This window comes from Mobula birostris, chromosome 6, assembly GCF_030028105.1.
Source record: "Mobula birostris isolate sMobBir1 chromosome 6, sMobBir1.hap1, whole genome shotgun sequence".
Classification (NCBI taxonomy): domain Eukaryota; kingdom Metazoa; phylum Chordata; class Chondrichthyes; order Myliobatiformes; family Myliobatidae; genus Mobula; species Mobula birostris.
The window spans coordinates 76,180,213-76,252,301 of NC_092375.1; the positions used below are offsets into that span (position 1 = coordinate 76,180,213).

At 42.0% G+C, this 72,089-nt stretch overlaps 1 pseudogene; it reads right to left on the reverse strand.

Annotated features, from left to right (window-relative positions):
* Positions 1 to 43,428: 43,428 nt before the first annotated feature.
* On the reverse strand, positions 43,429 to 59,597 carry LOC140198695 (uncharacterized; annotated as a pseudogene).
* Positions 59,598 to 72,089: the final 12,492 nt, after the last annotated feature.

The following is a 72,089-nucleotide window of genomic DNA, read 5'->3' on the forward strand; positions in this document are numbered from 1 at the left end:
TAATTTTAATGAACAGGAAATTGACATATTGCTGACACAAGTCTTGACTATTGAATGATACTATTTTTCTGAATACATCCCTTAATCCCATTTTTCTAATTATCTCGATCCTTTCTCTCTGTAAATACATGTAGGTGGATTGAATAATTGGTTTGCAGATGACGTGATAATTGGCAGAATTGTGGATAATGAATAAGGTAGGTTGTCAGCAGATTGTCAACCTGTTGGAAATGTCGGCATAGAAATGGAAGATGGAGCTTACTCAGGACAAGTGGGAGGTGAAATTTAAGAGGAAATGACCTTCAGGAATATTCATGTACGGAGGAACCTTGTGTTGTAAGTCCACAGACCCCTTGAATGACAACACAAGTAGACAGGGCGGTAAAGAAGGTGTGTAAGCATACTTGCATTATTTTGTCAGGGTGTTGAGTATAAAGGTCAGAAAGTTGTGTTGCAGCTGTTTAAAGTTTGGTTGTGGTGATTTTTTCTGAACACTACAATATAGGAAGGATATGAAGGCTTTGAAGGAATGGGTGCAGAAGTGGTTCACCGGATAGTGCCCGGAATATTAGATATAAGGAGGGGTTGGGTACACCTGGATTGTTTTCTCTGGAGCATAGGAGGATGAGGGGAAACCTGTTCTATTGAGATCAGACTCATCCCAATTCTCAGTCCTTGCTCCATTCTCATGTATGTTATGGGATATCAAATGACTATCTCAATATTTTTGAAATGCAGTGAAGGTAGCCACCTAACTTATCTTCATGTGGTGAGTTCTAGATTCATACCACACTCACAGAGAGAATGACAAACTTCTCCAGTTCCCTTCCAACCCTACCAATCACCTTAAATCCATGCTCCATTGTTATTGACCTCTCTGTTGTTCTTGTCCCCTAATTTGCTAGCGGTCAGGTGACATTGTCAGGAAAAAAAAATGAAATTGAGACGATAATGAGAAACTATCTTGGCCCAGAAAATCAAAAAATAGAATCAGCTTGGTGGAGCTAATAAGCATCAAGGGACAGAAACTGAGGGTGGATTGTGCCCATAGGCCTCCAAATAGTACATTTATTACTATCAAAGTATTTATGCCGTTTACAACCTGGAGATTTGTCTTCTCCACAGACAACCATGAAACAAAGAAAACCATGGAACCCATTCAAAGAAAAACATCACCCCCCCATGCACAAAAAAAAACAAATTGCACAAATGGCAACAAAAACAATCAAGCAAAAAAAAACACAGAATATAAAACACAAAATAGAAAGAGTTATGAACATTCAGTTCAGCTCTGTGTTCATTATCTGCAGATCGCCCAATTCGAATGCAGTGGTAATGTAGGTGAAAAAAGTCAAAGAGTAAATTAGTGATGCATATGAAAAGGTTATTACATTAATCTATGTATCAATTAGTCAAACAAAATTAGCATCAGTGCTGTGGAGGATGAACTCTTAGAGTATGTACAAGGTTGTTTAGACCAATACATCAAGAAGAAATGTTATTCAGCTGAAGTTTTAGTTATATTTCAAATTGATTGATTGCATGGTGTTCAAAGGTTTCTAAGGTACAATTTAATGCCAGAGAAATGTATACAATGTACTTCCTGAAATGCTTTTTCTTCACAACCATCCATGAAAACAGAGGAGTGCCCCAAAGAATGAACGGCAGTTAAATGTTAGAAACCCAAAGTCCCCCCGCCAGCTCCCTTCCCTTCCACGTGTAAGTGGCAGCAAGCAACAACCTCCCTCCCCCACTGGCAAAACAAAGGATTGGCACCCACCATCGAGCACTCAAGTGTGAGCAAAGCAACAGCAAAAGCACAGATTTGCAGTATCCCAAAGACTACATTGTTCACCCGGTGTTCGACATACCACAGGTTCTCTCTCTTCCTAAAAAGGGAGAAAGAGGTGTCTCCATTTTCACAGTGTGCAGGGATACGTAGCAAACAACTCGCTGGTTTATGATGTTAAAAGTCCATCATGTCGGTTTTTTTTGAGCTCTGTGCCCAAAGACCTGGGCACACAGCCAAAGATATTCCAACTCTCCCAACGACACACAGGTCTCCTGCCGTGACAACAACCCTCGATCCACTCGCCTCCAGAGCCCTGAGATCCTAGGCTTCCAAATCTCAGCCGGACTCTTAGGCCGAGCCCTTAGGCGAACAACAAAGGCCAGTTATGAAAGCTCAAAAGTGGGTCCCATTCCCGCAAAGACCATAGTCAGTCTGTAACTCCAAGTCAGGGTCTTCAAAAGAACCCTGAAAGGGAAAAATAAAGATATTAAAGATGGAAATAGAGCTGTTTCCAAAGATGTAAGCAAAGGAGTCATTGTTTAATGGCATCATCTCTCTGCTCCACCTCCCTTGATGCATATACAGGGGGATCTATTTTATGATCCCTTCAGTGTACTTGTGCCTAATATATTTCTGAGCTCAAACAAAATTCCATCTGTGTATGACCCTTATCAGTTGTGCTCATGACCATTGCCCTGATTACCTTGGCTTTACCGTTGAAGAACCCATGGAATGTCTCTATTCTCTAGGAACTTTCATGAAACTCCCCCTGTTATCTCCATGTATGTTGATGCAGATGTTGTTTAGTCTAATTTTTGCTCATGTAGTGGTGAGAATAGTTTCAATCTGGACAGGACAAATGAGTTGTTTTATCTAATTATTCCTTTCCCCATGTTATTGTAATGCCCTGGTTCACATCTTTGCTGTAGGTATTTCATTTAGCTGCTCTGTAAGAGCAGCCTGTTCTGTTTTCAGCCTGTTTGGGTTATTGTTGAAGATAAGGGATAATGTGGAATGTATGCCATCCAATTAGCGGGAGGTTTTCTTGGTGAGGGACAATAAGGTTGGTCTTGGGCTTTTCTTTGGATGGTGGGGGGAATGAAGAGAGAGAACTGGTCATAGCATACGATCCAGTAGAAGAACCATTTTTTTCAAGATGGATTGCGAGTGACATTTGGAAGGTGGTGTGGGTGTTCATGTTGACCGAGGGCCCAGTGTGTGAGTGACAGAGAAGTTCAAGATGAGCTCCAACTTGTGCATATTTGACTGTTTAATTAGAATGGGCCCTTTTCTTTCTGTTATTCTTTACTAACCCTTTATTTAAGATTCATAAATATAATTCCTTTAATCATATGCTATGTACTGTCTGTTATTTTGTAGCACTAATTTGTAACAGGGTAGTGAATTACACAGCATCCACACAAACTGAGGCTCGGGGTGGGATGAGCCATCTCAATCTCGCGAGCTTGGCGGGACTTGAGAGTGTCTTCCCTAGACTTATGCAGCCAAGGAAACCAGGGCGTTTCACTACTGTAGCTGAACTTGTGTGTGAGTTTTATAATACTCCCCTCAAGGGTCACTATACCACCCTTCCAGTTAGACAGTTGGGGCTCTTACAACTTAGGCGTCCCTTTGCTGCAGCTGAGGCACCCCAGGGAGCCACATGCGTAGCCAACTACAGCACATTCCTGCAGAGCAGATGCAATTTACCAAGTGCAGTGCTCCTTATACCTATGAGTCTTGTCACCTTAAATCTAGTAGAGTTACTATCACAGCAAGCCAATTTAAAAATATAAAGCCAATCATTCCTAACTAGCTAGACATGATGGATATATGATTCTGCTATGTCTTTTGTAATTTGGGCTATCTATTGTACTAGGGAATTTAACCATAAGCTTCTAAGGAAGATAAAAAAGGAAAATAATCTCTAGATTAGAAATTGTATTAATGTTGTCCAGCAGGTTTCACTAATAAGGGCAATGGAATACAGACTGCAAGGAATCAACACGTGGTTCCCTCCCACCTTCCCAGAAGCCATTAGGAATGGGCAATAACTGCTGGCTTTGCAAACATCTCCACAATCCAAAAAAAATATTAAATTTGTATTTAGAAGCTGACATAAAATACGTCAAAAACATTTATTCCTGTGTCCATTATTTACTGGAAATACAATTGAAGAAATCATGCAACTGCTTGCCGAGTACTTAATTAATATACTTAAGTGATCGATGGTAATGGACCTGCAGAGGCCGCTCTAACTACTGCCTCTCGGTAAGTACAGGCTCAGTTGTTCTTCAGAAGCACAGAGCTAATATATGTTATTTTGTTTCTTTCAGTATCTAGCGCAGGTCCTTGAACAAGGCATGAAATCAGGTAGAAATATGTGAATTTCATTGAATGGCAATGGTGCAGTATTCTGTTAACCCACCCACCTACCATAGCCCCTCTCCTGGTTTCACCTATCACCTGCTGGCTTGTACTCCTACTCCAACCCCCCACCCCCAACCCCCCCCCCGTATTTTTTTCTGGCTTCTTTCTCCCTTCCTTTCCAGCCCTGATGAAGGGTCTCAGTCCATGCCATCAATGCTTCATTTCTCTCTATAGATGTTCCCTGACCTGCTGAGTCCCTCCAGCAACTCGTGTGTGTTTCTCAAGATTTCCAGCATCTCTTGTGTTTATAAAATGCCTTAGGATTCTCCTTGCTCCTGCAATTTAAGAACATGGCTTGGCCCCTTTAGGCTTTCCTAATCGACTGCTTGAGCACTTTTGTGCTGTCTTTATATTCCACAAGGGTCTAGTCTGATTTTAGCTTCCTAATCCTTACAGATATTTCTTTTATTTTCCTTACTAAATTTAAAATCTTTTGGTCATTTATGGTTCCCTTACCTTACTAGCCTTAATGCTACTCCTTACCTAACCATGTTGGTCCTGAGCTCAGATGAACTAGTCTTTAAAACAACTGCCACATGTCAGACGTGGACTTGTCCAACAACAACTACATCTAATCAACATCCTTTAGGTCCTACCTTATCCTGTCATAATTTACCCTCCCCCAATTTAGTAACTTTCCACAAGGTCCAATTCTATCCTTACTCATAAGTACCTTAAAACATAATGAGTTGTCATTATTATTCAAAGTCAAGGCTGAATACCCTGAGATAGCCACGAAAGCACTGAAAACGTTGCTTCCATTTCCAACATATCTCTGCAAAGCGGAGTTTTCTGCAATGAATGCAACAAAAACTGAATTGTGGAATAGACTGCACATAAGGAATCTCCTTCGAGCATCGCTGTCTCCCATAACCACACGATGGCACCGTGTTGTTGCAGGGAAACAAGCCCGGGGCTCCCACTGATTCAGCGATATTGGTGTGTTGCAATGATTTTATATGTTGATACGGGGAAAATATGCACTGTGTGTTTAATATACAAACGTTACTTAAAATGTTATGATGCTATTGACTTATAAGTGACTTATACAGTCATTGACATCACTATATTCATGCGAGGAAAATATGCGCTGTGTGTTTAATATTAAATTTGTTAGATAAACCCTTTTAGAAACGAAATTGAGTGTATTAGCCACTGAAAAGTGACTTATAGTTGACTGATCTTCTATACACCCCCCCGAACAGAATCGCCAAAAATGATTTGTAGAAAAAAAATCAACGCGTACACGCATGCGCACACAGGTGCCCGCGCAAAGCTTCATGGTAATTGTAGTCTTCTCGGGGTAAACACAACGTATTTGACTGCTAATCTTGTCCATTGGCAACCCTACCCGCCCCCCCCGCCCCCTCCCCCCCCCCCCCCCCCGGGTCGGCTGGTCCACAAGAATATTGTCGATAATAAACCGGTCTGCAGTGCAAAAAAATGGTTGGGGACCCCTGCTCCAGTTTAAACCCTCATGAGTAGTATTAGCAAATCTTTCAGCAAGGATATTGGTTCCCTTCCCGTTCAGTTGCAAACCATTGTGTTTGTAGAGGTCCCACCTGCCCTGGAAGAGAGCCCAATGATTTATAAATCTGAAGAGCTCCTTCCTGCATCAGCTTCTGAGCTATGTGTTGAACATTAAAGAAATAGTGGTCATGGTATAATGAGGTTTTGATTAGCTGTAGGAAAAGCCAAGAGCAACCTAAAATTTAAAAAAGTAATTGGAAAGAAATGGCTTTAGTCTAGAACACTCAGTACGCCAGGGAACCCTTGTGGAAACAGCCAATGTTTTAGGTTATAAGCTGAAGCTGGACATGAATAAAGTGGACAGCCTTTAAAGCTTGCTCCTGCCCCACCGAACTTATTTCTGCATACCTCGACACTGTTTTATCCCCCCTTGTTCAATCCCTTCCCACCTATGTTCGTGACACTTCTTATGCTCTTAAACTTTTCAATGATTTTAAGTTCCCTGGCCCCCACTGCATAATTTTCACCATGGATGTCCAGTCCTTATATACTTCCATCCCCCATCAGGAAGGTCTCAAAGCTCTACGCTTCCTTTTGGATTCCAGACCTAATCAGTTGCCCTCTACCACCACTCTGCTCCGTCTAGCGGAATTAGTCCTTACTCTTAATAATTTCTCCTTTGGCTCCTCCCACTTCCTCCAAACTAAAGGTGTAGCTATGGGCACCCGTATGGGTCCTAGCTATGCCTGCCTTTTTGTTGGGTTTGTGGAACAATCTATGTTCCTTGCCTATTCTGAAATCTGTCCCCCACTTTTCCTTCGCTACATCGATGACTGCATTGGCGCTGCTTCCTGCACGCATGCAGAACTCGTTGACTTTATTAACCTTGCCTCCAACTTTCACCCTGCCCTCAAGTTTACCTGGTCCATTTCCGACACCTCCCTCCCCTTTCTAGATCTTTCTGTCTCTGTCTCTGGAGACAGCTTATCCACTGATGTCTACTATAAGCCTACTGACTCTCACAGCTATCTGGACTATTCCTCTTCTCACCCTGTCTCTTGCAAAAACGCCATCCCCTTCTCGCAATTCCTCCGTCTCTGCCGCATCTGCTCTCAGGATGAGGCTTTTCATTCTAGGACGAGGGAGATGTCTTCATTTTTTAAAGAAAGGGGCTTCCCTTCCTCCACTATCAACTCTGCTCTTAAACGCATCTCCCCCATTTCACGTACATCTGCTCTCACTCCATCCTCTCGCCACCCCACTAGGAATAGGGTTCCCCTGGTCCTCACCTACCACCCCACCAGCCTCCGGGTCCAACATATTATTCTCCGTAACTTCCGTCACCTCCAACGGGATCCCACCACTAAGCACATCTTTCCCTCCCCCACTCTCTCTGCATTCCGCAGGGATCGCTCCCTACACAACTCCCTTGTCCACTCGTCCCCCCCATCCCTCCCCACTGATCTCCCTCCTGGCACTTATCCTTGTAAGCGGAACAAGTGCTACACATGCCCTTACACTTCCTCCCTTACCACCATTCAGGGCCCCAAACAGTCCTTCCAGGTGAGGCAACACTTTACCTGTGAGTCGACTGGGGTGATATACTGCGTCCGGTGCTCCCGATGTGGCCTTTTATATATTGGCGAGACCCGACGCAGACTGGGAGACCGCTTTGCTGAACATCTACGCTCTGTCTGCCAGAGAAAGCAGGATCTCCCAGTGGCCACACATTTTAATTCCACATCCCATTCCCATTCTGACATGTCTATCCACGGCCTCCCCTACTGTAAAGATGAAGCCACACTCAGGTTGGAGGAACAACACCTTATATTCCGTCTGGGTAGCCTCCAACCTGATGGCATGAACATCGACTTCTCTAACTTCCGCTAAGGCCCCACCTCCCCCTCGTACCCCATCTGTTACTCATTTTTATGCACACATTCTTTCTCTCACTCTCCTTTTTCTACCTCTGTCCCTCTGAATATACCTCTTGCCCATCCTCTGGGTCCCCCCCACCCCCCCCGTCTTTCTTCCCGGACCTCCTGTCCCATGATCCTCTCGTATCCCCTTTTGCCAATCACCTGTCCAGCTCTTGGCTCCATCCCTCCCCCTCCTGTCTTCTCCTATCATTTTGGATCTCCCCCTCCCCCTCCAACTTTCAAATCCCTTACTCACTCTTCCTTCAGTTAGTCCTGACGAAGGGTGTCGGCCTGAAACGTCGACTGCACCTCTTCCTACAGATGCTGCTTGGCCTGCTGCGTTCACCAGCAACTTTGATGTGTGTAGCCTTTAAAGCAAGATGGTTCAGATACAGTCAACCAATGACACTTATACCATTTAACCAATCTTGTTCCCCACAATTAAGTGAGGCAATACCTCTTTCTTCATGGGAACAAAGGCATAATAATCAATAAAATTCTCCACACACTTTAGAAATTATTTTCCTTCTGTCCCTTTACACCATTATTATCTCAGACAGTATTGAGCCCTTCTCTTTGCAGAACATTATGTGCTTACAACAACCTGTAAATTCCCTGCAAATATGCTCTTCGATATCTTCCTGCTTACTGCTGGTCTTCAGTAAAATGACACTTGTTCGGGTGTATTATGGAGTTATGGCTAATAGAAAATACTAATTTCAACAGTAGTCAGTCTTCAGACCTGAATGTGGGTTGTAGATTGAATTTAAAATGCAGCTCTGAACAATGATCTTCCTGGGGCTGCATTTTGGGGGTTGATTGCAAACAAAGAAGCACTTCATTTGACCGCAGATGCCTGCATATGCGTGAATGTGGCCCGGAGTAAGTGGGAATTAACATTAATTTTGGAGTTCAGGTGCATGTGTATTTGAAAACTATGCGTAATTTGAAGGAAGCTTTGTAGATACACAGGGTCAGAGGTGTCATAGGGTCAGAGAATGTTGAATCTTTGTGGGTGGAGTTAAGAAATTGCAAGGGTAAATAAAAACATTATGGGAATCATATATAGGCATCTAAATAGGAGCCAAGATGTGGGGTTAAGATTGCAAAGGAAGCAGGAAAAGGAATGTCATAAGCATAATGACACAATTGTAATGGGGGACTTCAATATGCAAGGGATTGGGAAAATCAGGTTCATTTTGGATCGCAAGAGAGCGAGTTGGTTGAATGCCTACAAGATGGCTTTTTAGAGTAGCTTGTGCTTGAGCCTACTTGGGGAAAGGCTATCTTAGACTGAGTGTTGTGTAGTAACCCAAACTTCATTAGGGAGTTTAACGTAAAGGAACCCTTAGGAGGCAGTGATCATAATATGATTGAATCCATTCTGCATTTTGAGAAGGAGAAGCTTAACTCATATGTATCAGTATCACAATGGAATAAAGGGAATTACAGAGACATTAGAGAGGAGCTTGCCCAGGTGGATTGAAGGACGATACTGATGGGGATGATGGCAGAGCAGAGGTGGCTGAAGTTTCAGTGAATAGTTCACAAGGCACAACATAGGTATGTCCCAGAGGAAGAAGTTCTCAAATGACAGGGGTAGGCAACCGTGGCTGACAAAGGAAGTTAAGGACTGCATAAAAGCCAATGAAAGAGCATATAAGGTAGCAAAAGTGAGTGGGAAGTTGGATAATTGGGAAGCTTTTAAAATCCAACAAAAGGCAACGAAAGAAGCTATAGGAATGGAAAAAATGAAATATGAGGGCAAACTAGCCAATAATATAAAGCAGGAGACCAGAGTTTTTTTCCAGTTATATAAAGAGTAAAAGGGAGGCAAGAGTTGATATTGGACCACTGGAAAATAATGCTGGTGAGGTAATAATGGGGGATAAAGAAAAGTCAGATGAACTTAATAGGTACTTTGCATCAGTCTTCTCTGTGGAAGACACTACTAGTGTGCCAGAGGTCTGTGAATGTCAGGGAGCAAGAGTGAGTATCATTGCTATTACAAAGGAAAAAGTGTTAGGCAAACTGAAGATCCTTCAGATGCATAAGTCACCTGGGCCAGATGGACTACATCCCCAGACTCCTGAGAGAGGTTGCTGAAGAGATAACAGATGCATTGGGCATAATCTTTCAAGAATCCCTTGATTCTGACACGGTCCCAGAGGACTGGAAGATTGCAAATGTCACTCCACTCTTTAAGAAAGGAGGAAGGCAAAAGAAAGAAAACTTTTGGCCAGTTAGTCCAAGCTCAGTGGTTGGGAAAGTGTTGGAGTCCACTATTAAGGATGAGGTTTCGGGGTACTTCGAGACTAATGATAAAATAAGTTAAAGTCAGCATGGTTTCTGTCAAGGGAAATCTTGCCTGACAAATCTGTTAGAGTTCTTCGATGAAGTAACAAGCAGGGTGGACAAAGGAGAGGCAGTGGATTTCATTTACTTGGATTTTCAGAAGGTGTTTGATAAGATGCCACACATGAGGCTGCTTAACAAGATAAAATCCTATGATGTTACCGGAAAGACACAGGCATGGATAGCAGAATGGATAACAGGCAGGAGGCAGTAAGTAGAAATAAAAGGGGCCTTTTTTGGTTGGCTGCCGGTGACTACTGGAGTTCCTCAGGGGACTGCTGCTTTTTGCATTGTTTGGCAATGGTTTAGATAATGGAATGGAATTGCAGCAAAGTTTGCAGATTATACAAAGATAGGTGGTGTGGTAGATAGTGCTGAGGAAGCAATGCAATTGCAGCAGGACTTAGACAAATGGAAGATAGGCAAAAAAGTGGTAGATGGAATACAGTGTTGAGAAATGTATGATAATGTATTTCGGTAAAAGGAACATTAATGTGGACTATTATCTAAATGGAGAGAAAGTTCAAACTTCAGAGGTGCAGAGGTACTTATGAGTCCTCGTGCAAGATTCCCAGAAGGTTAATTTACAGGTTGAGTCTGGTAAAGAAGGCAAACGCAATGTTGTCATTTATTTTGAGGGGAATAGAATACAAAAGCAAGAAGATAATATTGAGCTTTACAAGACACTAGTCAGGCCACAGCTGGAATATTGTCAACAGTTTTGGGCCCCCATATCTCAGAAAGAATGTGTTGTCATTGGAGAGAGTCCAGAGGAGATTTACGAGGATGATTCCAAGGATGAAGCTTTTAACATATGAGGATCGTTTGGCAGCTTTGGGGCTGAGAACACCGGAAATTAGAAGAATGTGGGGGGATCTCATTGTAACTAACCAAATGTTGAAAGGATTAGATACGGTGAATGAGGAGAGGATGTCTCTTATGATGGGAGTATCCAGAGCTAGAGGGCACAGCCTCAAACTTGAGGGGTGACACTGTAGAAGAGAGGTAAGGAGGATTTTTTTTTTCATCAGAGAGTAGTAAATCTGTGGAGTGCTGTGCCACAGACAGCGGTGGAGGCCAAGTCCATTGGTATATTAAAGGTGGAAGTTGATAGTTTCTTGATCAGTCAGAACATCAAAGGATATGGCGAGAAGGTAGGTGTATGGGATTGAGTGGGTTCCAGGATCAGCCATGATGGAATGGCAGAGCAGACTCGAAGGGCTGAATGGTCTAATTCTGCTCCTAAGCCTTTTGGTTGTATGGTCTTATGATACATTGTAACTATAGAATTATCCTGCTATTACCTTTGATCTTTAGCATATAAAAATGTCATCTAATGTTGGATAAGGTGGGCCTCTTCTTCCAAGAGTATCTCATATATGATGCCTACTGCTCATTTTCCTGAATAAAGGTTTATATTTCCAAGAGCTTCAGTGTCTCTCCAATGAAGTTGTTCACAGTCACAACAGCATCTATGATTTTTCTTAACTGTAATAAAGAGGATTTGGTTTTTGATGTCACCTAAATGAGAATATTGCCATAAAATGTGGAATTATAGTTGAGGAGATGGTCTGCATGGTCTAGGATGGTTTTCTTTGGAAAATGAAGGAATATTTAATTGGGGTATATGAAATAATGAAATGATTAGCTACCATATGATGAATGGGAAGTATCTATTTTCCTTAGCAGAGAGATTCGTAACTTGAGGGTATACATCCAAATTAGTTGGAGAAGACTTAGAGGGGATTTGAGAGAAAAATAATCACTTAACATGTGGTGGAGGTCTGGAAATCTCTGCCTAGAAGGGGAGTGGATATGTAAATCATCACCTTAGAAAAAAGTTGGGAAACGTATCAACCCAAAGTCTATTTTTGTCAGCAAGTGAACTCCTACTGCACCATAAACTTATTTGGTTCAGTTACATATTCTGTACAAGGCATTCTATAATACATACATCAAGAGCAAAAGGATAACTAAGGGGAGGGTGGGACCATTCAAGGATAAAGAGGGGAACATTTGCCTGGATGCAGAGAATGTAAGTGAGATGCTTGATGAGTTCTTCAGTAATTACCATGGAAAGGATATGGAGGACCAGGAGGTCAGTGCTGAGAGTATACATATGTTAGGGAATCTAGAAGTCAAGGAGGAGGAAATGTTGGGCCTCCTAATGAGTAGGAAGGTGGATATGTCCCCAGAGCCTGATGGGATTTACCCTGGGTTAATGAGGGAGGCAAGAGACGAGATTGCTGGGGCCTTAGCTAGTATCTTTGTGTCCTCACTAGGCACAGGCAAGGTCCCAGAGGACTGGCAAATGGCTAATGTTGTACCTCTATTTAAGAAAGGAACAAGGGAAAATCCTGGAAAATGTGGACCTGGGAGCCTCAAGTCAGTTGTAGGGTAATTGCTGGAGAAAATTCTTAGGGATAGGATATACCACCCGCTATTTAAAAAGGGTGGGAGGCAGCAGAAAGGAAACTATAGACCTGTTACCTTGACATCAGTGGTTGGAAAGTTGTTGGAATTGATTGTTAGCGATGGGTTTACGGAATACTTAGAGGAACATGACAAGATAGGCCAAAGCCAGCATGATTTCCTGAAAGGAAAATCCTGCCTGACTAACCTACTGCAATTTTTCTGAGGAAATTCAAGCAGGGTAGACAAAGGAGATGCAGTAGATGTGGTGTACTTGGATTTTCAGAAGGTTTTGACAAGGTGCCGCACATGATGCTGCTTAGTAAGATAAGAGCCCATGGAATTACAGGGGAGTTACTAGCATGGGTAAAGCATTGGCTGATCGACAGAAAACAGAGAGTGGAAAATAAGGGATCCTACTCTGGCTGGCTGCCAGTTACCAATGGAGTTCCACAGGGGTCGGTGTTGGGACTGCTGCTTTTTACAATGTATGTCAATGATTTGGACCATGGGATTAATGGATTTGTGGCTAAATTTTCTGATGATACAAAGATAGGTGGAGGAGCAGGTAGTGTTGAGGAAACAGAGAGCCTGCAGAGAGACTTAGATAGTTTAGGGGAATGGGGAAAGAATTGGCAAATAAAATATAATGTTGGAAAGTGTACAGTCATGCACTTTGGTGGAAGAAATAAATGGGTAGATTATTATTTAGATGGGGAGAAAATTCAAGATGCCAAGGAACTTGGGAGACCTTGTGCATGATACCTTAAAGGTTAACCTCCAGGTTGAGTTGGCAGTGAAGAAGGCGAATGCAGTGTTGGCATTAACTTCTAGAGGTATAGAATATAAGAGCACAGATGTGATGTTGAGGCTCTATAAGACACTTGTGTGACCACACTTGGAGTGTTATGTGCAGTTTTGGGCTCCTTATTTTAGAAAGGATATAAGGATGTTGGAGAGCATTCAGAGAAGATTCACGAGAATGATTCCAGGAATGAAAGGGTTACTGTATGAGGAACGTCTGACAGCTTTTGGGCAGTATTCCCTGGAGTTCAGGAGAATGAGGAGGGATCTCATAGAAACATTCTGAATGTGAAAATGACTGAACAGATTAGATATGGCAAAGTTATTTCCCTTGATAGGGGAGTCTAGGACACGAGAGCACGACTTCAGGATTGAAGGGCGTCCATTTAGAACAGAGGTGCTGAGAAATTACTTTAGTCAGAGGGTGGTAAGTCTGTGGAATTTGTTGCCATGAGTGGCTGTGGATGTCGAGTCATGGGGGCATTTAAGGCAGAGATAGATAGGTTCTTGATTAGCCAGGGCATCAAAGGGTATGGGGAGAAGGCAGGGAGTGGGGATGACTGGAAGAATTGGATCAGCCCATGATTGAATGGCAGAGCAGACCTGATGAGCCGAGTGGCCTACTTCTGCTCTTATCTTATGGTCTTATGTTTCAACTGAAAGTGTCATCATATGATGCCTGCTGCATCTTATTTTGTCAAATGGCCTACTTCTGTTCTTATATCGTATGGTCTTGTGGTCTTATATGAGCATTTAAGTCAAGGCCTAATTAGGGAGAGCCAGTATGGCTTTGTGTAGGGTAGGTCATGCCTTACCAACTTGATTGAGTTTTTTGACAAGGTGGTGAGAGAGATTGATGAAGGTAGAGCAGTGGATGTTGTTTACATGGATTTTAGTGTTTGACAAAGTCACTCATGGGAGGTTAATCCCAAAGATTAAGACGCATGGGGTTTGTGGCAAATTGGCTGTTTGGATTCAGAACTGGCTCATGTATAAAAGACAGAGGGTAGTGGTTGAAAGGATTTATTCAAACTTGAGTCTGTAATTAGTGAAGTTCTGCAGGGATCTGTGCCGGAACCTCTGTTGTTTGTAATGTATATAAATGACCTGGATGAAAATGCAGATGGGTGGGTTAGTAAATTTGCAGATGATACCAAGATTGGTGGAGTTTTGGATAGTGGGAAAGACTGGCAAAGAATACAGCACAATATAGTTATGGGCCAAGAAATGGCAGATGGAACTTAACACAGATAAACGTGAGGTGTTGCACCCCGGCAGGGAAACTGCAAGGAGACGGTACATTGTTAAGGGCAAGATCCTTAAGTGTTGCTGAGCAGAGAGATCTTGGGATCCAGGTTCATAGCTCCATGAAAGTGGCTACACAGGTCCATAAGGTGGTTAAGAAGGTTTATGGAATGCTTGCTTTTATAGGTGGAGGCATGGAGTTCAAAAGTCAAGAGGTTATGTTGCAACTTTATAAAACTCTGGTTAGGTCACATCTGGAGTATTGCATGTAGTTTGGGTTGCCCCACTATAGGAAGGATATTGAGGCTTTGGAGAGAGTGCAGAAGAGGTTTACCAGAATGCTGCCTGGTTAGAGGGCAAGTGCTGTCATGAGAGACTGCATGAATCTGGGTTGTTTTCTCTGGAGCAGTGAAGGCTGAGAGGAAATCTGAAAGACGTTTATAATATTATGAGAGGCATAGATAGAGTAGATGGGGAATATCTGTTTCCCAGGGTTGAAATTTCTAATGCCAGAGGGCATAAATTGAAGGTGGGATGGGGTAAGTTCAAGGGGGATGTGAGGGTAAGTTTTTTGCTCAGAGTGGTGGATACCTGGAATATGCTGTCTGGTATGTCTGGTACATTAGAGGATTTAAAAAATGTATGGATAGGCACATGGATGTAAGTAAGATGGAGGGGTATGGACTTTGTATAGGTAGGAGAGATTAGTGTTTGGGTGTATTTGATTTGCTTTTTAGCTGATTCAGCACAACATTGTGGGCCGAATGGCCTGTTCCTGTGCTCTACTGTTCTACATTCTGTGTTCTTATTTATCTGACTGCAAAGTTCTCCTTAATTAATATTGTTAAGGGCGGGAGGAGAAGATGGCAGCGTGACACAGTACGTGCAGCTCTCCGGTGAAATGATATCATATCTGTTAAATAGGGGCCGTGGACAATTCTGATTTGGTGAAGACAGACGTGAGAAGCAGAGGAACATCTGGAGAAATTTCTGGAATGCCTAATTCGCTGCTGTTGTTACTGTGCAATCGAGAATCTCCGGAGGGTAGGCCCCAAGATCCCTAGCTTTGCCTGCTGCCGGCGACCGAGGCTGAGGTCGAAACATTCAGATAGAGATAGTGCTCGGTACTCGATGTCGGAGGGCTGATCAGAGCTCGAAGTTTTCGGACGACTTAGAGTCGGACTGTGGTCGGGCATGGCAGGGAGAGTTTTCTTCCTTCTCCTGTCTGCGAGAGATCTGGGACTTTCGAGAAACTTTGAACTTTTTTACTGTGCCATGGACTGTTCCTCATCAAGTTCTGGTATTGTTGCACTGTTGTAACTATATGTTATAATTATGTGGTTTTGTTAGTTTTTCAGTCATGGTCTGTCCTGTGTTTCTGTGATATCACACCGGAGGAATATAGTATCATTTCTTAATGCATGCATTACTAAATGATAATAAAAGAAGACTGTGCGTCCTCATAATCTAATCTACTCCTTTCATTCTTTAATTTCAGAATCATATTTAATTTGTATAAAAGTGATACCCAGAAAAAGCTGAATGGATTGAAGCTGCATAATGGAGATAGTGGACTTTGCTGTGCTAATGCCTCTTATCAATGAAATCTGCAGCTCAGTGTTCCCTGTGAGATGTTGTAAGCATATCGATGCTGAGCCGAAGCACAGGTGTTTGGCCTTTGCACTGTGATGGCCAATCTGCATGTAAGTGACCTGAGTTTGGGCTGACAGCATGGACAGAAACTCATGTTTCATCTTGTCAAAACCAGAAGCTGAGCTCAAATGGATGTTTATGGTTTGTGGGGTCACTCATACTTCAGAATTCTGTTGGTGCTTTTCTTTAGAAAGCATTCATGATTTAAATGTAATTAATACAAGATACACACAGGTTTACAGTCTGATGTTGAAGCCACTAGCCCTATGGTATTTTAAAATGTGAACCTAGCCAGAATGAGGTCCAGCATGGGGGACCAGCCTCCTCAGTTTGAATAGTTTCAGAGGCATATAAGGCAAGGGTGGCCAACCTTTTATATTCCATGCGTCAATTTTTTCACGCACGAGTTCCGATGTGATTTTTTCACACACAAGTTCTATATTAACATATTTTTACAAGAATTGAATGGGGGTACAAGAGTTGTATGGCACATCTGAACTCGTGAGTGAAAAACGACGCATGGAATGTAAAAGGTTGGCCACTCCTGATATAAGGCATAACATTTGTTTAGGGAAACACACACGAAATGCTGGAGGAACTCAACAAGTCAGGAAGCATCTGTGGAAAAGAATAAACAAGTCAATGTTTCAGGCCGAGACATTTCTTCAGGACTGAAAAGGAAGGAGGAAGAAGCCAGAAGGGAATGAGCGGAAGGAGGATAGTGAGAAGATGATAGATGAAGACAGGTGGGTGGGAAAGGTCAAGGGCTGGAGAGGAAGGAATCTGATAGGAGAGGAGAGTGGACCATAGGAGCAAAGGAAGGAGAGGAGGACTCAGGGGGAGGTGATAGACAGGTGAGATGAGGCCAGAGAGGGGAATAGAAGGTGGTGGGGAGGGGGGAGTAATCCTTTTTACTGGAAGGAAAAGTCAATAATTGTTGCTTGATGTTACTTGAATAAGGGGCCATACAATTTAGGATGAAAATTGGGATGTGTTAAACATGGCAAAGATTAGATCTGGTACATTGAATTGAGGATTGCCTTGTCTACATTCTTTCTGTCTTTAGCATCTCTTCTTTACCATTAATGGATTTTAACAATTAATTGAGTTATTACAAAGTGAAATGATAAAAATAAGGACTGAGGTGAGACAGAGGAATGAAGAATGGTCAAGTTAATGGTATTAAATGATTTACCAATTTTTATTTAAATCAAAATCAGATTTGTATGTTTGTGTTCGTCATTTCAGAATACCATGACAGTATTAAGGTTCCTTTTCACATGGGAAGCATTTCACTTCTAAAATACAGTTTATTTCAACATCAATAAGAGACTGAGTCAAATAATGAATAAAATCAGTCAGCTGAGACTGACACCAACAGATGCTCTTACATTATGTGAGGGCAGCATTTTGCACACATACAGAAACAAACCATGAAACATGCAGACTTAAAGCTGAAGTACACTTTAGCAAAGTTATTGTATGAAAATATCAAAGAAGAAAGATCAAAGGTGGTAAATCTTAATGAAACCAAATGCAGAATATTTGATAAATTCATAGAATTGTGAGCTGTTGAAACTTTCTATTAAAAGTTGCATAAATAAAATATTTATTCCAATGATAGTTACTTTGAGGAGTGCAAAGTTATGTTGATCTACTACAGTGCTAATTGCAGAGAAACTATTGTAATACACGAATCAACAAGAAAATAAAAATCCTAATTAACAATCAGAAACAAAGAAAATTTCAATGCTGAACTATACCACCGGCTTCTAGGTATAAACTTTGACTGCACCTCTGCAGCAAGTGCTGAGCTTTTGCCAACTGTTCGTGCTCCTTGATATTTCATCCTCTGGAAGCAGCTAAGCAGTTGGGTTGCACTTAATCCACTGGAACTTACCTATATATTGTGATTGGTGACGTAAACTCAAGGACAATGCATTCTTTCTTTCCTCATCACACAACATTTCTCATTGCTCTGTTTGCTCCAGGCTCCATGTCTGCAGGCTCCGCGACTTCTACTCTGCTATGTGCTGAACTAAGGCTGAGGCTATGGGCCTTCTCTGGCTGCTCAGGGCTTTGTGTCCGAGGACTCACTTTCTTTCTAAATGCTATTTGCTTACTTTTATTGCTTGTGCAATGCTTCTCTTTCTCTCTGCACATTGGATGTTTTTGTCTTCTTTTTTAATATGGGTTCTTTGTTTTGTGACTGCCTGTAAGGAGACAAATTTCAAGGATGAATAATGTATACATACTTTGATAATAAATATACCTTGAACTCTTTTGTGCATCACAAACATAATTTAATTAACTTCCAAAGCAAGCCACTACACTACAATGGTGGAGTAGCGGAGCAGACTCGATGGGCCGAATGGCCGACTTCTGCTCCTTTGCTACCTCATTCCCTCACCAGCACTCACCATCCCAGCTTGGAAGTATATTGCTGTTCCCCCATTGACGTTGAGCCTACTCGACAACACTTTGTAGGTGCTTCCATCAGAAGGAATGCTGTAGTTCAGGAAAGGAGCTCACCACCAAGGACTAGTGGATTTGTCCATAGATGCTGACCTTGCTCACATCTGGTGAAAGAAGAAATTATATCAGTAACTACATTTCTAAGTATTGCATGGGCTGCGAAATATTTTGGAGCACCTAGAATATGCATACCATTTATAAATGCATTACTTGTTTTTGTATTTGGCTGACACACTGGAGGCTGTATAGACTGCACTGAACTGAGCAGCAGAGTCAATTACCACCTTTAGAAGAAGAGACATGGGTGGTGAAAACATTGGCAGAGCAAGTAAAAGTAAAAACTAAAATGAGTTGTGTTAAGTCTGTGTGCTCGGTGCCTTCTTACCCTATAATAATCCATTACAGGATATACAAATTGATACAGCTGAGGAATGAGAAGCTCAAATCAGTTCATTAAAAGGCTCTACAGTCTGCTGCTGTGACTTTCCACGTTGCTGAAATATGAAAAGCAGTTATTAAATTGACCTCTCTCTTAAAAGTGCAGCAGCCTTACAACTGTCTTAATTAGTGTTTATGACAAGTATCACAGTTTCTTGCAAAACTTATCTATATACAGTGAAGTTTAGAGCAGGGCAGGGGGTGGCATTGTTGTAAATTATATCCGCTTCTGTAGAATTGTACATTATCTATCTATCTGCCTCAGAATAAGCAACTTCCAATTACTACCCAATGTGGTATGGAAGGAGACGGGACTAGATCTAAAGTTCTATTGTATACATTATTAATCAACCTTGTTTTAAACTTGCTACTGATAGACAAAGTCAGCTCAGAAGGTTCTCATAAAAGAATGTATTTAAGGAAAAGGCCTAACTCTGTAACCTCTTTGCCAACAGCATATTTTAATGTTGAACAAGTCCAGCCTCAGTTTTTGTGTTTTGTATTGATCTCATGATTTATTCATTTAATTCACGCAAACACATTCATTAGGATTTTGAGTTTTGATAAATGATCAATTATGAAAACCCCTTAGGTAATTTTGTTAAAACTTTATGTTACCTAATATTCTAACTTAAGTTGCAGAACAAAGAAGTATGGCTTTCCATTGCTGAGTTCAAATGAGCCAGTTACTTTACCTCACTTGGATCTATCTTCTGTTCCAACTCTTCCGTTCCAACCCTTAGAAGCAGCTTCTATGATCAGTTAATTAATTATAATTTATTGTAATTTTTTCTAATTACTTTTTTTTAGTATTGTTTGCTAGATTTTGCTGATGACCTAATGGAAAGCTAATGTTAGAATATTTAAGACAAGGATTGATTTTTTTATTTATTGATGTTGTGTTTATACACAAGACTGTAAAAACTTATAACAGGAGATGATTCATAGAGGTAATACTAATGAAGGAATATTCCCAACACCATTCTAAGGTTATTGGTAGATTATTAGTGCGTAACTTGATGTGCTAACAATAATAAAAACAATATGCTTACATTGCACCTTGCAACCAAAATGTCTCAAGGTGATTGGGGTTCAAGTTCGACATGAAAGGGAATATTAGGGATGGTAACATAAGCTTAATCAAAGAAGTGCATTTTAACAAGCATTTTAAACACAGAAAGACTTGGGGAGAGGGTGCCATATGGTAGTTAAGTTATTAGTCTACGGTCAAACCTGGACTATTGTTCTGGATACAAACACAAGACAATCTGCAAATGCTGGAAATCCAAAGCAACACAAACAAATGAATGTCCTGATGAAGAGTGTTAGCCTGAAATGTCGACTGTTTACTCTTTTCTGTAGATGCTGCCTGGCCTGCTGAGTTCCTCCTGCTGAGTGTGTGTGTGTGTGTTGCTATTGTTCTGTATGTATAGTCAAAATGCCATCACCATAGCTGAGAACGTTAAATTCAAGTCATTAAATTAACCTGGAATAAACAGATGGTACCAGCAAAAGTGAGCCCGAAATGTAAGATTGTTGCTAAAATCCTACCTGGCTCACTAATATTCTCTAAAGAACCAATAATTCCCTCCTTAATTTCTGAAACACAGTAAAGTGGTTGATCTTAATCACCCTCTGAAGTAGCCAGCTGGTGAGAAGGAGAATATCTCTACAACTTAGGCAGTGAAAGATCTGGACATCATGATGGAATGCAGATCACAGGAGGCCAGAAATGGAAGGCTATTTTAAAGGGTTATGGTGAGATTGGAGAACAGATATGAGTATTTTAAAGCTGAAATTTTTATGAACAGGTCTGTATCAGCACACAAGTAATAGCCAATGTGGATTTGGACAATTTGAGTTCAGAACAGCAAGGTTTAGTTTGAATCTAAGGTCTAGGGAGAGTGTGATGAAAGAGGCTGCTTGGGTAATTGGAATAGTCAAGTTTCAAGATATAAATGGCATTGGAAGATGGTTTCACCACACAGTTTGGAACTATACTGAAATATGCCTTTTGTGTTTTATATTCTGTGTTTTTGCTCATTTTTTGTTGCCTTTGCGCAATTTATTTTACACATGGGGGGGCTTGATATTTGATGTTTTTCTTTGAGCGACTTGGTCCATGATTCTCCTTTGGTTCTGGCTGTCTGTGGGGAAGACATAGTTCAGGGTTGTATAACGTGTACATACTATGATAATAAACGTACTTTGAATCTTTGAATTTTGAACCCATCATTACTCTGGATATCATAGGTGGTGATTCCACAGACTTACAGTCTATAGCTTATCACAGGATCAAATAAGATGCCAAGTTTGGTGGCATGTGGATCTGCCGTGTAGTTGTTGGGGAGAACTATGGAGTTGGTAGTGGGGAAATTGAATTAATGATGTGTCTTGCTGGCTTTTGACTTCTTGATATTTAACTCCAGAGACCTCGTCTCTTCATAATGTTGAACAAACAGTCTGGCAGTTTAGCAGCTTCTTTTATTCAGCTGTGAACTTAAAAAAAAATCCATTGCCGTACATCACAGCAGATGGCGACTTCCCCATGTTTGTACAAGCTAATAGTTACCATGGAGACAAGGAGAAGAGCCATGGTTCATTTTTTCAAGGGTTGATTATGACCCAAGGAAATGGAATTCTCTCTCTGGGCATGGAAAACAATCTGCAGCATTTTCAAATGGTACTGTGTTCATAAAAAAGCCAGCTGGGTACTGCGATTAATAGTCATGTGAAACACTTCCTCTCTCTCATTCAGCTCTTTCTCCTTTTCATCCAGTTTAGGCACTCCTTCATTCGGATTTTATCTTTTTGCTTCTTCGTTGGTAATGATACAGTCATTGAGAAAGTCACTGACGATAAAAGAAGGCAGCCTAGAGGTTTAAATCTAGAGATTATCCTACAAAAGCACATTGATTTTCATTCCTGTGCTTGTAGTAAGGGAATTTCTTCTAGAATATCATGTGCTGTGTAATGAATGACAAAATGAAATATATTTTTGTTATATTGATAACACCTTCTGGTAAATAGACATCGATTTTCCCTTCTGGTAAGCTAATTCCTCTGCCCCCCACTATTCCTCTATTCCCCACTCTGACCTTTTACCTCTTCTCGCCTACCTAATACTTCCCCCTGGGTCCCCTCCACCTTCCCTTTCTCCCCTCCACCTTCCCTTTCTCCTATGGTCCACTCTTCTCTCCTATCAGATTTCTTCTTCTCCAGCCCTTCCCGCCATTACAGACATTTACACCACATGCTGCATCCATAAAGCAGACAGCATTATGAAGGACCCCACGCACCCCTCATACAAACTCTTCTTCCTCCTGCCATCTGGCAAAAGGCACCAAAGCATTCAGGCCCTCACGACCAGACTATGTAACAGTTTCTTCCCCCAAGCCATCAGACTCCTCAATACCCAGAGCCTGGACTGACACCGACCTACTATACCCTCTACTGTGCCTATTGTCTTGTTTATTATTTACCATAGAAACCATGGAAACCATAGAAACTACAGCACAGAAACAGGCCTTTTGGCCCTTCTTGGCTGTGCCAAACCATTTTCTGCCTAGTCCCACTGACCTGCACACGGACCATATCCCTCCAAACACCTCCCATCCATGTATCTGTCCAATTTATTCTTAAATGTTAATAAAGAACCCGCATTTACCACCTCATCTGGCAGCTCATTCCATACTCCCACCACTCTCTGTGTGAAGAAGCCCCCCCTAATGTTCCCTTTAAACTTTTCTCCCCTCACCCTTAACCCATGTCCTCTGGTTTTTTTCTCCCCTTGCCTCAGTGGAAAAAGCCTGCTTGCATTCACTCTATCTATACCCATCATAATTTTATACACCTCTATCAAATCTCCCCTCATTCTTCTACGCTCCAGGGAATAAAGTCCCAACCTATTCAACCTTTCTCTGTAACTGAGTTTCTCAAGTCCCGGCAACATCCTTGTAAACCTTCTCTGCACTCTGTCAACCTTATTTATATCCTTCCTGTAATTTGGTGACCAAAACTGAACACAATACTCCAGATTCGGCCTCACCAATGCCTTATACAACCTTATCATAACATTCCAGCTCTTATACTCAATACTTTGATTAATAAAGGCCAATGTACCAAAAGCTCTCTTTACGACCCTATCTACCTGTGACGCCACTTTTAGGGAATTTTGTATCTGTATTCCCAGATCCCTCTGTTCCACTGCACTCCTCAGTGCCTTACCATTAACCCTGTATGTTCTACCTTGGTTTGTCCTTCCAAAGTGCAATACCTCACACTTGTCAGTATTAAACTCCATCCGCTTTTTTTTCAGCCCATTTTTCCAGCTGGTCCAAGTCCCTCTGCAAGTTCTGAAAACCTTCCTCACTGTCTACTACACCTCCAATCTTTGTATCATCAGTAAACTTGTTGATCCAATTTACCACATTATCATCCAGATCATTGATATAGATGACAAATAACAATGGACCCGGCACTGATCCCTGTGGCACATCACTAGTCACAGGCCTCCACTCAGAGAAGCAATTCACTACTACCACTCTTTGGCTTCTTCCATTGAGCCAATGTCTAATCCAATTTAACACCTCTCCATGTACACCTAGCGACTGAATTTTCCTAACTAACCTCCCATGCGGGACTTTGTCAAAGGCCTTACTGAAGTCCATGTAGACAATATCCACTGCCTTCCCTTCATCCACTTTCCTGGTAACCTCCTCGAAAAACTCCAATAGATTGGTCAAACATGACCTACCACGCACAAAGCCATGTTGACTCTCCCTAGTAAGTCCCTGTCTATCCAAATGCTTGTAGATTCTGTCTCTTAGTACTCCCTCCAATAACTTACCTACTATCGACGTTAAACTTACCGGCCTATAATTTCCCGGATTACTTTTCGATCCTATTTTAAACAACGGAACAACATGAGCCACTCTTCAATCCTCTGGCACCTCACCTGTAGACAGCAACATTTTAAGTATTTCAGCCAGGGCCCCTGCAATTTCAACACTATTTATTGTAATGCCTGCACTGTTTTGTGCACTTTATGCAGTCCTGGGTAGGTCTGTAGTCTAGTGTAGTTTTGTGTTGTTTTACGTAGTTCAGTGTAGTTTTTGTATTGTTCATGTAGCACCATGGTCCTGAAAAACATTGTCTCATTTTTACTGTGTACTGTACCAGCAGTTATGGTTGAAATGACAATAAAAAATGACTTGACTTGACTTGATTTTACCTTACCAATCCTCCTGGCTTCATCTATCACCTTCCAGCTATCCTCCTTCCCCTCCCCCCCCACACTTTTTAAATCTGGCTTCTTTCCCCTACCTTCTCAGTCATGAAGAAGGGTCTCAGAATGAAATGTCAACTGTTTATTCATTTCCACAGATGCTGCCTGACCTGCTGAGTTCCTCCAGCATTTTGCTTTGGATTTCCAGCATCAACAAAATTTCTTGTGCTTATCATGTGTGCTTTGTTAATGCACACATCAGAATTGTCTTCAGAACTCTGTTTTAACATGAGGGAAACCCCTGCTCAGTGGGGCTAATGGTGTGAAATAAACTTGTTTTTTGTGAGAGGAAGGGGTTGGTCTGATGTTCTTGCTGGTTTATCAGTTGGGTGATCTGTTGGTTTTTATGTGTTGGAGAGGGAGTTTGGGGTTTGGTGCTGTTGGCACTGTTCTTTTTGTGGGGATGGGAGTTGGGGGCTTCATGTTGTCACTGTTGTTTTTCGAGGGAGGGAGTTGGAAGTTTGGGGGGCGTTGATGTTCTGGCTGTTGCCTTCTGGGTGGGAAATCTGTTGTTTTTTTGCGTGAGGGTGGGAATGGGGGTTTGAGATTTGGTTGTCCAGTTACCCTTTTCTGTGTGGGCGATCTATTAGTTTTATTGTGTGAGGGAGGGTGTGGGGTGGAGTTTTGGATTTGCGAGTTTTGTTTCTTATTCCTTTTTGTTGCGGGGAGGGGGGTTGATGTCTTTTCCTTCAACGATTCCATTCTTTTTCTGTATTTCATGGCTATCTGGAGAAGACAAATATCTGAGTTGTATTGTACACTCATGCTTTGATAATAAAATGAACCATTGAACCTCTGAACCTTTGAGATGACTTGATTAACTGGTTTTCACTTACTCAGCTGCTGAGATCTGAACTTGCCCCTCCACACTATTAGACAAAGCCTCTGGATTATTAGTCCATAACTTATCCACCTTGACACTCTACCCCAAATAGTTAAAATATCAGCTGGGCTTTTTAAATCATTGCAAATGCGAGAATATAAATGTGATTTTTCTTGCATTAACAGTGTTTAATGATGTATTTAAAAGTGGTAACCTGGTGAACCTGGTGCAGTTTTGGTAGTACCATTGAAAATGTTCTTTCCCCAAGAAGTACTTTGTAAGCATGTTCAATTCTTTGCCAGTAAGTGATGTTTTAAATAGTTGAAATTATACTATATTGTGCCACTTAGTGTTTTCATCGCATTACAGATTTTTAAAGATACTTAAACTGTTCTGAAATATACCCAGGGACCTTCATTCAAAAAACTTCCATGAACTATCAAAGTCAACTGTAATTGGCAGTAACTTATAATCATTTACTCAATATGGGGTCAGTTTTGAATCAGTTTCGGTTGGTGATATCATCCTCCTGCATTATATATTCTGGAATTACACGCAAAGGCAATTTATGTTTGAAATCATTGATCTTTTATTCTAATTTGGATAATTTCAAAGTTTCAGAAGTTTCAAAGTGCATTTACTATCAAAGAATGTATAAATTATACAACCTTGAAATTTGTTTGCTTACAGGCAGTGGCAACATTTCTAGAGGATTGTATTGGTAAAGTGATAGACCATTATCTTACAAAAGTCATAAAGGAGAGAATGCATCATAGGAAGGATGGTGCTACATTGCCAAGGCAATTCAAATGAGCAAAACAAAGCTGTCCTCATTCTACCATATGGCCACGAGTACAGAGGACACAAGAGATTCCGCAGATGTTGGAAACCATGAGCAACACACACAAGATGCTGGAGGAACTCATTAAATTCAGGCAGCATCTATGGAGGAAAATAAATGTTCCCCATAAAGGCCTCGGCCTGAAATGTGAGCTCTTTATTTCTATTCATTGACGCTGTCTGACCTGCTGAGTTCCTCCAGCATTTTGTGTGTGTTTGGCACAGAAGGTGCAGTGCACAAGCATTGACTTACTACTTTTATCTGTGCAAGTTACATCCACAGCAGACATCAGGGGACTGAGAGCTCAGTAATGGCTGCCATGAAGGCTGTCCTGCTGAATTTAATGAGACTGCCATCCAGCTTCTTCAATGTGAGTGAGGGTGTCCTGCTGTAGTTGGAGGATAACAAGACAGCAATGTCAGTAGCAATTCTACTGGGGGGGTAGGGGGTTGTTGTTCAAAATACTTTACCACCGCTGTAATATCTAAGTCCTTGTTGTAATCGAGGGAAATAGAAGTCGATTTTGTCTATACTATGCTCCCAGAAACAGCAATCTGAGACCTCTGGATTCTTTAATGTCATCATGGAATTCTTTTCAATTGACTTATCCAACAGATGATATTTTGAACAATGCAGCACCTCTTCAACTCTGTATTGGATAGACAGTATAGACTTCTTGGAGTAAGAATTTTAACCAATATCCTTTAGTCTCAATGGTGGGAATGCAAGCAACTGAGCTAATGACACATTAAAGATAAATTTAAAGTTGTCATATTTTCTCTAAGAAACATCACTTGTATGAAGTAAAATTCTTAGAGTAGACAAATACTACTTCAAACAATTATAGAAACACCCTGGAAGGTCTAATTCCTTTTTAAAATTCTGCCTCCTGTGTAGAATGCAATTCAAATATTAATTAAAGGAAGGAATTGCAAATCTTAGGCAAATCATGTACAATAATGAAGTGTTAATTTTAGTGTATTTACAACATGATTTGACGGCATACTTAAGTGAAGATGTGAAAATATGGTCGAAAAATTTAACAAATCAAGTGCCAGAATTGAAGCCAAGAAGGAAGTAGGTGCAAGACCAGCAGTACCAATTCCGAGGGTGCCTCTGAACCCTTATCCCTGTTACAGCAAAGCAATTCAGCCTGGGCACAGCATTCAATAATTGCCCTGATGTTTTTGATGTGTCCTGACAAATTAAAACAAGGTTGTGGCTTAACTGGTAACATTCTTCTTTCTGTGTTAGAGATCCTTCGGTTTAAATTTAATTTGTGAGACTCGAGATTAATACTCTAAGTTAATGTCTCAGTGCAGTGTAGAGGCAAAATATTTCAAGCTACTATTTTGCAGGGATTTTATACTTTCTGCCTTGACTAATATCTATTCCCTAAGCAACATCTTCAATTCCAGTTTTTCTGATTATTATTATTATATTTTAGCTCGCTGAGTACAATTTGGCAGCTGTGTTTCTCAAGCTGTAACCTTCACTAAAAGTATGTTTTTGTTGATTTTGTTGTGTAACTTAGGATGCAACATAAATAAAGAGCTCAGTTTTCTTAAAGTGGTAGATCTATCTCCTATGGATTTAGAAATAGTCGTCATTTTTAAGGCTTTAAATAACTGCCCTAATCATTAAATTGTTGCTAAGCAACTGGGAGTATAAATAAAAATAGTTATGAAAGAATAAAGCAAATTCCTTACCAGGCACGATTGTTATTACCTCGCTTGGTAGGATAATGGATGTGCTAAGTAATTCTTATAACATCCAGGCTGAGAAATCCATTTACAATCCATGACAAATTTCTCATCATAGGTATTATAACAATTAGCCCCTTCTATATGCACATCAGCAGCGAATTCAATTTTTGGATTAAAATAGCATATTTGTATAGCATCATTTTTACATAATCTAGTCCTTTTCAAGATTTTGACAGCATTGTCTACAAAAATCTAGTCCAATACAAAGGAAGCAGTACATTGTGTATGAACCTCCCCACATATACAGAGAGAAATCTCTTAGAAAAATACACCCTGGAATCACTACAAAGAAATATGGGTATTCAAAGATTTTATGTTCCTTGACGGCTGTCAGCTAGAGGGTGTTGAGCTCAAACCATTGCTGATTTCCCCTCTTCCTGTTTGCTCTGTTAGACAACTGTCAATTTGCTATTAAGATAAGCTGTAAACACTGCTGGAATGAGAGCAGAACAAAAGCCTTTATGCCCCGAATACATCAAATTGAGCATGGAGCCACAGAGCTGTGAATGAGTGGGACTCTGTAATTTATAACTCAGTTTTTGTTCCAATGCTATGCCCATTTTGAATACATTAAGGGAAAACTTACGACACAACTAAGCAGGATGTTCATGGAAATGATATTGAATTTAACAATTGCAGTGAGATCAGATTGGAAATACAGTCGAATGCTGCTTTGACTTCACTAAGCTTGAATGTGGAGCTAAATGAAAAAAGCTGGATTTTGGATATCAATGGGGAGACCTTTGTTCATTCAAATTGGCAGACTAGAGAATGTTCAAACACTGGTGGCATAACTTATCATTTTGTTACACTCATTCAAGCAACGTGACTGTCATCAGAAAAGACGGAATATAATAATCCATCCCTCACTGTCCTGATGATGGTGAGCAGCATTCTTTAACCTCCAGTTATGTTTTTGACCAAATGACATTTAAAACATAGAAACATAGAACGCCTACAGCACAATACAGGCCCTTCAGCCCATGATGCTGTGCCATACATGTACTTACTTTAGAAATTACCTAGTGTTACCTGTAGCCCTCTGTTTTTCTAAGCTCCATGTACCTATTGAAGAGTATCTGAAAAGACCCTATCATATCTCCACCACCATCGCCGGCAGCCCATTCAACACACTCACCACTCTCTGCGTAAAAAAACTTACCCCTGACATCTCCTCTGTACATACTTCCAAGCACCTTAAAACTGTGCCCTCTCGCGTTAAGCATTTCAGCCCTGGGAAAAACCTCTGGCTATCAACACGATCAATGCCTCTCATCATCTTATACACCTTTATCAGGTCACCTCCCTTCCTCCATTGCTCCAAGAAGAAAAAGCTAAGTTCACTCAACCTTTTCTCATAGGGCATGCTCCCCAATCCAGACAACATTCTTGCAAATCTCCTCCACACCCTTTCTATAGTTTCCACATCCTTCCTGTAGTGAGGTGACCAGAACTGAGCACAGAACTCCAAGTGGGGTCTGACCAGGGTCCTATATAGCTGTAACATTACCTCTCGGCTCTTAAACTCAATACCACAGTTGATAAAGGCCAATGCACCGTATGCCTTCTTAACCACAGAGTCAACCTGAGCAGCTGCTTTGAGTGTCCTATCGACTCGGACCCCAAGATCCCTCTGATCCTCCACACTGCCAAGAATCTTACCATTAATACTATATTCTGCCATTATATTTGACCTACCAAAATGAACCACCTCACACTTAACTGGGTTGAAATCCATCTGCCATTTTTCAGCCCAGTTTTGCATCCTATCAATGTCCTGCTGTAACCTCTGACAGCCCTCCACACTATCCACAGCACCCACAACTTTTGTGTCATCAACAAATTTACTAACCCATCCTTCCACTTCCTCAACCAGGTCATTTATACAAATCACAAATTGAAGGGGTCTCAGAACAGATCCCTGAGGCACACCATGGTGACCGACCTCCATGCAGAACATGAACAGTCTACAACCACTCTTTGCCTTCTGTGACCAAGCCAATTCTGGATCCACAAAGCAAGATCCCCTTGGATCCCATGCCTCCTTACTTTCTCAATAAGCCTTGCGTGGGGTACATTATCAGAGGCCTTGCTGAAATCCATATACAATACATCTATGGCTTGATGTTCATCAATGTGTTTAGTCACATCCTCAAAAAATTCAATCAGGCTCATGAGGCACGACCTGCCTTTGACAAAGCCATGCTGACTATTCCTAATCATATTATGCCTCTCCAAATGTTCATAAATCCTGCCTCTCAGGATCTTCTCCATCAACTTACTGGTCAAGTAAGGCTCACTGGTCTATAATTTCCTGGGCTATCTCTAGTCCCTTTCTTGAATAAGGGAACAACATCTGCAACCCTCCAATCCTCCAGAATGGGATGAGAATTCCATTCTCATTGATGATGCAAAGATCATTGCCAGGGGATCAGCAGTCTTCTCCCTCATCTCCCACAGTAGCCTGGGGTATATTTCGTCCGGTCCTGGTGACTTATCCAACTTGATGCTTTCCAAAAGCTCCAGCACATCCTCTTTCTTAATGTCTATATGCTCAAGCTTTTCAGTCTGCTGTAAGTCATCCCTACAATCGCCAGGATCCCTTTCCGTAGTGAATACTGAGGCAAAGTATTCGTTAAGTGTCTCAGTTACCTCCTCTAGTTCCATACACACATTTCCACTGTCACACTTGATTGGTCCTATTCTGTCATATCTTATCCTCTTGTTTTTCACATACTTGTAGGATGCTTTAGGGTTTTCCTTAATCCTACTCGCCAAGGCCTTCTCATGGCCCTTTCTGGCTCTCCTAATTTCTTTCTTAAGCTGCTTCCTGCTGGTCTTATAATCTTCTAGATCTCTATCATTACCTAGTTTCTTGAACCTTTCATAAGCTTTTCTTTTCTTCTTGAGTAGATTTTCAACAGCCTTTGTACACCACAGTTCCTGTACCCTACCATCCTTTCCCTGTCTCATCGGAATGTACCTATGCAGAATGTCACACAAATGTCCCCTGAACATTTGCCACATTTCTGCTGTACATTTCCCTGAGAACATCTGTTCCCTATTCATACTTCCAAGTTCCTCCCCTTTCTCCAATTAAATGCTTTCCTAACTTGTCAGTTCCTATCCCTCTCCAATGCTATGGTAAAGGAGATAAACTTATGATCACTATTTCCAAAATGCTCTCCCACTGAGTGACCTGACCATTTTCCAATACCAGATCAATACCAAGAACCTCTGTTCTTGAAGGCGTATCTACATACTGTGTCAGGAAACCTTCCTGACACAGCTCACAAACTCCACCCCATCTAAACTCCTTGCTCTAGGAAGATGCCAGTCAATGTTGGGGAAATTAAAATCTCCTACCACGACAACCCTGTTATTATTACACCTTTCCAGAATCTGTCTCCCTATCTGCTCCTCGATATCCCTGTTGCTATTGGATGGTCTATAAAAAACACCTAGTAGAATTTTTGACCCCTTCTTGTTCCTAACTTCCACCCACAGAGATGCAGTAGACAATCCCTCCAGGACTTCCTCCTTTTCTGCAGCCAAGAGTAACAATTAATACATTCTCCTTTACACTTATGTACTGGAAATAACATTAACCAGTCTTGAATCTTTATTGCACTATATTGCCAAACAGTGAATTGTCAAAAAGCAACCCTATCTTAACTAACCAAACAAAAGTATCATGTTGCTGTAGTATTCCTTCTATTTTCTGTCTCTCAATTAAATTTTGTTATCTGATTATTGTCAGTTATTTCTTTTGTCCTGGAAAGCTCCACAGCAAGGGCAATACACCCTGTACACACATTAATAAACAATCAGCAGGAGGAACTATGGGGAGAAAGAACTGTCAGTGCTGTGAGTTGAAACCCTGCATCAGAATTGAGAGCGGAGAGGACAGATTGCCTGTGTAAAAAAGTGAGGGGTGGGGGGGGTGGGAAGAGTTGAGACAAGGGACCATTAGTTGATTGGTGGATGAGTGTGAGGGAACAATAAATGAAAGATGGAGCCTGCTAGAGGCGAGGGAAGGATGGAATTAGGAAACAGAGGCAAGTGGATGATGGATGAAGGCTGGCAAAAAGAAAGCAGGCAGAGCAAGGTGGAGACTAGGTGGAGGTGGAATCAGCTGGAAGCATGATATAGCAGGAACTCAAAGGCTCTCAGTGCTCAAAGATTTTAAGAAAGCAATGTGCTAATGGGATTCTTTAGGGGAGAGATAGGCAGACCAAGCCAGATAGGGGAGGAGGGGATCCAGTAAGTAAAATGTGTGGATAGAAGTAAGAGAGAGAGGGGGATGCAAATAGGTGATGGGGTGAGTGGTATGGAAAAGGGAATAACAATGGGAGGTGGATTTGAGTGATAGAGAGAGTGGGGGAGTGAGGAAGCAAAGGAAGGAAGGATTATGTGTTACTTCAGATTCTTCTTCTTTGAAGAATACTTCAGATTACAGCATCTACAGTGTTTCATGTCACCTGTACAGTATTTACAGGAGTTCACCTTTCAGGAAATAGATCCCTTTTAGTGTCAGTATCTGGGGAAGTGCAATAGCTTGAAAAATCCTTTCTTATATATTTAATAGCATTTGTCACAGTTTTCCATCTAGGCAATTGAAAATGATCAGTGTCCTAATTGTGTCCAGAGGTTTTGAAGTGACCTCAGCTGTTTCATGTATGCAAATTACTGAATTATGCAGAACTCCTCTAAAACTGGGGCACACTGAATGACTAATGACCATGTGTCTGTCACTCCTTCAATTTCTAGACTCCACATTTAATGCTTTCAGTGATCCATGTAAATTTTATCAATCGTAGATCTTAAAATCCTTGATTACAGAAGTATATAAAGAACTGTTAACTTGAGATGAGGCTGTGCCCGCGACCCCCAGCCTTGCCTGTTGTCAAAGACTATCGGGATGCTTTGCATTAGAAGTGGAATTAATAGCAGCGTCTTGTCTGACTCTTCAGATGTCACAGAGGTCATTTGTTGGAGTGGGTCTGTTGGTGAGCCTAGGGTGCAGGCTAAATCCAGCCCAGTTCAACCCACCCCATGGTTCTCTGTTGGTATTTACAGGCATCTTTATCTGCATGTGAAAATGCACTCTAGAGTTTATTAGAATATCTTGATAAGTCAGAATCAGGTTTATCATTGCTGGCATATGTCATGCAATATGCTTTTTTGGCAGCAGTACAGTGGAAGACATAAAAATTACTATAAGTTACAATAAATAAATAGTGCAAAGGTGAAATAGTGAGGTTGTGTTCACGGATCATTCAAAAATCTGATAGAGGGCAAATAAACGTTCTTAAAACATTGAATGTGGTCTTCAGACTCCTGTACCTCCTCCCAGATGACACTAATGTTGCATATGGTGAGTACCTTGAATGCCAGTGTTGCCTTTCTGAAGCACTGGCTTTTGAAGGTGTCACGGTAGTGCAGCAGTTTGCGTAATACTATTACAGCATGGGAAATTGGAGTTCAGAGTTCTATTACCAGCACTATCTGTAAGGAGTTTGTATGTTCTCCCCTTGACCACATGGGTTTCCTCCGGGAGCTCTGGTTTCCTCCGTCATTCCAAAGACCTACAGCTTAGTAGGTTGATGAAGGGTCAACCTGACGAAGGGTCTTGGCCTGAAACGTCAACTGTACCTCTTCCTAGAGATGCTGCCTGGCCTGCTGCGTTCACCAGCAACTTTGATGTGTGTTGCTTAGTAGGTTAATTGGTCACAGTAAATTGTCCTGTGATTAGGCTAGGGTTAAATAACCATATAACCATATAACAATTACAGCACGGAAACAGGCCATCTCGGCCCTTCTAGTCTGTGCCGAACTCTTACTCTCACCTAGTCCCAACGACCTGCACTCAGCCCATAACCCTCCATTCCTTTCCTGTCCATATAGCTGTCCAGTTTAACTTTAAACGACAACATTGAATCTGCCTCAACCACTTCTACTGGAAGCTCGTTCCACACAGCTACCACTCTCTGAGTAAAGAAGTTCCCCCTCATGTTACCCCTAAACTTTTGCCCTTTAACTCTCAACTCATGTCCTCTTGTTTGAATCTCCCCTACTCTCAATGGCAAAACCCTATCCATGTCAACTCTGTCTATCTCCCTCGTAATTTTAAATACCTCTATCAAGTTTCCCCCAACCTTCTAAGAATAAAGACAACGCTCCAAAGAATAAAGACCCAACTTGTTCAATCTTTCTCTGTAACTTAGGAGATGAAACCCAGGTAACATTCTAGTAAATCTTCTCCGTACTCTCTCAGTTTTGTTGACATCAAATAGGTGGATTGCTGGACAGTGTGGCTTGTCAGGATAGAATCAATGAAAAGCCACACTCAACAAGATGAACAACCAACCAACAGGCAAAAGACAGCAAACTGTCTGTACATCTAAATGTTCTCAATGGTGGAGAGGGTTATGCCTGTGATGGAGCTGGTTATAAATGATCTGTAGTTCAATGATTGTATTCAGATTTCAACACCCGCCCCAGAGACTTGAGCCATCTAGCCCATCACCTCAATGCAGCCTTGAGGCTCTACTACATAGCTGATGGTGCCAGCTTTGGATCACGTTTCCAAGTCTCTACCTGCCCTCTCAAAAGGGTTCAAAAGATCCCAATGGCAATATTGGATTAGAGGGATTCTCTGGAGTTGTGAGTGTATTTATCAACAGCTCAAAACAAATCATCAGCTTTTTTAAATTACGGTTTATGTGACATTGCTGTATTCAAGCTGACTGCTGCAAAGCTCAAATTAAGTTAATTATCAAGTCACCATATACAACTTTGACATTCATTTTCTTGTGGGCATATACAGTAAATCCAAGAAACACAGTAGAATCAATGAGAGACCACACTCAACAAGACAGACAAACATCAATGGGAAAAGGGAACGAGCTGTGGAAATACAAAAGAAATAATAATAATAATAATAATACTAAGCACTCCACATGAGCATATGAAATTCTGATAAGAAGTACACACCACTCATCAAAAGTAAGAGCATGACCCAGAAAAATGAAGAAATTATCACTATAGAAGAAAAACTTAACCAACAGAAGAGCATGACCCTTGGAAGGCATCCCCACTAGGTTGAATGCCTGGGTCAGTGTTGTAGACCGCTACCCAGAAACAGAGAGGTTCCTTGTGGCAATACAGAACTAGGTGGTTATCACAAAAATGATCAAAAATACATAATAAACAATAAATGCAGAAAATGCAAAGAGAAACCAGAACCAGTTCAGGATTCTGCAGCAGCTTAACTCAATCTGATTACTTACACAGGCACAATCAAGTGGCAAACATCATTCACTAAAGTCTTGCTTTGAGATCCAAACTCATACACAACACCGTACTTCGCTATAAGTACAAGCCTGATCCTGTTTAAGAGTCAGAGTCCTACAAATCATATTACAACCAATCCATTATTACAGATAGGACAATCCATAATAACCGTCCGGATATAATATTTGTGAAGGCTTTGGAAAGGATACACAAGAGGTTGAGCAGAATGTTGCCTGGATTACAGATTATTAGCTGTAGAGATTGTTGCCTCTGGAGATTTGAAGGTAATCTAATATAAAATATTAAGTACAGTACTTTGTAAAAATCTTAGGCACATATATAAATATATATATATAGCTGGGGTGTCTAAGACTTGCACAGTACACTATGTTATGTCCTCTCAGTTACCAAATAACACTTAATACTACTCAGCTAATACAAAGCTAAGTACTCTTATTTCTGCTTCCCAACCACCTTCCTATTTTATCCAATATACAGTACTGTGCTGTGAGGGGAGCCCTCTCAGTTACTACATATATGCTCAAGACTTTTGAACAGAACTGTATATCTAAAGTATATAAAACTAAGGGAGGCATAGATAGGGTAGGTAGTCTTTTTCCAGAATGCTAAAGTTAAATATTAGAGGGCATAGCTTTCAGATGTAAGGCAGGATGGAAGAATGTTTAAAGGAGACTTACGAGGCAACTTTTTGTTCACAGAGAGTGGTCAGTAGGTAGAATGTGGGTAGGTGCCAGGGTAGATGGTTGAAGCAGATATGATGGCAATATCTAAGAGGCATTTAAACAGGTAAATGAACAGGGAATGGAGAGATATAGATAATGTGTAGGCAGATTTACTTTATATTGGCATAATAGTTGGCATCGATATGATAGGCTGCAGGACCTGTTCCTGTTCCGTAATGTTTTAAGAACCATTTTAAGAGCTCTTAAAGATAGCGGGATCAAAGGTTATGGGGATAAGGCAGGAACTGGATACTGATTGTGGATGATCAGCCATGATCACAGTGAATGGTGGTGCTGGCTCGAAGGGCCGAATGGCCTACTCCTGCACCTATTGTCTATTGTCTATTGTCTACAGGATAAAAAAGCAAGAATGATCTACTTAGTAGATATAACTAATCCAATTACACATAACATACAGAAATCAGTAAGTGCCAAACACCAGAAATATGCTGAATTAAAAGAGGAAATTAAAAGTCTATGGAATATGAACAGGGTAGACATTGTCCCAATAGCAGATTAGATTAGATTAGATTCAACATTATTGTCATTGTGCTGAGTACAGATACAAAGCCAGTGAAATGCAGTTAGCATCTGGCCAGAAATGCAAAGAATAGTGTTATTTACAAAATAACTGCGAATAAAAAGTAAGTGCTACAGCACACAAATATAAAAGTACTGAGACAGTACAATATGGGTGCAATACTGCTTAGCACTGTGATGAGAGGTTCAGCAGTGTCACAGCCTCAGGGAAGATGCTCTTCCTGTGCCTGCTGGTGCGGGAGCGGAGGCTCCTGTAGCGCCCACTGGATGGGAGGAGAGTAAAAAGTCCATGGTCAGGATGAGATGCACCCTTGATAATACTTTTCGCCCTGCCCAGGCAGCGTTTATGGTAGATGTTTTCAATGGTGGGCAATTGGGTGCTGATAATCCGCTGGGCAGTTTTCACCACACGATGGAGTGCTTTGCGGTCCGATATGGGACAATTGCCATACCACACTGAGATGCAGTTGGTGAGTATGCTCTCAATGGTACAGCGGTAAAAGTCCGTCAGTATCCTGGGACAGAGGTGAGCTTTCCAAATAAAGGCACTGTTGCGCCTTTTTGATCAGGATGGAGGAGTTCAGGGACCAGGTGGGATCCTTGGAAATGTGGACACCAAGGAATTTGAAGCTTGAGACACGCTCCACTACAGCTCCGTTGATGTAGATGGGGATGTGAGTGTGGCTCCTAGCATGCCTGAAGACCACAATGATCTCCTTGGTCTTCTGGGTATTAAGGGCCAGGTTGTTGTCGACACACCACGCAGCCAGGTGCTGGACCTCGTCCCTGTAGGCCATCTTGTCATCCCCTCTGATCAGGCCAACCACCATGGTGTCATCTGCGAACTTGATTATGGAGTTAGAACCATGTACAGGAACACAGTCATAGGTGAAAAGAGAGTACAGAAGAGGCTCAGCACACAGCCTTGAGGCACACCGGTGTTCAGGGTGAGAGTGGAGGAGGAGAGGTTGTCTAACTTAACTGATTGGGGTCTGTTAGTCAGAAAGTTCAAGGTCAAATTGCAGAGGGATGAGCTGATATCAGGCTGTACTATCTACAACTGGCATCATCCCAAAGTCACTACATAATAGCATTAAACAATTAGGCCTACACAGCAATATTTATGTATATCTCCAGAAAGACACAATACTAAACAACACCAGAAAAGTCTGGAAGTTCCTAGCTATTGAGAAATTAGTGTGCTTGGCTATGCCTATACTTTCCACAGGTTTTACTAGCCGGAGTTGAGAAAAAAAATAAAACTAATAAAAATAAATTAGTAACTAAATAATCAAGCTATAAGTATTGAGAACATGAGATGAAGAGTCCCTGATAGTGAATCCATAGGGTTTGGAAACAGTTCAGAGGATGGGTGAGTAAGGTTGAGTAACGTTATCCCATCTGTTTCAACAGCCGGATGGTTGAGGTTATAATAATTAATCCTGGACCTAGTGGTGTGGGTCCTGCGGCTCCTGCACCACCTTCCTCAGGGGAGCAGAGAGAAGGGAACATGGCCTGGTTGTGGGAGTCCTTGACGATAGATGCTGCTTTCCTGTGACAGGGCTCTGCCATCTCTACGTGCACTTTACACGTGTTTATTCCATGTAAAGTACCAGAAGAACTGGAGTAGTGCTTTGGGGCATTCTCAAGTCGTGAATAGTGCTGTGTACGTAAGTTGTTCTTTAACAAGGATTTTTCGATGAACAGATAGATCATTGTTACTTTTCAGTCTGCCACATCATTGTCACTCATAATGGCCATTGTTAGAGCTGTACCCTGCAGACATGAGCACCAAGAAACACTGTTCAAATTACAATCTGATTTAAAACATTTTTAACCTGTCACTGAATATGCAATACTTGCCGTTGGCATGAATATGAATTCATAAACAACTTTATTGAATTTTCTTTTGGTATGGACAGGATTCAGTTAGTGCCATCAACATTACTTATGACAACAAAACAATTCGAATTGCGAGTGCTTAGCTTCAACTGTGGACTAAATAGAAAAAAAATATCCAAAATGAATTTAACTCCCTTGGAGATGGTAGATCCATCTAGGAAATTATGGAATGATACCCTAGCCATTATAGTGTTAGAACAGCAATTTCTGCAAGAGACCCAATTGTGATTTTGGTTTATTTTCCCTTTCTCCATTACTATAGCCTGGCCAGTTAAGCATATTCTGCACCACAACTACTTATAACAATCCGAGAAACATAATGAGGTTCTAATGGAGATCCTTCATCAGGACTCAGCCCAAAACATTAACCGTTTATTCATTTCCATAGATGCTGACTGACCTGCTGAGTTCCCCCGGCATTTTGTATAAATTGCTCTGGATTTCCAGCATCTGCAGAACCTCTTGTGTTTATATGGTTCTAACTGTCATATCAATCCACTGGATAACTGTAAAGGAGTTATTCTGTTTGCTTCATCAACTTCCTACCCACCCTGCTTCTCACCTACTGAAAGCTAATTTATTTCATCTCTTTCCCAGTTCCGGTGAAAGGTCATAACCTTTTTTTCCCTAATAGTGCTTAACCTGCTGAATGTTTTCAGCATATACTCCTTTTGTTTTTATTAACACAGGTATTTTTGAGGGAGACTTAACCTTGAAATGATAATTTACGATGGATAACTCTCCCAATTTTCATTTTGTTTGTTCTGAACTGAAATGTAATTCTGAAGTGGTGTATCGCAGGCAACTTCTCACAGAATATGTCCACGGTGCTATACGAATTCATTTAAAAAATGACTGTGATGTGATTGATCTGCATGAAAATTACAAACATATTAATGTCATTGCCACTTACTGGCTTTGGGGATATCAATGGCAGACAATGAATGCTACCCTGTCATTGCCTTCTTATCCCACAAGCAATTATAAATGCAAATATAATTGACAGTCAGAATAAATCAAAAAGAAAACAGTGAAACACTGTATAGTTCCTGTTTCCCTATTATCATCGAATCAAAGAAATTGAGGCACCAAAAAGAATTATTAAGCTATAATATCTCATAAAAACACATGTGATGCAGTGAGCATTGGAGAGGGGTGTTAGTTGAAGCAACCAGTCAATAGGTTTAAGAATGAAAATATATAATGAGTAAAGATATGTAGATACATTTTATTCCTTCCTCTTCAAATAAATGAATGAGGAATGTGTTAAAGATCAGTCAGTTCAGCAGCCCTGACCTATCCAGAAGTGCAGTATGATTGTTCAATAATATACTTCTATTCTGTTAATCCAATTCACACCACAATTCACACCACAGGCCATTTTAATATTGTGTAATAAAATAGACAATTACAATAAATTATTTTCTGTACAGGCAATAATATTAATACTAGGTAGCAATTGCCCACAAGTTACAGTTAGTAATCATTATACACTCTACGGCATCTATGTTTTGTTTTCAATTTGACAGGACCAGTGCAATTAACCTATCTTGCTTGCTTGCAGCAAATGTCATTTATTGATGATGTCATTTACACCATGAGTTCAGGGAGTGACTATTCCCCAATACCAGTTTAACATATCTCTGCAAAAGAAACCTGCTCTATGGGTACTCATTCCCCCTTAAGCTACCAGGCATACTAAGCAACAAGAAAACAACCAAGTGCTAAGCATGCTGGCAGAAGGATCGCATTTTGTCATTGGAAGAGCGACTTTGTGCAATCCACAGAAGCAGTCACTATTTGCAAGTTCTCCTTAGTATAGAAGAAAACCCTTTGTAAAGTCATTGTGGCCATTTGATAGTTATGTGATTCTTTGTTAATGCATTTGTTCAATATCTATACAAGACCAGAAGACGATAAGACATAGGAGCAGAATTAGGCCATTTGGGCCGTCGAGTCTGCTCCCCCATTCAATCATGGTTGATCCTTTTTTCCCTCCTGAGACCCATTCCCTGGTCTTCTCATAACCTTTGATGCTGTGACCAATCAAGAACTCATCAATCTCTGCCTTAAATACATCCAATGACCTGGCCTCCATAGTTACCTTTGGTAACAAATTCACCACCCTCTGACTAAAAAAAAATTCTCTGCATCTCTGTTTTACATTGGTGCCCTTCTACCCTGAGGTTGTGGCCTCTTGTACGAGACTCCCCCACCGTGGGAAGCATCCTTTCCAAATCTATTCTGTCTAGGCCGTTCAACATTCAAAGGGCTTCAATGAGTTCCCACCCCCACCTCCAACTCATCCTTCTAAATTCCAGTAAGTACAGTACCAGCCCCATCAAACGTTCCTCATATGGTAACCCTTTCATTCCCAGAATCATCCTTATGAACCTCTTCTGAATCCTCTCCAATGCCAGCACATCGTTTCTTAGGTAAGGAGTCTAAAACTGTTCACAATAGTCAAGGTGAGGCCTCACCAGTGCCTTATAAAGCCTCAGCATCACATCCCTGCTCTTATATTATAGACCTCTTGAAATTAATGCTAATATTGAATTTGCCTTCCTGACCACTGATTCAACCTGCTAGTTAACCTGTAGGGTGTTCTGCACAAGGTCTCCCAATTCCCTTTGCATCTCATATTTTTGGATTTTTTCCCTGTTAGGAAAATAATCTGCACATGTATTTCTTCTACCAAAGTGCATGACCATGCATTTTCCAACATTGTGTTTCATTTACCACTTTCTTGCCTATTCTCCTAATCCATATAAATTCTTCTGCAACCTTCCTGTTTCCTCAACACTACCTGCCCCTCCACCAATCTTCATATCATCTGCAAACTTGCCAACAAAGTCATCTAATCCATCATCTAAATCATTGATATACAGCATAAAAAGAAGTTGTCCCAACACACACCCCTGCAGAACACCACTAGTCACTGGTAGCCAACCAGAAAAGAATCCTTTTATTCCCACTCACTGCCTCCTACCAATCAGCCAATGCTCTAACCATGCCAGTAACTTTCCTGTGATACCATGGACTCTTAACTTAGTAAGCAGCCTCATGGGTGGCATCTTGTCAAATGCCTTCTGAAAATCCAAATATACAACATCCACTGCATCCCCTTTATCTATCCTACTTGTAATCTTCTCAAAGACTTCCAACAGGTTTGCCAAGCAAGATTTTCTCTGAAGGAAAGCATGCTGATTTTGTCCCATCTTGTCCTGTGTCACAAAGTACTCCATAACCTCAACCTTAACAATTGACTCCAACATCTTAGTGTCACGGCTGCAGAAAAGGAATAAGTCATGGAGGAGTTGTCTCTGGAGTCTCTGTGGGTGGAAGTTAGGAATAGGAAGGGGTCAATACTTCTACTGGATGTTTTTTATAGACCATACAATAGTAACAGGGATATTGAGGAGCAGATAGGGAGACAGATTCTGTAAAGGTATAATAATAACAGGGTTGTTGTGCTGGAAGATTTTAATTTCCCAAATATTGATTGTCATCTCCCTAGAGTAAAAGGTTTAGATGGGGTGGAGTTTTGTTGGGTGTGATCAGGAAGGTTTCTTGACACAATATGTAAATAAGGCTTCAAGAGGAGAGGCTGTACTTGATCTGGTATTGGGAAATGAACCTGGTCAAGTGTCAGGTCTCTCAATGGGAGAGCATTTTGGAGATAGTGATCACTATTCTATTTCCTTTACCACAGCATTAGAGAGGGATAGGAACTGACAAGTAAGGGAAATGTTTATTTGGAGTAAGGGGAAATATGAGGCTATCAGGCAGGAACTTGGAAGTATAAATTGGAGACACATGTTCTCCGGGAAACTTATGGAAAAAATATGGCAAACGTTCAGGGGATACTTGCGTGGAGTTCTGCATAGGTACATTCCAATGAGGCAGGGAAAGGATGGTAGGTTACAGGAACCATGCTGTATGAAGGCTGTTGTAAATCTAATCAAGAAGAAAAGAAGAGCTTACGAAAGGTTCAAGAAACTAGGTAATGATAGAGATCTAGATGATTATAAGGCTAGCAGGAAGGAGTTTAAGAATGAAATTAGGAGAGCCAGAAGAGGCCATGAGAAGGCCTTGGCGGACAGAATTAATGAAAACCCAAGGCATTCTACAAGTGTGTGAAGAGCAAGAGGATAAGACATGAGAGAATAGGACCAATCAAGTGTGACAGATGTATTATGTAGGACTAGATGTTAATATCCCTTATTTTGCACTCCTGAGACATGCTGCCTGGACTCTGTGGGGTGGCCAAGTGAGTGGTGGCATCTTCTGGGTTATCAACTGGGCGTCCTCTTTCCTCAGTGTTTCGCTGATAGGCCCATGATACCTCCGAAGGGTTCAGCAGTGAATCCCGGCGTCCCAGGCTCACCTCCTAGATGCCTTTCACTCAATTGGGGGCCCAGATGGAATCCTTTCTCTTCATCCAGAACCACTGACTACCCTTTTCAGCAGCTCTGGAGAGGTCTTTGACTGCTTGTTGGTGTGTCTTCCCTCGTACTCCCAAATTCCGGAGTAGCCTTGATGTTGATGTGGCTACAAATCCTCTAGCAGCCTACTTTGACCGGTCGGACCCTTGCTTTCCAGCCACATTGTTGCGCATCGGCTGCAAGCTCAGCATACCTCAGCTTCTTGTGCTCGTAGGCCTCCTCCGCTGCATCCTCCCAGGGCACTGTAAGCTCGATGATGTAAACGAGATGGAGTGAGGCCGACCATAGCACAAGGTCTGGTCTGAGGTTGGTTTCCGCAATTTCAGTTGGGAAGCAGAGCCTCCGGCCTAAATCTGCCACCATCTTCCAATCACGTGCCCCGCCTAGCCGCCCGGTGTTTGGTCTCGATGTATCGAGTCTGGCTTGATCCTCACCGTCCCGAACAAATGCTGTTGATGGCCAGCGGGATGAAGGGGAAGGGAGAGCGTTGATGCTTATCTGCCAACTTTTCAGCACTGCTGCAAGACACCATAGCACCTGGTTGTGCCGCCAGGTGTATCGGCCTTGAGTAAGGCTGGTCTTGCAGCCCACCAGAATGTGAGTTAGTGTTGCTGAAGTCGGGCAGAGGGAGCATGCGGAGTCCTCTCCATACCACTGGCTGAGATTCATGGGAGACGGAAAGACATCGTAGGCAGCCCTGATGGTGAAGCTCACTCTGAATGTCCCCATCTCCCACAGCTCTTTCCAGGAGATCTTTCTTTTCTCCACTCCCTCCCATCTCATCCATTGCCCTCACCTTGCCTGAGCGATGGCCTTTCCACACCTTGCCGTCTCCTCCTGCCGACGTATCTCCTGTGTCACGAGCCTGCGTCTCTGAGACGGAGCAGCCTTGTTCCAGGCTGCTGTACTGTCTACAAGGCCAAGATCGCTTCTTCCTTGCTGCACTCGGCCCACGATGTCCCTGTGCTCGAGTGCTGCCTTTGCTTGCTCGGTTGCTTCTGATGGAGTCCATTTCCTCCCAGTATCCAGGATGTGGGCAGCTTGTGCTACAAATGGATCACTCGCCTCTGTTAACATCATCTCCAGTCTTACTTTGGCGCACTTGTACTCCTCTGAAAGACTGGAAATGGGTAGCTCTAGGACTCCTTTGCCACAGAGCCCTATGCTGCTGAGGCTCCTGGGAAGACCAAGCTGCTTCCTTACGTATGAGCTGATCAGTCTCTCCAGCTTTTCCACCTTTGAGATTGGAACTTTATACAGGGTTAGTGACCACATGAAGCATGGAAGGAGCACAAGTAAGTGTGTATGGAACCAAAGCAGAGAGCAGAGGTACCTCATGAATACTTTGCTTCAGTATTCAAAACAGAAAAGGATCTTGGTGATTGTAGGGGTGACTTGCAGCAGACTGAAAAGCTTGAGCATGTAGATGTTAAGGAAGAGGATGTGCTGGAGCTTTTGAAAAGCATCAAGTCGGATAAGTCACCAGGATCGGATGGGATGTACCCCAGGCTACTGTGGGAAGTGAGGAAGGAGATTGCTGAGCCTCTGGCGATGATCTTTGCATCATCAATGAGTACGGGAGAGATTCCGGAGGATTGGAGGGTTGCAGATGTTGTTTCCTTATTCAAGAAAGGGAGTAGAAATAGCCCAGGAAATTATAGACCAGTGAGTCTTACTTCAGTGCTTGGTAAGTTGATGGAGAAGATCTCGAGAGGCAGGATTTATGAACATTTATGGAGAAGCATAATATGATTAGGAATAGTTAGCATGGCTTTGTCAAGGGCAGATTGTGCCTTAAGAGACTAATTGAATTTTTTGGGGATGTGACTAAACACATTGATGAAGGTAGAGCCGTAGATGTAGTGTATATGGATTTCAGCAAGGCATTTGATAAGGTACCCCATACAAGGATTATTGAGAAAGTGAGGAGGCATGGAATCCAAGGGGACATTGCTTTGTGAATCCAGAAATGTCTTCCCACAGAAGGCAAAGAGTGGTTGTAGATGGGTCATATTCTGCATGGAGGTCGATGACCAGTGGTGTGCCTCAGGGATCTGTTCTGGGACCCCTACTTCTTGCGATTTTTATAAATGACCTGGATGAGGAAGTGGAGGATGGGTTAGTAAATTTGCTGATGACGCAAAGGTTGGGGGTGTTATGGATAGTGTGGAGGGCTGTCAGAGGTTACAGCGGGACATTACTACTACTACTATTACGTCGACTCAAGCCTGGATGCCGGCATCGGGCACGATGTGTTCAGTTGTGTGTTCAGTTCATCTACATTAGCCGCGCCACTGTCTTCTAGGACTGTGTTGACCATAGTCCTGGGAGGGAACCAAAGGTTCATCCTCCCGTGCTTGGGCTCCCATATGATGACTAGGCTGGCAGGTAGCTCGGGGTGGCGTAGACAGTGCCCCGCTAGTTGCAGTCTTCTTGCCTCGATTTTAGTGGTGAGCATCAGTAAGTCGTTATAGAGCTCGACGTTCATCATGTGCTGTTGCCAACACATGTCAAAAGCCATCTGGAGCATTCGTGTATAGCAACCATCTAGAGACTTTCGCATAGTCTTGGTGAGTGTCCACATCTCGCATCCGTACGTGAGAATGGACTCTATGACTGCTATGAAAATCCTCTTTTTAAGCCCTCTGGTCAGGTTTGACATCCAGATTTCTTTCATGTTGTTCATAGCCCTCCACGCCAGCGCCTTCCGTATCTTTATGTCCTTTTCCAAACTCATCATTCTTGACCCGAGGTACTTGTAGTCAAAGACTTTCTTAATGGTATCATTCTTTACGGTCTTGAGAGTACCTTTGTCGCAGTTAAATGCCATGTACACTGTCTTTTTACCATAGAGGTGAAGTCCAGCTTTATTGCACTCAACTTCCACTTTTGTCAGTAGCTGCTGTGCTTCCTCTATCTGGTCAGAGAGCAGGACTATGTCATCTGCAAAATCGAGATCTGTGAGCGTAACTGGTCTGACCCTTTTGGTTTGTCCTGGTTTTATGGTAAAACCAAGCTTGTCATGATCTTTGGTAACTTGTCGCAGAGCGTAATCAAGGACGATTATAAAGATGCAGGGTGCCAGAGTGTCTCCTTGCAGCACTCCAGCTAGGAGCTCGAACACTGCTGTTTCTCCGTCTGGTGATACAACTTTCGCCATGGTTTTGGTACAGCTGGACTCTATTGCTCTCAGTAGATGGTCTGGCACTCCGTAAGCTTTCAGGATCTTCTGCATTTTACCTCGGTGAATGGAATCAAAAGCTTTGCGAAAATTGATGTAAGTAAGCACGGCTGGTAGGTTGTTCTTCTTGACTTCCTCGATGATCCTACGGAGAGCAAGTATTTGCATTACTGTTGTGCGCTTCTGCCAAAAACCATTCTGATTGAATCTTAGCTTAGGATCAATGGCGGTGTGAATCCTGTTCAAGATCATCCGATTGTATAACTTTGCTAAGATGCAGGTCAAGCTGATACTGCAGTAGTTATCTGTCTTCGTGAGGGATCCAGATTTGGGGACTGGGATAATGTTTGAGAGTGACCACTGTTCTGGTTTGTCGCCTTTCATCAGTGCCATATTACTTATGTCCAGCAAAATATCGTCCAGGTGGCAGTTCTTCAGGACATCTGGCGATATCCCATCTGGTCCAGTGCTCCTGCCCTGTTTGAGTGCATATTTGGCCTTCTTCAGTTCCTCAGTGGTGAATGGGCTGTCATCGATGTCGACTTACTTTAGTATCGTGGGTATGTCCTCTTCTTCTTCTTCTTCTTCTGATATCGTTGGAAGGCTTCCCAGCAGGTTCTTAAAGTGGGTAAAGTGGGACATGGTCCTCTGCTGTTTTACCACTTATTTGACCTGATGGGGACTTCTTCCATCTACTGATCTCATTGACCAAGCGCCATGCTTCTCCATGCTGCATGTCTTCATTAGCAGCCTCTATCTCTCTAATCCTCTCAGCTAGTTCATCTTCCTTAAGTCGGTCGTAGGTGGCAAAGAAATTCTTCTTTGCTGTCCTGAACTTATCTCTTAGCTCTTCTGTTTTGCTCCTTCTAAGTTCGGCATGACAAGCATTGACCACACTTCTTGCTGCAATGACGTCAGGATGTTTCAAGATCCAGCTCTTTTTGATTCGCTTCACAGTAGGCAAACTCTTTGTTGCATCTGTGTGTGCGTCTATGAGCCGTTGATAGTGATTGTTGGCAGTCTCTTCCTCCCTGCTTTCCAGTGGGCCAAAGCGATTTCTCACCTCCACTGTGTACTGAGCTTGAAGAATAGGTTGTGAGGAGAATGCCTTCCAGTCTGCCTTCACCTTGGGACTGTGGCTTTGGGTTGCCGCAGGTTCAGTCTCACTTGCATTGACACTACTCTGTGGTCAGAGCTGACCGAGTTGAATGTGCTGTAGGCCTCTGTGTTGATCACACAATTACGCCATTTTGTTCTTACGAGGATGTAATCGAGCTGTTTCCTGTAGATGGAGGCTCTGTTTTCATATGTCCACAGTTTACCAGCTCGCTTCTTGAATTGTGTGTTGGCGGCAATGAGACTGTGTTCCTGGATGAAATCAACTAGATATTGTCCATTTCTGTTGGTAAAGTCTTGGTATGAGTATGGAACATCTTCCAGTCCGACCTGAGCATTAAAATCGCGGAGCACAGCCAGGAAGTTATGTGCCGGTATGAAGTGACAGCTTCGTGAAGTTTACTGTAGAAGGCCTCCACCTCCTTCTCCTCGCTGCAGTTGTGTGGGGAGTAACAGATGATGACAGAGGTCACCGGCTTTCCGTCGAATTCCGCAGTAAGGATTCTGTCACTGACTGAGACTACGCCCCTCAGTGCCTTCTTCGCCTTGCAGTTCAACATCAGCCCTACTCCACCTTGTGCTGACATCGTCGTCGGCTCTCTCCATGCGGACGAGGTGATGAGGTGCATCCCCTCTACCTCTGTGAACCTTATCTCTTCATCAGGGTGTACATGATAATGTTCTTGGATCCCCAGGATGGAGATCTCGTAGCTGCTTGCCTGTGATGCCAACTCTGGGCATCGAGGCAAGAGGCGGATGGTGTTTGCGTTGAAGGTTGAGATGACTATTTTTACCTTACAACGCAAAAGGGGCGCAGTTCACTCGGCCCCCTTGTCGGACTCAACCCTCCCTGTGGGTTTTGAGGTTGCATCTTCATACTGCCTATCTACGCCAGGGTCTGGATGTTCCGCAGAGTTCCTGAGCACTCCCGGCTCTGGAAGTATAGGGTTTGTTGGCTTGTCTGTCATCATAATGCCTTACATTGCGGAACATTGATAGGATGCAAAACTGGACTGAGAAGTGGCAGATGGAGTTTAACCCAGATAAGTGTGAGGTGGTTCATTTTGGTAGGTCAAATATGATGGTAGAACACAGCATTAATGGCAAGACTCTTGGCAGTGTGGAGGAGATCAGAGCGATCTTGGGATCCGAGTCCATAGGACACTCAAAGCTGCTACGCAGGTTGAATCAGTGGTTAAGAAGGCATACAGTGCATTGGCCTTCATCAACTGTGGGATTGAGTTTAAGAGCCAAGAGGTAATGTTGCAGCTATATAGGACCCTGGTTAGTCCCCACTTGGAGTACTGTGCTCAATTCTGGTCGCCTCACTACAGGAAGGACGTGGAAACCAAAGAAAGGGTGCAGAGGGGATTTACAAGGATGTTGCCTGGATTGGGGAGCATGCCTATGAGAATAGGTTGAGTGAACTTGGTCTTTTCTCCTTGGACCAACAGAGGATGAGAGGTGACCTGATAGAGGTGTACAAGATAATGAGAGGCATTGATACTGTGGATAGTCATAGGCTTTTTCCCAGGGCTGAAATGGCTAGCATGAGAGGGCATAGTTTTAAGGTGCTTAGAAGTAGGTACTGTGGAGATGTCAGGTGTATGTTTTTTATGCAGAGAGTGGTGAGTACGTGGAATGGGCTGCTGACAGCAGTGGAGGTAGAAATGATAGGGTCTTCTAAGAGATTCCAGGATAGGTACATGGAGCTTAAAAAATAGAGGGCTATGGGTAAGCCTAGGTAGTTCTAAGGTAAGGACATGTTCAGCGCAGCTTTGTGGGCTGAAGGGCCTGTATTGTGTTGTAAGTTTTCTATGTTTCTATGTTTCTATCTTCCCAACCACTGAGGTCAGGCTAACTGCTCTATAATTCCCTTTCTGCTGCCTCCGTCCTTTTGCAATTATCTAGTCCTCCGGAACCATGTCAGAGTTCGATGATTCTTGAAAGATCACTACTAATCTCTATCGTTACCTCTTTCAAAACCCTAGGATGCAGTTCATCTGCTCTGGGCGTCTTATGCAACTTTATGTCTTTCAGCTTTTTGAGCACCTTCTCCCTTGTAATAGCAACTGCACTCACTTCTCTTCTCTCATACCTTTCAACATCTAATGTGCTGCTCGTGTCTTCCACAGTGAAAACTGATAAAAAATTTGAATTCAAAACTTTAGCCACGATTCAGTTATGGCCACAACATCATACCCGACAATCTGTAATAGTGCAGCAAGATCATCCACCTTATTTCTTATACACTGTGCTTTGAGAGATAACACTTTGAGTACTGTATTTGCTATCCTTTTTTGATTCTCCAGTCCTAATGCTCCGATATTCATTCTGGGGCTGAAATTTTGTCCTATCATCTGCCTGCCTCTCCTGACAGTCTGAGAGCTTGATATCTTTGCTTTTTTACATCTGTCCTATCCTGAGTCCCTTCACTCCCGTTCCCATCCCCCTGCCAAAATAGTTGAAACTCTTCTCAACAACCCTAACAAACCTGCCTGTGAGAATATTGGTCCCATTCGAGTTCAGGGGTAACCTGTCCCTTTTGTACAGGCACTACCCTCCCCAGCCCCAGAAGATATCCCGTTGATCCGAGAGCCTGAAGCCCTGTCTCATGCACCAACTTCTCAGCTACACATTTATCTGCCAAATCATCCTATTTCTACCCTCACTGGCGCGTGCCACAGGCAGCAATCCAGAATAGTGTGTGTGTGTGCGTGTCGTTTCTATTGGTACCAAGAATACAACAAGCCCAAGAAGTTTTAGAGACTTTGTTCTCCACACAGAATTCTATCAACAAGCACGTCGAACTGAACCCAGTTTACAACCCACTTCAGCATCGATTTGTCAGTCCAGAGCCAAGAGCCAAATCACACCTGATTACATGCGTCAATCAATGAGGACGACGTTAATCCTACATAATGTTCGACTAACTCAACCCAGATTGGATTTTAACCTAATTATCACTGAAATGGATTTTAATGAACCAATCACGGATTACATAATCGATAATCAATAGAAATGGCACACACACATATAGAGGTGGCTAACATTATGAGCGGTATAGGTAGGGTAACTGCACACAGTATCTCAGGATCAAGGAATCAAGAACTAGAGGGCATAAGCTTAAGGTGAGAGGGAAAAGATTCAGTGGGAGCCAGAGGACAACTTTTCACTGGGGAATGATCAGTATATGGAATGACATTAACAACATTTAAAAGGAACTTGGAAAACATTTAGAGGGATATGGGTCAAGCTTGAGCAAATGGGACTAGCTTAGATTGAAAATTGATCAGCATAGACCAGTTGGGCTAAAGTGCATGTTTTCACACCATATGATGTCAGTAAAAATTATTAATGAAAATTAAAGTATACTAAAATGATACACCTCTATTCGGTAAAATAAAAATGAAACAATGCACTTGCTTACACTGATTTTTTTAATATAGAACAGAGACCTCTTCTACAAATACCAGGCATAACAAGGCTGAAAGAACAGGAGATGAGTGATCAGCTCCATTCCTGTATATTGCTCAATCTAATTCGAGTGATTTGTGAAATGCTCCAGTACTGGACGTTCCTGACTTCTGTACCTAAACATGCATACACAGCAGTGAAGAATAAGCTGTCCAACACAATGCTATTAACAGGTTGTTCCTTCCTGAACAGCCAGCTGGCAACCTGCATAAGCCAGGTACTTGTCTCCTGACTCTTTGATATGTTTGAAAGGATCACAGATTATCAAAAACAAAACTGTGATTAAAACTTTAACACCTGGCATTAAAACAACTGCTCCAATCTTGCTATTATTATCAACACTATTATAGCAATATTAAATCAAGGTAAGAAATCATGAGAACAGGTAAAATGGAGCTGGCATTATGATGCTGCTTATTATTCAACAATTGAAGGCGCACTTAGGCAGCAGTTATAGTCAGCTGTTCACAATCAATGGAATTGAAATCCGATGCATGCAACGAATGGCCAAACAGCTCAGCATTCAACACCCTCATACCCTCAGTGTGAATTAACAAGCTCCAAATCTGTACTGCCTCTGCAAATGGATCATTGACATTTTAGGAACAGCTTCTTCCCCTCCACTATCAGATTTCTGAATGGATAATGAACACATGTACACCACTTCACTATTTTTTCACTTTTTTGCACTACATTGTTACATTAAGAAATATGTATATATTTCTATTGTAATTTATAGATATTTTATTATTATGTATTGCAATGTACAGCTGCTGCAAAATAGCAAATTTCATGACATATGCCGGTGATGTTAAACCTGATTCTGATTCTGACTTGTGTTCAGGCACTTACTATTAAAGACCTGTACACAAATAGGATATCAAAGGCTGTATTCAATGTTCACAATCAACAGAGGCTTTTCATTACAGAGAGCTGCTTAGTCTTTGCAGCTGCCCCTTTGACGTTTGTTTTTACACCCTAAATATTTTTGTTTGGCAATCAGACAAGTAAACAATGAAGGAGATTGTGTTTCTTTTATTTATTTTGCATTTTCAGGGTAACTCAGAAAGTTGTGACATATCTATGCTTTCGAATAAAGTCTTTATGATACGCGATTTCAAGAGACAATTTTTACACAGCAACTTACATCAGATTTCCAAAAATATACTTTGGATTGCACTCATTGTTAAACCATATTGAAGTACTGAAGCCAAATTACAGGAACTTACACCTCCTATAAATGAATCAAATAAATGAGCCATAATTTATTTTGATGGTGTAAATTATGTCAATAATGAAAATTAAGGCAATGGATGAACCATCTGCTCTTCCTTCAGTACACTATATGATTTTTTTACATTGTCCTAGCCAAGTGTGCAAGTCCCTTGGTTTAATAATCTTATCAAGAATATTTATGGGTAAGAATCCACAAATTCACAAGATAGAATGTTGTGGTTTGGCATATAAGATCACCAAACATTCTTCTATTTCTGCAGATTTTGAATGTATGTATAGCTAGTTTTTCAGTGTTTCAAATTGTTTGTGTTCTGCTCTGAATCAGAATCAGATTTAATATCAGCAGCACATGTTGTGAAATTTGTTCACTTTGCGGTAGCAGTCCAATGCAATACATGATAAATATAGAAAAATCTGAATTATTGTAAGACTATATATGTATATTGAATAGTTAAATTAAAATAAGTAGTACAAAAACAGAAATTTTTAAGAAAGTATTGAAGCGTGTTCATGGGTTCAATGTTCATTCACAAATCCGATGGCAGAGTGTAAGGAGATGTTCCTGAATCACTGAATGTGTGCCTTCAGGCTTCTGTACCTCCTACCTGATGGTAACAATGAGAAGAGGGCACATCCTAGATGTTGGGGGTCCTTAATGATGAATGCCACCTTTCTGAAGCACCGCTCCTTGAAGATGTCTTGGATACTACGTAGACCAGTAACCATGATGGAGCTGACTAATTTTACCACTCTCTGCTGTTTAATTCAATCCTGTGCAGTAGCCCCAGCCCTTCATACCAGAAGGTGATGCAGCCTGTCAGAACGTTCTCCATGTGTACACCTGTAGAAATTTTTGAGTGTTTTAGGTGATAAACCAAATCTCCTCAATCTACTAATGAAATATAGCTCCCACCTTGCGTTCTGTATATGGCATTGTATGTATATATGTATACATACTTCTGTACGTATATTTAAGGCAGAGGTTGATAGACTCTTGATTGGTCAGGGAATTAAGGGATAAGGGGAAAAAACAGGAGATTAGGGCTGAGAGGGAAAATGGATCAGCCATGATGAAATGGTGGAGCAGACTCGATGGGCCAAATGGCCTAATTCTGCCCTCTGTCTTTTGTTCTTATTTTCTTTATAGTTGGATTGATATGTTGGGACCAGGATGCATTCATCGTATATAATTTCACCATTTATGGACAACTGAAAAGAAACACTTTTTTGATAGCCCAAGGAGTTTGACAAAATTTGACACAATGCCATTTAAGATAATATTGGGTTAGGTGAATATAAGTATAGTTAAAGAACTGGATTTTAAGAAGCTTCTTAAGGGAGGGCACTGAAAAAGTGAGGGAATTCCAGGGTGTGGACCCAAGTAGCTAAAAGTACAGCTAAATCAGGATCAGAAATAGGTTTAATATCACTAGCATATGTTGTGAAATTGGTTGTTTTACGGCCGAATACATAATAAAATATGTAAATTACAGTAAGAAATATATATACAGTACTGTGCAGAAGTCTTAGGCACCCTAGATTACTGATATAGTTCAGATGATATGCCCCCCACAGAGCCCTAATCTTAACATTGTCAAAGATGTCTGGGATTACCTGCAGAGTCAGGAGCAAGTGAGAAAGTCTGCAGAAGAACTGTGGCAAGTTCTCCAAGATGCCTGGAACAATCTACCAGCTGATTTTCTCATAAAACTGCACCACAGTGCAGCTAAGATAACTGATGCAGTTTTTAAGGCAAATATTGATTTGATTTAGGTTTTTACTCTATACTGCTCTTTATAGTTTTTTGATATTTAGGAACTTCTCGTTTCATTATTTTTGACAGCATCTTCTTTTTACAGAAATTTTACAGATAGCAACAAAAAAGAAAACAATTGTGAGGTAGTGTACATGGGTTCATTGTCCATTCGGCATTGTGTCTGTGCCTTCAGGCTCCTATACTACCTCCTTGATGGTAGCAGTGAGAAGAGGTCATGTCCTGGGTGATGGGGTTCCTAAGTGATGGGTAACGCCTTTTGACGCATTAACTTTTGAAGATGTCATTGATGCTGGGAAAGCTAGTGCTCATAATGGAGCTGGCTGAGTTGCAGTTTTCTGCAGCACTTTCTGCTGACAGTGATGCAACCAGTTAGAATGCTCTCCACAGTACACCTGTAGAAACTTGTGACTGTTGTTGGTGACAAACCAAGTGGACTCAAACTTCTAATGAAACATATCCTCTTTTCAATTGCATCAATATGTTGGGCCCAGAATAGAGATGTTGACATCCAGGAACTTGAATCTGCTCACCCTTTCCACCACTGATTGCTTGATAAGAACTGATTTGTGTTGCCTCAGCTTCCCCTTCCTGAAGTCCACAATCAATTCCTTGGTTTTACAACAATGAGTGCAAGGTTGTTGATGTGACTGCATTCAACCAGTTGATCTATCTCACTCCTGTCCACCTCTTCATTACCATCTGAACTTCTGCCAACAATGAAGTTCAAGAGACAATAGGTGCAGGAGTAGGCCATTCGGCCCTTCGAGCCAGCACCGCCATTCACTGTGATCATGGCTGATCGTCGACAATCAGTATCCAGTGCCTGCCTTAGCCCCATAACCTTTGATTCCACTGTCTGTACAAGCTCTATCCGTCTCTTTCTTGAAAACATCCAGAGACTTGGCCTCCACTACCTTCTGGGGCAGAGCATTCCTCATATCCACCACTCTCTGGGTGAAAAAGTCTTTCCTCAACTCTGTTCTAAATGGCCTACCCCTTATTCTTAAACTGTGGCCTCTGGTTCTGGACTCACCCATCATCGGGAACATGCTTCCTGCCTCCAGCATGTCCAATCCCTTAATAATCTTATATGTTTCAATCAGATCCCCTCTCATCCTTCAAAATTCCAGTGTATACAAGCCCAGTCGCTCCAATCTTTCAACATATGACAGTCCCACCATCCCAGGAATTAACCTTGTGAACCTACACTGCACTCCCTCAATAGCAAGAATGTCCTTTCTCAAATTTGGAGACCAAAACTGCACACAGTACTCCAGGTGTGGTCTCACCAGGGCCCTGTACAGCTGCAGAAGGACCTCTTTGCTCTTATACTCAATTCCCCTTGTTATGAAGGTCAGCATGTCATTAGCTTTCTTCACTGCCTGCTGTACCTGCATGCTTGCTTTCAGTGACTGATGTACAAGAACACCTAGGTCTCGTTGTACTTCCCTTTTTCCTAACTTGACTCCATTTAGATAATAATCTGCCTTCCTGTTCTTACCAACAAAGTGGATAACCTCACATTTATCCATATTAAACTGCATCTGCCATGCATCTGCCCACTCACCCAGCCTGACCAAGTCACCCTGCATTCTCATAACATCCTCTTCACATTTCACACTGCCACCCAGCTTTGTGTCATCTGCAATTTTGCTAATGTTACTTTTAATCCCTTCATCTAAATCATTATTGTATATTGTAAACAGCTGCGGTCCCAGCACTGAACCCTGTGGTACCCCACGGGTCACCGCCTGCCATTCTGAAAGGGACCCGTTAATCGCTACTCTTTGTTTCCTGTCAGACAGCCAATTTTCAATCCATGTCAGTACTCTGCCCCCAATACCATGTGCCCTAATTTTGCCCACTAATCTCCTATGTGGGACTTAATCAAAGGCTTTCTGAAAGTCCAGGTACACTACATCCACTGGCTCTCCCTTGTCCATTTTTATAGTTGCATCCTCAAAAATTTCCATAAGATTAGTCAAGCACGATTTCCTCTTCATTAATCCAATGAATTTCAAAGTAAATTGATAATCAAAATACATATTGTCACAACATAAATCATGAGATTAATTTTCTTACAGATGTTATTGTGTGAATGAAATCGCCAGAGAAAATTATTGATAGATACAAAGCAGTTTCTTTATTCGACAAAACAATGTACAACAGGAATCTTATGAAGACGCTTTCGGTGGAAAGATTGCTGGCCCAACGTGGGGCTTGATATTTATTTGCTAAACACGAAGGACAACTCCATATTTACAAAGTATGGACAATGATTTCTTTTGAAGCTACATACAAACTTCACACCTTCTGATTTGCATCCATCCCATAGACGCCAGCATCGTCTGGACTGGAATCCACAGCTTTTGGGAATTCATTGTTCCAAACTGAATCCACAATAAATTATCAAGGAACAGAAGACTGGTAGTCAAAGCCATTTGCTAAATGTAAATGCCCTAAACCCAAAAATCACTCTAACGACAGGCATACATAATAAATCAATAATAGAATAATAACCATAATAGAATGAATGAAAGACCACAACAACTTCAGTGTTCAGCCATTACAAAAGACAACAAACTGTTCAAATACTAAAAAATGATAAGAATAAATAAATCAGCAATAAATATCAAGAACATGAGATGAAGAGTCCTTGAAAGTGAGTCCATAGTTTGTGGGAATATTTCAATGATGGGACAAGTGAAGTTGAGTGAAGTTATCCTGTTTGGTTTAAGAGCCTGATGTTTGAGGGGCAATAACTGCTCCTGAAACTGATGGTGGGAGTCCTGAGGCTTCTGTACTTTCTTTCTGATAGCAAGAGTGAGAAAAGAGCACAGCCTGGGTGGTGGGGTTCTCTGTTGATGGATGGTGCTTTCCTGCCCCAGTGCTCCATGTAGATGTGCTCAATGGTGGGGAATGCTTTACCAGTGATGGACAGGGCCATATTTCTCTACTTTTTGTAGGATTGTCCGTTCAAGGGCATTAGTGTTACCGTACTAGGTGTGATGTAGCCAGTCAATATATTCTCCACTAAACACCTATAGAAGTTTAGCAAAGTTTTAGATGTCATGCTGAATCTTTGCAAACTGCTAAGGAAGTAGAGGTGTTGCCATGTTTTCCTTGTAATTGCACTTATGTGCTAGGCCCAGGACAAGTCCTCTGAAATAATATCAAGGTATCTAAAGTTGCAGAACTTCTCCACTCCTAATCCTCCGATGAGGACTGGCTCATGGCCCTCTGGTTTCCTGCTCCTGAAGTCAATAATTAGCTGCTTGGTCTTGCTGACACTGAGTAAGAGGTTGTTGTTATGGCATCAATCAGCCAGATTTTCAATCTCCCTCCTGTATGCTGATTCATCACCACCTTTGATTTGGCCTGCGACAGTGGCTTCATCTGCAAACTTGAATACGGTATTGGAGCTGAGCTTAGCCACACACTCATTAGTGTAAAGTGACTAGATTGGGGGCTAAGCACACAGCCCTGTGGTAGCCCTGTGGTGCACCTGTGCTATTGGAGATCGTGGAGGGGATGTTGTTGCCAATCTGAACTGACTGGGGTCTGCGAGTGAGGAAATTGAAGATATAATTGCACAAAAATGTGTTGAGGCCAAGGTCTTGAAGCTGATTAATCAATTTTGAGGGGATGATGGTATTGGATGCTGAGCTGTAGTCAATAAAGTGCATCTTGATGTGTGTATCTTTGCTGTCCTGACGTCCCAAGGTTGAGTGAAGAGCCAATGAGATGGCATCTGCTGCAGACTTGTTGCTCCCATAGGCAAATTAGAGTGCAAGTTATTGATTATTTGAGGCAATAGCTATGTCATCGGCAAATTTATAGATGGCATTTGAGCTGTGTTAGCCAAACAGTTGTGAGTGTAGAGAGAGTAGAGGAGTGGGCTAAGCACACACCCTTGAGGTGTGCCAGTGCCGATCGTCAGCGAGGAGGAGTTGTTGTTCCCCATCTGCACTGACTATGGTCTCCCACTGAGGATGTATAGCAGCCTGCTTTACTGCAAAGTGTTTTTGATGTATGCCTGATCTGAGGGCATTTAAATTTTATTTTACTTAGAGATACAGCATTGTAACAAACCCTTCCAGCCCAGTCAGCCTCTACGCCCAATTACACCCATGTAACCAATTGATCTATGAACCTTTAGAATATCTTCAGAATGTAGGAGGAAACTGGAGCACCCGGAGGAAACCCCTGTGGTCACAGGAAGGAAATACAAACTCCTTGGAGACGGTGGTTGAATTGAACCCAGGTTGCTCGTACTGTAATAGTGTTACACTAACCGCCATTCTACTGTGCCATCCCAAACCTCTTCCAGTTCAAGTTTAATTGTCTTTCAACCATACATGGCGTTTAACTGTGATGAAGGTACTCTCAAGACCATAGAGAATGATACCATTAAGAAAGTCTTTGACTACAAGTACCTCGGGTCAAGAATGATGAGTTCAGAGAAGGACGTAAAGATACTGAAGGCGCTGGCGTGGAGGGCTATGAACGACATGAAGGAAATCTGGAAGTTGAACCTGACCAGAGGGCTTAAGAAGAGGATTTTCATGGCAGTCATAGAGTCCATTCTCACATTTGGATGCGAGACGTGGATAGTCACCAAGACGATGCGAAAGTCTCTAGATGGTTGCTATACATGAATGCTCTGGGTGGCTCTTGACGTGAGTTGGCAACAGCACATGACGAACGTCGAGCTCTATAACAACCTACCGAGGCTCACCACTAAAATTGAGGCGAGAAGACTGCAACCAGTGGGATACTGTCTATGCCACCCCGAGCTATCTGCCAGCCTAGTCATCATATGGGAGCCCAAGCACGGGAGGATGAACCCTGGGCGCCCTCCCAAGACTATGGTCAACACGGTCCTAGAAGACAGTGGCGCGGCTAATGTAGATGAACTCAGTACACTGATGAGGGAGAGGGAGAAGTGGAGAGTCCGTCATCATGCCTGACACTGGCCGCCTAGGCCTGAGTTGACGTAGTAGTAGTAGTAGTAACGATACACATGTATACAGCTAAACAAAACAGCACTCCTCCAAGGCCAAGGTGCAAAACACAGTCACACACAACACACAGCACATATAGTTCAATAGTACATACAGTTGCAATATACAATATTAGTACTAGTCTCAGAGTGACACGGCCTGAAGATTGATGGTCCATGGGACGTCATCCTGGAGCCACGTTTCTGCAAGAACCAGTATGCAATAGTTCCTCATCTCTTGCTTTGCACTGGATCAGCTGTCTTCCATGGAGCGACCACTGGAGAGCAGCTCCAATGGGAGGGGCAGTCCCCATCACCCGCACGAGTGATACTTCCCGCTGCACCTCTCTTCCCCTGGGCAACTCTCCGGCATATGGAGGTGGTCCACACAACAACTGAGGCCATGTAGTTCCCCTACCGTCGGTCTCACCAATGAACCAATGAGCTGGACTTGCAGTATATTATATTACTGAGGTCCAATATGGCTTTGGGATCACAACAAAAATGTTTGAAACACACATTTGCACCATTTGTTGGACCTGAGGAGAACGCTGTTGACCAAGCCTGCATCCGTCTTACCAGAAATATCAGAAGATATCACTGTTTCCCCTCTGTGATTCTGGCTCTGGCCCTTTCTTTCTAGTTCTGATGAAGGGTTTTGGCTTAAAACTTCAACTCTTTACTCCCCTCCATAGATGGTGCCTGACTTGCTGAGTTCCTCCAGCACTTTGTGGGTGTGTGAGACTGCGGGGATACTATTTCATTTGTTAAAAAGAGTTATAAATACTTAGATGAATGTGCTCACAAATGCATGAAGGGTTGTCTCCACACGTGTGTGGATGCTGGGAATGTGGAAGGAGTCAGTTTGTCTGGATTGAGAATTGTGATTTACTGGGTTATTACGAAAAGAGTCTTGCTGTCATGGAGTGGCTGATAGCTTATGTAGTCAACACCTTGCTCCTCTGGGAGATGAGCATGATGGCATTCTGCTGTGACTTCTGACAAGTCTTCCTAATTTTCCTGCTCCTCTTGCTCCTTCCACTGTACCTCATGTCCCTCAGGCTCCAGACCTGCATGCTGCTCTTGTTTTGGCACGGGCTCCTGTCTACAGACCATAAGTCTCTCTAGAGGGCAGCACACTGTCATGAAGTGTCTGCACTTACAGGCATCATTTCCCCGATGGAGTCACCAGAATCTGATTTTCAGGTCAGTGGCACTTTCCCCAAAGCTTCTTTTAATTGTGTTTTTCTCGTTGTATGGCAGCTGTCAGGTTTGTGTGCTGGGAAGTAAAGGGTAGCCCCTCTCCCAGGATCCACCCATCTGGACTGTGCAGTGGGTGGAAAATTTATGACGATTCACAAACATCTGAACATTAACAAAGTGGAAACCTGTTGAGGATTACTGATAGCAGTCAATGGCAGAAATGCTGGAAAATATTCTTGTCTGAAATGACACCAATCCCTCACTGAAATCAAAGTAAATGAATTTGTGATTGCATGCATCAGTGCTTCCCTAATGCTGCAATGAGCAGCAAACTGGGAGACCTTGCAAAGATCATGGTGATTTGGAAGGATCCTATGACAAAGTATGTGAGAGACAAGATGATCTTGAGAATGATAAAGATAGTATTTTAGCTAGAAATTATGGATGGAGGTCTTCGTGATGCATTTTACTTTCCTCCTTGATAACATGCTTGCTAAACCTAAGCCGACAAAGTCATAGCTTGCAACAGTCTCTGAAGACTCTGATTGGTTAGTTCCTTTGCAAATGGACATGTTTATGGCTCTTACCCCAAAAAATCCCTTCATTTTCCTGTGATGCCAATTATGGTCATACTGATATCTCCAATAACAGATTCCTCCCAGCAGTGGAACTGTTGAATGGTTATGTCTGGGCCAAATCCTAGATTATATGGAAAGCATACTGTAAATATTGGAAGACATTTGACCAGCCTGTAATGTACTGAAGCTGCCCTATCAAGTCTGCTCATTACAGCAGAATATCCCTTTAAATATATCCCAATGAAACTGTTCAATAAAGGTTGAAGCTAGCACAGAGAAGTTATAATGTAAGAGAGCAAGGGTGGCATCATGCTGTGTGTGACCAGTGGCATTATGAGGTGTATATCTAATACTGGAAAACAATCAATGTATTAAGGTGTATTGAAGTACCAGGGCGTAGAAGTACTAAGGCACTTTCTTGATGGAAGCGATTTCACTTGGAAAAACTTGCCTGTAAATCTAGCCAATGTAGCGCAGTGGTTCGCACAATGGTTAGGGTACCAGTAAACCAGGTTCAATTCCTGCCACTGCCTGTAAGGAGTTTGCACGTTCTCCCTGTGATCGCATGGATTTACTCTAGCTGCTCCAGTTTCTTCCCACTGTTAAAAAACATATCAGTTGGTAGATTAATTGGTCATTGTAAATTGTCCTATGATTACACTAGGATTAAATTGGGATTGCTGGGCAGTGTGGCTCGAAGGGCCAGATGGCCTACTTTGCGCTGTATCTCAATAAAATAATATTTAAAAATGGCAGATGTAAGTTACTGTGTTACAACTATATCTCGGTTTCAAAGTTTTACAGGTCTCCTCATGGATTTTGGTGTTGATGTGAATTCCATCATTAGTACTCCATGTACCCTTTGGTTCTGAGCAGAATTATTTGGTTCTTTAACAAAATCTATGACCGAGATAATGTTTTATGCTGGGTTTTGAGTATCAATGGAACAATGATATTCAAGGTCTCCTTAAATTGAATTCAAGGAAGTCTCTGTTCCTTAGATATGGTACTTCACTTTCTATGTTCTGACTGGATCCAAATGAGATTTAACATCCTGATCAAATGGATCTCTAGCTACAGTCTAGCAGACATTATCAGATTTAAATGAACACTTCAGACTTTGTCACCATTTACAATTGCACCAGCTACAAACCTCCACTTTAGTCCCAGCCTTCAGCTTGTCGAAGTTTGACTTGCTGGTGAAGCTAGGAATATGAACATATCAGTTTTGCTCAAATCTGTGTTTCTTCTAATTAACATCATGATGTTTTCGATGCTTGTACTCAACTCCGGAAGAAAATTTGAGGGAGCAAGATTCAGTACTTTCAAGAATTCTGTAGAGCATACCCTTTGGTTTGTGTGCTGAATTGCCCGAAGCTTCAGCAAAACTTGACTATGTGATGTTTCCTGCTGAGCTTTGAATATCACTACAGCACTTGCTTCTTGAGAACTCCTTAATTATTCTGACTGACCTTTTGCCACTCCAGTAAAATAGGACAACATGGAGGAATAGCGTTTATTCAACTCAATTCCATTGACTTGAATGAAACATGAGGACATTGTTGGAAACCAGCTTTTCGGGTTATCTATGACATACATATAAAAATCTCAATTTGTCTGTAATATTCTAAGAAGTAATATTCAAAAGTACTATCCAGGGAAACTTGGCTAAGTGGATACAGATTTGGCTTACCTGTAGAAGGGAGAGGGTGGTATTAGATGGAGAGTATTCTGCCCAGAAGTTGGTGATTAGTGGTGTTTCGCAGGGATCCGTTCTGGGACGCCTGTTCTTTGTGAATTTTATAAATGATTTGGATGAGGAAGTGGAAGGGTGGGTTAGTAAGTTTGCAGATCACGAAGGCTGATGGTGTTGTGAATAGAGCGGAGGGTTGTTATATTTTGCAAAGGCACATTGACCGGATGCACAGCTGGGCTGAGAAGTGGCGGATGGAGTTTAACCCAGAAATGTCACAACCACGGATTCAGCAGCGCAGTAGATACGGCAATTGCACTTGTGAATTTGCACGTGTCAGCTAATTATTATTTAATCGTGGTAGTATTTAACTCCATACTTGTCGTCGTAGTGCTTGTTGAGACTTGAACAGAGCATAGCAACACTTTGCTGCTGTTTTGCATTCGGCCTTCCCTGAGATACTGGACTTTGAAGTCAACTGACTCTGAAGACTAGCGGCATTCGTTTAATGTTCAGATGTTCTTTTCAGCCGTAGAGTAGACTTCGTATTCCTTTAGAGAGTTTTAGATTACGGCCCTGTTTGGTCTAGTGTTTATTGTTTATTTTCCCTTTAACTGCGTTCGTATTAAAGTCTGTGAACTGTCGACCTGCTTCAACGTCTCTCACTCTGCACTTGGTCCATATCCGAACCCGGTGACAAGAGAAGTGTGAAGTGATGCATTTTGGATGCTTGGATTTGAAGGCAGAATACAGAGTTCATGGTAGGATTCTTGGCAGTACAGAGGAACTGAGGGATCTTGGGGAACATGCCCATAGATCCTTCAAAGTTGCCGAACAAATTGGTAAGAAGGCATATGGCATATTGGCCTTTGTTAGTCAGGAGATCGAGTTCAAGAGCTGGGAGGTAATATTGCAGCTCTATAAAACCTTGGTTAGAGCACACGTGGAATATTGTTTTCAGTTCTGGTTGTCTCCCTATAGGAAGGATGTGGAAGCTTTAGAAACGATGCAGAGGAGATTTACCAGGATGCTGCCTGGAGCAGAAGGTATGTCTTATGAAGATAGGTCGGGTGAGCTAGAGGTTTTCTCTTTGGACTGAAAGAGTGACCTGATAGAGATGTACGAGATAATAAGAGGCATAGATAGAGTGGATAGCCAGAGACTTTTTCCCAGGCAGAAATGGCTTATGCAAGGGGGCATAACTTTAAGGTGATTGGTGGAAATTATTGTACCTATGGAAAACCTATAGATGGAATGTGTAACCACCACACAATAAATGTGGCGAAGGTCAAGAATGAACCTAGGCTGCTGGAGCTGTGTGTCAACAGTAATACTCTTGTGTCGCTGTGCTAGATATGAGATTCAATGATATCACCTCATTCTTACTTACTCTGATGTATGGCCTGAAAATGATTAATCAGTCCTCATGAGCCAAACACTCTTTCCCAGGAAATAATCAAGTAGATCTCCATTGCCATCCCTCTATCCTCTAATCTAAAGCATGTATATCCTTCTTTAGGTAAGGATGCCAGACTTCTTTTAAATGCTCTATAGCCAGTTCAACCTTCAAACCGGGACCACAGCACTGTAAGTACACATATTTGCTTCATGACAATATCATACTGTGTTTGCGTAATCTCCTGAAAACTTTCCTCCAAAATCAGAATGATTACTTTCTTTCGAGCACATAGGCAATCATCAGATGTTACACAAGCCATTGTTTGGGATATGGGGGGAGGCCAGAACACATAAGACCATAAGACATAGGAGCAGAATTAGGCCATTTGGCCTATCAAGTCTTCTCCATCATTCAGTCATGGCCGATCTTCCTTTCCCCTCCTTAGTTCCACCTCCTGGCTTTCTCCCTGTAATCTTTGATGCCGTGACCAATCAAGAATCTATCAATCTCTGCCTTAAATTAACCAAATGATCTGGCCTCCACAGCTGCCTGTGGTAACAAATTTCACAAATTAACCACCTTTTTGCTAAAGAAATTTCTCCCCATCTCTGTTTTAAGTAGACACCCATCTATCCTGAGGCTGTGACCTCTTGTCCCTAGACTTCCCCACCATGGGAAACATCCTTTCCAAGCTCTGTCTAGGCATTTCAGCATTCAAAAGGTTTCAATGAGATCGGCCCTCATTCTTCCTAATTCCAGTGAGTACAGACCCAGAGGCAGCAAACATTCCTCATATCTTAACTCTTTCAGTCCTGGAATCATCCTTGTGAACCTCCTCAAAACCTTCTCCAATGCCAGCACAGATTTTCTTAGATAAGGAACCCAAAACTGTTCATAATACTCAAGGTGAGGCCTTACTAGTGCCCTATAAAGCTTCAGCATCTCATCCCTGCTTTTGTATTCTAGACCCCTTGAAATGAATGCTAACATTGCATTTGCCTTCCTCACTACCGACTCAACCTGCAAGTTAACCTTTAGGATGTTCTGCACAATGACTCCCAAGTCCCCTTGCATCTCAAATTTTTGGATTTTCTCCCCATTTAGAAAATAGTCTGCACACTTATTTCTTCTACCAAAGTGTGTGACCATGCATTTTCCAACATTGTATTTAATTTGCCACTTCTTTGCCCATTCTCCTAATCTAAGTCCTCTGCAGTCTTCCTGTTTCCTCAACATTACCTGCCCCTCCATCAATCTTTGTACCATCTGCAAACTTAGCAACAAAACCATCTATTCCATTATCTAAATCATTGATATACAGCATAAAAAGAAGCTGGCCCAACACTGACCTCTGAGGAACACCACCCGTCACTGACAGCCAACCAGAGAAGAAACCTTTTATTCTCACACAAAAATAATGCATTACTGTACTTGTTATTTCTTCTCACGTCCTTATGGCCTCCAGGGCAGCATTTAGACCCAAAACACAAGTGTCACTATACAGTAAATTAATGTCCTCAGAAGCACCTTGTGCTATTGCATATGGCACAGGTTATTTTTAATGATGTTTATTGCATATTTTTAACAATTTTGTTGTCAATCTTTCAAACGTTGTCAATTCTATCGTCAAAGCTTTCCCAGTAAGTTTAATTTCTCTCTTAGTCCTCATTTCAGGGTCACTGTTTCCAACTTGACATGTTTTTTTCCAAGTTCATGAACCAGACAAAACAAAGACATTCACACAGAACCAAGTGTTGAACTCTCAGACAAACACCACTATAAAGCTTACAGTCCCCAAATAGACAGGCAGTTCTGACAATTCAAAACTGTGTCTCAAACCCATATACACAGCATGAATCAACAAACGGTCATTACTTACTACAATTGGTACTTCTAATTTTGGAGACATGTTAAGGAGGGAGGAGAAGATGGCGCGAATGAATATCGTATGTGTTAACTAGGGGGCCGTGCACAATCTGGATTTGATGGAGACAGCCGTGAGAAGCACGGAGGAACATCTGGAGTAACTTCTGAAATGCCCGCTTCGCTGCCGCTGCTACTGTGCGATCGAGAATCTCCGGAGGGGAAGGCCCCAAATCCTTGGCTTTGCCTATTGCCTGTTGCCGGGGCCAGGGTCAAAGCGCTCGGCAGAGATAGTGCTCGGTGCTCGGTGTCGGAGAGCTGGTCGGAGGCTCGGAGTTTTTGGACGGACTCGGAGTTGGACTGTGGTCGGATGCTTCCAGTATGCTACATCAGCAAGTTGGCGGCACTGGAGGTTCACCATCTGCGTGAGATGATGGGACTTTCGAGAGACTTTGAGACTCTTAACATGCCATTGTCTGTTCTTATCAAAATACTGTATCGCTTTCCACTGTTGTAACTATATGTTATAATTATGTGGTTTTTGTTAGTTTTTAAGTGGGTTTGTCATGTGTTTCCGTGATATCATTCTGGAAAAACATTGTATCATTTCTTAATGCATGCATTACTAAATTACAATAAAAGAGGACTGCGTGTCCTCATAATCTAATCTAATCTAATCTAATGTCCGAATGCTGATGTTCCTTTGATATAACTTTTACAGATTTCGTTGACAGAATTTGCAGGCCAATTGCCACAGCTGTCGACCCCCACAGATTTGTCACACCTGTATGATGTGCTCCCAGCTCAAATGATGATTGATCCAAAGTTGAAGGTAAGTACTTGATCCCTTTTTAGCCCACACATGATTGGGTTGGGTGGGGGATGGAGTTAGCAGGTGGAAGCGTGGTCACAGGGAGAATGTGCAAGTATTTGTGTTGGTGACTGGTGTGACACTTACACTCAGGAGAGTTCCATTTTGAGAGTCACCATTCACTTTGCTTCCACATCCTTTCAGCAGTGCATGCCTGACCCTAAAATTAATTCAGTCACAGAAAATCTCCTTCGCTGTTCAGCTCCCCAGCACTTTTAAAATGATTGCATTGACTCGGATGGTAAACTGATGGCAGTTAAAAATAAATAGTTCAACGTTCAAAGTAAAGTAATATTTTATTATCAAAGTACATATATGTCACCATACACAACCCTGAGATTATTTTTCTTGTTGGCATACTCAGCAAAACTATGTATTAGTAACTATAACAGGATCAATGAAGACTCACCGAGAATGCAGAAGATGACAAACTGTGCAAATGCAAATATAAATAAATAGCAATAAATAACAAGAACCTGAGACAATGAGATCAAGACATCATTGGTTGTGGGAAACATCTTAATGAATGGAAAGAGAGTGTAGTTATCCCCAGTTATTCATGAGCCTGATGGTTGAGGGGTAGTAATTGTTCTTGAACCTTGTGGTGTGAGTCCTGAGGCTCTTGTATCTTTTTGCTGATGGCAGAGGTGAGAAGAGAGCATGTCCTGGGTGGTGCAGATCCCTGATGATGGATGGTGCTTTTCCATGACTGTGTTTCATGTAGAGGTGTTCAATGGCTGGGAGGGCTTTACCCATGATTCACTGGGCTGAATCCACTGCCTTGTGTAGGATAGGGTAGTAAAGCCAAAGGGAGGGCTATATAGGTTGAAGATATGATTTTACATTTAAGTAAGTCAATACACCAAAATATAACTTTTATACATTTTTTTTCCTTAGTAAAGCTCATTGCTTACTCAGATGTGCTGTACTACAAAGCCCAATGATTTAACTGAATCTCAGCTGAAGTCATCGAAAACATTGGTGCAAGAACTACAGTGTGATAACTCTAATCCCTTGTTTTAATCGTGTTAATGTTATGCTTGCCAGCTCTGCCTTTGATTCGAATTCTTCTGCAGATGCTTCTTCACTGCCATGAATAAGAAAAGTGCCAGAGTGAAGTTATGAATGGATATCCATCAATAGCTGCCATACCAGCAATAAGTTGTTGGTAGGCCTGCAGCCCACTGATACTGGAGCTTGAAAGTACCAAGTTCTGCATGAATAAGGGTGCAGATGAGGATAAAAATAGTGCTTGAGTTTTTTTATTCTCTGACAAAAAATTTAAACGAAAGTAAAGATTATGAAGCTGTATATTTGACAGTTCTCTCTCCAGTACACCAGTGGGGTAATGGTATGAACTGTATACTGTGGGGAAACAGGGGCTGGGAACATGATATGCAGTTAAATTATTCTCCTTTTTTCACATGGTAAAGGATGAATAATAAGTTCACACAACAACACAAATTCAGAGATCATCCTGAGCTAATCACAGCCACAGTGAACAATTTTAAGTTGTTTGCATAAGTTCATAATAGCTGGTGCTCTTCAAACCCAAACCTCTTCATAAAGAACTGTTTTGTGGCTATCACTGGTGGAGGTGTTTTGGGGGCATTGAGTGAAGTCATTCCAAAGGCCTCACCAGTTTACTGGAAGAGACTGCAGAACAAGGTGTAAGTGGGTACTCATTGGTGTAGTTCTGGAGACCTCAGTAGATGAGGTGCAAAAAAGGAATGAGGAAGAGATATATTGTCACATATATAGTCAAGAGGCAGTGAAGAACTTAGCAATCCAGATCAAGGCTTGTGGTGATGGATGCATTCTCAGAAAAACCCTAATATCCTTTTAACAATGAACAAGCTCAGCATTTTTTGATCTAACTTCCAATGACTCTTCTAAAATCCTCACAGACTCTGATCAGTAATACAATCCCATTACTCTCTTTTCCACTAGTCCCAATTAATCAAAGTTGGGATTTAGCATTCAGTTCCTCCATCTCACCTTAAAAATACAGAGGGATGGGGTTAATGATGGTGGTATTGTTGGAAACTCCCTGGATGTCCTGTTAGAGAAAGGGTTCCTAATGTTTGCTGGTCCCTTCCTTCATTCCTTCTTTCCTCTTCTTAGAACTTCTCTTCTTTTTCTTCCTTGGCATTATTCTTCTCTTTTCTATCTCTCCTATCTTCTCTTTTCCTCTGTTTCCTCTACCTCCTGCTTCAGTTCATAGTTGGAAATTAAACCCAGACTACTGCCTGATGGAGGAAGTTGCTCTGCAACATACTGTTAAGTACCTATGGACCATTTCTGGGAGTGGAAGCATTGACTGAGGACCATGTTGGTAAACATAATGATGATCTAAGTGCTCACATAGCTCTTGTGATAAAAACGTTCTTTCCTGATGTGTGTGGATATGAATGGTGTAGGAATGCATCTGGTTTGAACGTGAAACTTCGACCACTTCATTTGCATCTCTGGATTGTCCAATACAAACCCTCAACTCCCAAAATTGATATGGGTACAACATTAGCAAAGCTATAATCCATTAAAATTGTTATACTCATTTTTAGTGATCTTTGAAAAAGAAGAGTTTCGAGCCTCTGCTGTATTTAAGATATTCACTCAGGTGGATGTTAGAACTGCAAATATACATTCTGAAAAATAATAGTGAGTTCTTCTAGTGTCCCAGACAACAATTATCCCTTACCAACATCACTAAAACATTATTTGGTCATTATGTCACTGCTGTTTATAACAGCTTACCAGGCAAAATTTGGCTAAAAAAGATTTCACTTCAGTATCGATTCCCTGTCTGCAAAAGTCATCAGAATATCACTCAATCAAACAATATGTAATACAGTATCCAGGAAATATACAGTGCAAAAGGAAGCCATTCACACCCTACCAATGTTCGCTATTTAAAAAAAACAGTGAAGCTAGCTCAGGTCTCTATAAGTGCAAGCAGAAACATAGGAAGACTGGCTAGTAATTCATCCCAGCAACCTTTCTGAGATTATAGCTGATGTCATCAAACTCCTAGTATGCAACATAGGACAACATCCTACAGCACTTTATCTGAAAACACTGTGAGAAGAAGCATATATTTCATTTGGAGTTTGAGATTTGGTATGTCACAAAAGGCACAAGCAAATTTCAACAGGCGCACCGTGGAAAGCATTCTAACTGGCTGCATCACCATCTGGTGTGCGGTGGTGTGGGAGGGGGGAGGCGGTGGTGCTACAAGGCAAGATCAAAATAAACTGCAGATAGTTGTAATCTTAGTCAGCTCCATCATGGGCACTGGCCTCCATAGTACCCAGGACATCTTCAAGGAGCGATGCCTCAGAAAGGTGGCATCCATCATTAAAGACCCCCATCACCCAGGACATTCCCTGTTCTCATTGCTACCATCAGGGAGGAGGTACAGAAGCCTAAAAGCACACACTCAATGATTCAGGAACAGCTTTTTCCCCTCTGCCATCTGATTTCTGAGTGGTCATTAAACCCATGAACACTATCTCATTACCTTTTAAAAATGTTCATGTTTGTACTACTCATTTAATTTAACTATTTTATATATATATATATATATATATATATACTGTAATTCACATTTTCTCTCTATTATGTATTACATTGTACTGCTGCTGCAAAGACAACAAACTTCATGACATAAGCCGGTGATATTAAACATGATTCTGATTCTAAATACTATCGCCAGAAGGACATAAGTGATTTAAGTCGGGGCTCATCACCATCTTCTAATGATCAATTAGGGATGAGCAATGAACGTTGTGTATAAGTTATCTCCTGTCATTTCAATAGGACCCCGATTTCTCATTTGCCTGTTTAATTCCAGTTACTGCTTTCCAAACGCTGAGCCTGCTGAGTCTTTTCGCTATACCACAGGCAGGCTCTTTGAATCAGTTCTCCATGAAATGGCCCCACTGTTTGTTCATTGTGCCATTGTATCAAAGGCCACCTCTGTTGACAATACAAATACATTTCAAAGCACTGTGATTCCTAGTCAGGTGGTTGGAAGCCACCTGGTCGGTAACTTCAGTACCAGGAAGCTATCTGGCTGTTAAAGCTGTGAGAGCATGCATGTACATGACTGCATAATAGAAACATAGAAACATAGAAAATAGGTGCAAGAGTAGGCCATTCGGCCCTTCGAGCCTGCACCGCCATTTATTATGATCATGGCTGATCATCCAACTCAGGACACCGCCCCAGCCTTCCCTCCATACCCCCTGATCCCCGTAGCCACAAGGGCCATATCTAACTCCCTCTTAAATATAGCCAATGAACTGGCCTCAACTGTTTCCTGTGGCAGAGAATTCCACAGATTCAACACTCTCTGTGTGAAGAAGTTTTTCCTAATCTCGGTCCTAAAAGGCTTCCCCTCTATCCTCAAACTGTGACCCCTCGTTCTGGACTTCCCCAACATCGGGAACAATCTTCCTGCATCTAGCCTGTCCAATCCCTTTAGGATCTTATACGTTTCAATCAGATCCCCCCTCAATCTTCTAAATTCCAACGAGTACAAGCCCAGTTCATCCAGTCTTTCTTCATATGAAAGTCCTGCCATCCCAGGAATCAATCTGGTGAACCTTCTCTGTACTCCCTCTATGGCAAGGATGTCTTTCCTCAGATTAGGGGACCAAAACTGCACACAATACTCCAGGTGTGGTCTCACCAAGGCCTTGTACAACTGCAGTAGTACCTCCCTGCTCCTGTACTCAAATCCTCTCGCTATAAATGCCAGCATACCATTCGCCTTTTTCACCGCCTGCTGTAATGCAGACACCCTTGTGTCGTTGTACATGCTGAGTGATAGTAGTGGGCAAGTGAGGTGTTCCCATGTACCTGCTTGCAAAAGTTGTGAAACTGGGCATGGAACCAGCAGTTCACTGTCTGCCAACGTCAGGCAGGGAGGTTGGGAGTGGAGGTAGTTGGAAAGATTCTCATGAGAGATGTTCAGGATTCTGGGCAGTGCAAGCTGTTGGAACAAGATGGGAGGGGGAGGTGGTGGGGGTGAGGTGATAAAGAACAACCAGTAATCTGGAACAGTCACAAAGAGGTCTGGAGTGGATGGGCGGACTTTCTCATTCTTGGAGAGATGAAGCAGCTGGCAGCTGGAGAGTGGGTAAAATCTCAGGTGGAGCAGTCAGTAGGTGAGTAAAGAGGAATGCAGCTGAAAGTGAGGCATCTTTTCCAGAAGGGAGGGATTAGGGTGGGGGTGAATATGTGAGGGAGATAGGTGTATGTGCATGTGTGTGTGTGTATGCATACGTGTGATAAGAGTGTTTTTGTGTATGTTTAGATTATGTATGTATCGTGTGAGTGTGTGTGTGTGTGTGTGTGTGTGTGTGTGTGTGTGTGTGCGCGCGTGCGTGTGCGCGCGCGCTAAGTCTGTGTAACAGAGCCTTGTCACCAGTCATTTTGGCCCTCCTGTACCAGACCAAGACTTTGCTCTGTCAAGACTGGATAGCTCAGTTTGAAAAGGATCTTGTAATTTATTAGCACCATGAAGTTGATGTTTTTTTTCACGTCTTTAGTGTCTCTTGGCTATGCCTGGTAATTATTTTATTATTGTTACATGCACCAAGATACAGCAAAAAGCTTTTGTACTACTTCAATGTACTTATGTTTGGAAAGATCTGGACAGATTATTCCAACCAGAAGTGCATTGAGGAAGCATAAAAGGAAAACCAATAACAGAATGCAGAATATAGTACCACATGGGAAATAAAATAATGCCATGGTAATAGGAAACATCAGTAAGACCGCATTTACTAATGGCCAAAAATTGAGGGTCATTATCTCACTTCAGAGAGAAGGTAATTCTCTGTGACAAATTAGAACATAGCAGTGTACAGGCCTTCAGCCCATGCTGTGGTGTTGACTTACTAAGTGGAAAAAGTTGATTGGCAGAGGTCAGGGGGTGCTGGAAGGTAGCTACTGGGCGTCAGACGTTATGCAGGATGACTTCGAGATGCTGATGACTGCAGATGGAGAAGGGCAGGAGGGGTGGGCAAGAATTTCAGGTCCTTTATGGAG